The sequence below is a fragment of the Thamnophis sirtalis genome, unplaced genomic scaffold, assembly GCF_051295495.1.
Source record: "Thamnophis sirtalis isolate CommonGarterSnake01/CBP01778 unplaced genomic scaffold, rThaSir2_p1.2 scaffold_4, whole genome shotgun sequence".
Classification (NCBI taxonomy): Eukaryota; Metazoa; Chordata; class Lepidosauria; order Squamata; family Natricidae; genus Thamnophis; species Thamnophis sirtalis.
This window is the reverse complement of record NW_028261384.1, coordinates 122,556,130-122,628,051: the sequence shown is the minus strand read 5'-3', so window position 1 is coordinate 122,628,051 and position 71,922 is coordinate 122,556,130. Positions and strand designations below refer to the sequence as shown.

At 45.0% G+C, this 71,922-nt stretch overlaps 2 protein-coding genes across 2 annotated transcripts in view; one reads left to right on the top strand and one right to left on the bottom strand.

The window, feature by feature from the left end:
* The first annotated feature begins 31,847 nt into the window (after positions 1 to 31,847).
* On the top strand, positions 31,848 to 47,805 carry LOC148046348 (carbonic anhydrase 4-like). Its single transcript, XM_087711995.1, has 8 exons — positions 31,848 to 31,923; positions 33,081 to 33,110; positions 33,840 to 34,004; positions 38,095 to 38,243; positions 40,827 to 40,916; positions 42,997 to 43,075; positions 45,288 to 45,454; positions 47,596 to 47,805. Exons 1-8 carry the CDS (start codon positions 31,848 to 31,850, stop codon positions 47,803 to 47,805), a joined length of 966 nt encoding a protein of 321 aa, XP_087568121.1.
* A 9,848-nt stretch (positions 47,806 to 57,653) lies between these two features.
* Positions 57,654 to 71,922, bottom strand: part of LOC148046347 (carbonic anhydrase 4-like) — a 22,114-nt gene continuing 7,845 nt past the window's right edge. Inside the window, exons 5-9 of the mRNA XM_087714080.1 lie at positions 71,501 to 71,646; positions 67,566 to 67,655; positions 59,897 to 59,969; positions 59,647 to 59,810; positions 57,654 to 57,923 (exon numbers count right to left, since the gene is read on the bottom strand). Of these exons, the coding sequence (XP_087570206.1) occupies positions 57,756 to 57,923; positions 59,647 to 59,810; positions 59,897 to 59,969; positions 67,566 to 67,655; positions 71,501 to 71,646 (641 nt within the window). The 3' untranslated portion in view covers positions 57,654 to 57,755. The remainder of the gene's footprint in view (positions 57,924 to 59,646; positions 59,811 to 59,896; positions 59,970 to 67,565; positions 67,656 to 71,500; positions 71,647 to 71,922) is intronic.

Here is a 71,922-nt window from a genome sequence, read left to right as displayed (position 1 = left end):
TGTAGTTCCTTCCTGGCCCTTTGTGATAGCGTTCACAGGAAGGACCGCAACTTCCATAGGACCATACGTCAGCAAATGACAGGCGTGAACGTATGCAGCAAAGGATGACAGGAACTAAACCGTATCCTACCACTCCCATTGAGTTACGTGGTCTTGTCAAAAATGGGAGGAGTGGAGCGGAGAACTGCATTTTGGGAGTAGTAGTTTTACTGGTAGGCTAGAGCCGCTAGACTTTTTATAATGATTTTTCGAGTTCTGGAGAAAGGTGAAATAAGTTTTTGGGGACCTGTTGCAAGACTCAAAAATCCCACAAACATATTAATATTTATTAATAAATTTTAATTTTTAATTTTATAATAAACATTTTATTTTATATTAATATTGTAGTGCTATTTTGAAGCATACATTTCTTGGTGTTTAAATTGCAGTTAAATTATGCAGCATGCGTAGTGATGTATTGAAGACTGCAAGCAAAATTTTAAAAGGAATGCTAAAAAGAAGAAGACAGAGAATCCCTTCAAAAATGTAAAGCTCAAATCAGCTAGCATTCCTCTCCGTCTTCCATCCCAGACTATTGGGCGATCAAGGACCTGATAGATGTTGGAATTCACACATTTGGGTGGTATGAGATTGGGGAGAACATAATTGAATAAAATTAAGATAGGTTACCTAAGCAGGTCCTACCATCAGACAGAGCGAGAAAACACCTCAGAAAATCACCAAAAAGCAACCAAGTGCTTTGTTAGCACAACAGACTTACAACTTGACTTACAACAGTTCATTTAGTGACTATTCGAAGTTACCACAGCACTGAAAAAAGTGACTTATAACTCTTTTCCTATGATCCTTGCAGCAAAACCGAGTGCAAAAACTACCGAGGAATTTCACTAATTAATTTGGCATATAAGATTCTTGAGGCCATAATACTGAATCGTATAAAAGATGGACGACAACAAAGAACCCGGGAAAATCAGGCGGGTTTTAGGTCAGGGAGAGGGTGTATTGACCAAATTAGTGCCCTACGACACCTACTAGAACTGCGCCACGAGTACAGGCAGCCAACCTACGTTGCCTTTCTCGACTTTACCACTGCTTTTGATAGCATTCATAGAGAAAGTCTGTGGAAGTTATTACATCAAGACGGAATTCCAAACAAGCTGTGTGGCATAACAACAGCCCTTTATCGCCATACATCCTGCAAAGTAAAAGCCTATAATGAAGAAAGTGACGCTTTCACTGTAAACTCTGGAGTCAGGCAAGGTGGTATCTTGTCACCAACTTTATTCAACATCGGAATGGATGCCATATTGTCGAAAGCGCTTGATAATCAACCGGGAGGAGTCATTATCTACCCAAATAACTTTATACTGACCGACTTAACATTCGCCGATGACATTGCCCTGATCGCAGATTCGTTGGATTCACTACAAGGCATGGTGGATAGAGTGGCAAAAGAAGCTGCAAGTCTAGGCTTGGTCCTTAGTAGCAACAAGTCCAAGCTTATGATATGCTGCAACCACATAGACGACCAAACCATCCACATTGAAAATGAACCAATTGAAGCTGCTGATCATTTCACCTACCTTGGCAGCAACATTACGGGAAATGGAGATGTTTCTTCAGAAATAAATGCTAGAATTCAAAAAGCAACAATTGCCTGGAGCTCACTCAAGAAACTCTCGGCTAGGAAAGACATTCGCCTGAAAACCAAAGTCCGTATATACAAGGCTGCTATCATACCAACGTTATTATACAGTTGTGAAACTTGGCCAATAAAAATTGCTCATCAACACAAACTGGACTTATTTCAAAACCGTTGCTTGCGTAGACTTACGAAAATCAAGTACTCTGAAAGAATATCCAATGCTGAAATCCGCCAAAGATGTGATATCAATGAAAATGTATCTGCCATTATAGAACTTAGACGCTGGCGCTGGCTAGGCCATACATTGAGAATGCCAGAAAATCGAATCCCAAAAATTTCCCTGCTTGCAGAGCCTGGTCCGACCTGGAAACGGCCAAAAGGAGGTGTTCGTCTAACCACTCTGCGTCACTTCAAACGGAAAGCCGAAGATATAGTCATGCGCCCATTCAATCTTAGCCGAAAATCATATAATAGCAACTGGCTGCACCACCTGACAACCCTAGCCCAGGACCGAAAACAGTGGCGTCAAATTTCCATGGAAGTCGCCTATACCCACGATGGGTGAAGAGGCGTCAAGTACAAGTACAAGTACAAGTACATCCTTGCAGCATTCCCATGGTCACATAATCAAAATTCAGACGCTTGGCAACTGACTCATATTAATGACAACTGCAATGTCCTGGGGTCATGTGATCATCTTTTGCAACATGATCCCATTGAAAAGCAAAATCAATGGGAAAGTCAAATTCACTTAACAACTGTATTACTAAGCCAAAAACTTCAGTGATTCGCTTAACAAGTGGCAAGAAAGGTTGTAAAATGGGGTAAAACATGTCTCACTTAGCAATAAATTTTGGGCTCAATTGTCCTCCGGGATTGGGCGGCCTATAAATCTACTAAATAAATAAATAAATCTACTAAATAAATTGTAAGTCAAGGACTACCTGTATTGTTGAATTTTTCCCAGGGAGTGTGAGAAGTTGAAGACATTTTCTCTCTCAATTCTCAATATTTACATTAGGTATTGTAAGGTCCAAAAACTGCATTCTAAGTGGCTTTAACAGAGGAATACAATCAAGATCAAGTGAGGTAGTAATCAGAGGTGGGCTCGGCTCAGATGAACTGGTAGTAACAGCGGCAGGAGGCTCCACCCACCCACCCAGACACTACCGCACATGCGCAGAAGCGTTGCGCGCACGTGCTTGAGCACCAAACCTGTAGTAAAAAAATTGGCAACCCACCACTGGTACTAATACCACTCTATAAAGCCTTAGTAAGACCACACCTAGAGTATAGCATCCAGTTTTGATCACCACACTATAAAAAAGATGTTGAGACTCTAGAAAGAGTGCAGAAAAGAGCAACAAGGATGATTAGCGGACTGGAGGCTAAAACATATGAAGAATGGTTACAGGAACTGGGCATGGCTACTCTAGTGAAGAGAAGGATCAGGGGAGACATGATAGTAGTCTTCCAATATTTGAGGGTCTGCGACAGAGAGGTGGGGGTCAAGCTATTTTCCAAAGAACCTGAAGGCAGAGCAAGAAACAATAGATGGGAATTGATCAAGGAGAGATTCAATCTGGAAATAAGGAAAAATTTTCTGATAGTAAGAACAATCAACCAATGGAACAGATGTTGCCTTCGAAAATTGTGGGAGCTTCACCATTGAGACTTTCAAGAAGAGATTGGACTGCCGCTTGTCAGAAATGGTGTAGGGTCTCCTGCTTGAGTGGGGGGGGGGTTGGACTAGATGACCTATAAGGTCCCTTCCAACTCTGTTAATCTGTTAAACTGCACTTGAGTCACCAAAATGAGACTCAAGAAGAGGCTTGGAAAATAACATGTTTATTTTGTATAAAGAAGAGCTGTGGTGAACTTATTTCATATGCATATAGACAACAAACATGCAAAGAGAAAAGCCACCTCAACACCTGTGAGTGTTGCCCCAAAATCTTATTCCCATTTTTAACCAATCAGGGACAAAGTTCGTTACCCAAAGTGGGCATCTTCAAAACAGGCCCTGTCTTTGCCTGCTTTATCTATGGAACATCCTTCATCTTACACAGCATTTTTTGCTGCCCTGCGTGTTTCGTGCTCTTCTTATCTATTTGATGGAAATTCTTGGGCAGACTTGCTCTGCCCCCCCATCCTTCTTTCTATTTTTTTTCTCCAAGGATATGCCTAGATTTTAAGCGAATAACAGAAGCAAGACAGCAGATAACTGGTTTCAAAAAAGAAAACAGTTCTTAGCAAGTGAGGTTTATAGAATTAATTCCTAACAAATAATTCCTAAACTGTAGCAAGATAGCACAAGGAATTTTTAACAAGAGCAAACAGCAAAGGTTAGATTGATTCGTGTCACTATGTCCCCACATTATTATGCCCTTGATAGGAGGAGAAGGTGAGCTTTGTTTTGTAGAAAGTTAGCACTCCCCGCCCCCTCTCCTAGAAAAATGAAATATCCTAGGAAACATTGAAAAGGATGAATATTACATTTCCCTGAATCAGAAATGGAGAAACATGTTTTTAGCCAGGAAACAGACTCACTATTAATAGCCCTCACTATTCTTAATGAGGCATTAAGATGCCCAAGCCTGTCTATTCTTCATAATAAAGGTCTCCTCACCCCCCACCCCACCCCCATTCCCTTCAGCTCCAGAGTGATGGGATTAAGGCTATGGTTAAACCTAGTTTAATGAAACTAGGACTAGGGAAGACATGATAGCAGTGTTCCAATATCTCAGGCGTTGCCACAGAGAAGACTATTTTCCAAGGCAGCTGAGGGTAGAACAAGAAACAATGGGTGGAAACTAATTAAGGAGAGAAGCAACTTAGAACTGAGGAGAAATTTCCTGACAATTAGAACAATTAATCAGTGGAACAGAAATTGCCTCCAGAAGTTGTGAATGCTCAAACACTGGAAGTCTTTAAGAAGATGTTGGATAGCCATTTGTCTGAAACGGTATAGGGTTTCCTGCCTAGGCAGGGGGTTGGACTAGAAGACCTCCCTTCCAACTCTGCTATTGTATTGTAAGGCATGATAGTATTACCCCTTTACCCCACTCACCACATGGTATCTGGAAACTCAAACTTGGACTCAAAGCACAGCCTAGAGAGTTGCTCCTGCATGGCTCCAGGGGAGTCTGACAACCAATCAGAATACATCTTCTTACACAGGAGCAGGAAACAGAGAGGTGGGGCTGAACAGAGCAAGCCCCTCCTCTTCCTCTTCTTCTTCCTCCTCCTCCTCCTCCTTCTTCACCTAACATTTGGAAGCATTTTATCCCCCTTTTCTGTTCAGGACTCAAGCCATGTGGTTGTGTCCACCATTAAAAACCATCTTTCCAAGCAACCTCCAGGTTTTCAGTGTCTTTTTCCCCACTTGGAGCTGAACTCAGAAGGACATTTCTCCCAACAGTTTCATTTCCTCAAATTTCAGGTTGAGAGCAAGGCAGGACAGAGGGAAGCCTAAAGAGACAGAGACAAAAAAGAAGGAAGACCTTTGTGGTGCAATCTGGCACATAATGTGTTCCCACCTTCTTTACTTTCGGGAGCCCAAAGTACTGCTGGAAGAAATATCCTTCTGGGTTTGGCTCCAAGTGGGGAAAAAGACACTGGAGACATGGAGGCTGCTTGGAAAGATGGTTTAATGGTGGACAGGACCACATGGCTTGAGTCCTGAACAGAAAAGGGGGATAACATGCTTCAATGTTGGTGGAGAAAAGAGAAGGAAGGACTGAGATGTTGAGTCCCTGGTTTTATGCCCTCTCTGGCCTTTGATCTTGAGCTTGTATTCGGATTGGTTGTCAAACTGCCATGCAGGGGCAACTCTCTAGGCTGTGTTTTGAATCCAGTTTTGGTTGAGTTTTCAGATGCATATGTAGTGAGTTGGGTAAAGGGCCAATATTGTCATGCCCGAATCCCATCACCCTAGAGCTGAAGGGGACAACTCTTTATTATGTAAAGGGACTGTCTTGGCCTTCTTAATGGCCCATTGACAAACGGGGTGGAGTCAGGAAGCTGCAGGGAGCTATTCTCAATTTAAAACATGTTTCTTTTCCAGAGTGGGAGGAGGGAGTGGTCACATGTGGGTTTTATCTTAGCCTGATTGGTCCAAGACTGAGAACAAAGCTATAAATACTGGTGCCTTCCAATCCTGGCCCAGATTCTCTCAGTCTTGGTCCAAGCACTGTTAGGGTATTTCTTAGGTAGGATTTCTTATTCTTTCAATTTGATTCCCATTTGGCTTAATTGGGCATTTAAATTTTTTTACCAAAAGTTCTAAATTGTTCTGCTGCGGCCCCAAGGGACAGATCTCTGCCTTGGGCAGTTGGGGGAGAGCCCTGTGGGGCGTTTGGTCTCCCCCCCCCCCCCAGCGGGCCAGGAGCCTCAGCGCTATCCCCGGGAGTGCGGGGGTGCCAGCTCCAGTTTTGGCTGCTTCCGAAGCAGCTCGCTTGCAGCAGTGGCGGCAAAAGCAGCTTCAGCGCCATGTGGAGCGCGCGAGCCGCCCGCTTCACAGCTGATCGCCGTATATTTACTTGATTACTGTGGGGGCCGAGCGGGGGTGAGGAGAGCGTGCCTGAGTGCCGCGTGGCTCTCCCTGACCCGTTTCAGAGCGGTGCCGGCTCCCGGTAGCCAGGCTCAGCCGCAGGAGTTGCTTGCCGTCCATTTCGTCCGCGCACGGAGTTCCGGCGGCCATTTTGGAGGTCACCACGTGCGCGGGGCCTTGCTTCGGCCTACCTTGGGGGTGAAGCCTTGCACGAGGCTTTGGGCCTGGTTTTCCCCACAGACCCATAGGCCCTGGTTCCGGTGGGACTTCGAGGCCTGTGCTCCAGCCCCTTCGTCAGATACGTGAGTTTGCTATGGACGAGGGAGCGGAGATTCCCCAGGGCCAGGTGGTGGGCCCAGCTGGGGGTGGTGAGGCCCTGGATCTGGAGGTGGGGCAGGGGGCTCCCCCCCAGGGATCCTTGGTCGCTAGGCACCCTTCTAGGTCCTCCACTAGGGAGGAGGCCAGGCGGCATAGGGCGCTGGAGAAGACTTTTGCGAGGGCGGAGAGGCAGGCCCAGTCGGCCAGGCCTTCATCCCGGGACAGGTCTAGGTCTCCCCTTGGGCCTATGTCCAGCAGACCTTCCCCTAGGGGATTTAGCCCAGCATCTTCCTCAAGCTCCTCCTCTGGCAGGTCTCGGGCCTACTCCAGAAGGAGGCATTCTCCATCCCCTGCAGGTGATCCCCTGGAGGGTAAGTCCAGGGGCCCCTGTTCCTCTCAGAGGTTGGCGCCCCAGGGGCCTGGTTCTGTTTATGGGGATGTGGAGGATCTGGATAATCTTCCTGAAGGAATTAAAAGGCTTATTTCTGCAGCCATTTCACGGGGCATTGCCCAACGAGAAAAGGGCTCCTTTTCTTCTAAGCATGGGGGGCTCGGCAGGGTTCAGTATCGGTTCAGCTTCCTCTCCTTCCATGGTCAGCGAGGCTTCATTCTTGGGGGGGGGGAAATCCCCCAGGAAATGGGCTTCTCGGATGATGAGAATACAGCCCTTTCTGATGAGCCTTCTTCCAAGGGCCTCTTTGTTCCAGCCATGTTTAAAATTCTCTTGGACAAGGCGCGGCAGACCACTAAGGTGGGGACGGGGGATCCTTCAGTGCCCCCCACTAGAGATCCTGACATGGCCATGTTTTCTGCTACGGCCACCAACAAGGAGGAGATCCCTGCTCCTCCCCTGTTTTGGGAGGTCTTGACTAACCAGTGGGCTCGCCCCTCCAACTTCTCACTCCTGGCAGTAATGACCGCCGGCACTATAACGTGGAGCAGACCTTTGCTCAGGCCATTCAGCTGCCAACCATTGACACCCCGGTGGCCGCCCTAGTCTCCTCCTCAACGGTGGTGTCGGGCGACGCGGCGGATAAGATGAAGCCGGAGGATAAGCGTGCAGAGCTTACTCTGCGGAAGAATTTTAACGCCACAGCGTGGGCTATTAAGTCCGCGGCCTCGGCTTCCTACTTTAACCGTGCCACAGTCATGTGGCTTAAGAAGCTTCAGGAGCGCATTCCTATCCAGGACGACCGAATCCACCAGGATCTGTTTAAGATCATGGCGGCCTGCCAGTTCTCGGCTGATGCGACCCTAGATACGGTCAAGTTTGCCTCCAGTGCCTTGGCTACCTCTGTCACCTCTCGTAGGCTTCTTTGGTTGCGTCACTGGCAGATGGACAACAAGGCAAAATGGGATTTGACGGCCGCCCCCTTCAAGGGGCCCAATCTTTCAGGGAGGCTCTTACTCCCATTCTTGTGGAGGATGAGGACAAGAAAAAGGTCCTTCCTTCTACGTCTAAGAAGCTCAAGACCAAGTCACGTCCTTTCCGTAGGCAAAGGTATAGGGCTGCTGATTATGGCTTTAACCAGCGCTTTTCTTCCTTCCCAGCTGATAGGCAGTTCTCCGGGCAGTCCTTTCAGGACAGGAACCGCTTCCAGGGCCAGGCTTGGCGTCCCTTTTGTGGAGGAGGCGGCCGTCCCTACCGCAGAGGGAAATGACTCGAACCCAAGTCGTCCCATCGGCGGCCACCTCTCCCTCTATGCGGATCAGTGGGACGAGATCACGTCGGACGCTCGGGTCCGAGCCACGGTTCGTCACGGTCTCAGGTTAGAATTTCTCTCCACCCCTCCAAATCTCTTCCAGTCGTTCCCTCCATCTGGGAGTCGAGAGCGCTGCCGCCTGATGGGTCAGGCGATTGCCCACCTTCTCGACATTCGGGCGGTGGAGGCGGTTCCCTTAGGGGAACGAGGCCTGGGCCACTACTCCAATCTCTTCGTGGTTCCGAAGAGCACGGGGGGCTGGAGGGCAATTCTAGACCTCAAGCGTCTGAACAGGTTCCTGGTGTACAGGCGCTTCAAAATGTCATCCCTCAGATCTATCCTTCAGGGCATCAGGAAGGGGGACTTCCTGGCCTCTGTCTACCTCACGGAGGCCTATCTTCACATTCCCATCCTGCCCGCTCATCGCCGGTTCTTGAGGTTCTCTCACGGGTCCCGCCACTACCAGTACAGGGCTCTTCCCTTCGGCCTGGCTTCGGCCCCACGGACCTTCACGAAGGTTCTGGCGGCTCTAGCGGCTCATCTGCGGTCTGTGTCGGTTCGGCTCCAATGCTATTTAGACGATGTCTTGGTTCAGGCGGGGTCCCTTCCTCAGGCCGTCTCGGATCTTCGGCTCACTATTCGCAGCCTTCAAAGCCTGGGTTTTTCGGTGAACTTCGCCAAGAGTCATCTTTCTCCCTCCACTCGCATTCTGCATCTGGGGACTGTCATAGATTCCAAGTTGGGGGTGGTAAGTCTGTCTCAGGAACGGCAGGATAGCCTCTGTCGCCTGGCGGAGTACGTTCGCGCAAGGCGGTCCACTTCCATCCTCTATCTGACACAGCTATTGGGCAAGATGGTCTCTTGCTTCGGGATAGTTCCGTGGGCCAGGCTTCATCTCAGGCCCCTTCAGTGGGAACTCATCCCCTTCCAGAGGGGATGATTGAGCAATTCCCTTCGGTCTCTCCATCTCCCGGCGGGGGTCCGCGTCTCTCTGGCATGGTGGCTCTCCCCGGCCATTCAGCGGGGCTGCTGCTTCTGGGAGCCGGACAGGGTGACCGTCACCACAGACACGAGTCTGTTCGGGTGGGGGGTCCTGGTGGGCTCTTGGATGGCGCAGGGCAGGTGGACGACCTCGGACCTTCGCCACAATATAAATTGGCTGGAGCTGAAGGCTGCGCAACTGGCTCTGCGTCACTTTCAGTCCTCGGTGGAGGGCACAGATGCCCTCAGGAGCCGGTGGCCCCCGGGCCTTCTTTATGCCTTCCCTCCCATTGCCCTCATCCCCGGGACCGTCAGGAAGGTGGTGGTGGAGGGGGCCCTGGTCATTCTGGTGGCCCCGTATTGGCCCAGGAGGCCCTGGTTCACGGACCTGGTACAGCTGTCGGTGGCTCCCCCGTGGAGGATTCCGCGGGGGGAGGTGGTCTTGCTGCAGGGGGCTCTGGTTCACTCGGAGCCACAGTGGCTTCATCTGACCGCGTGGCTCTTGAACGGTAGCTTCTGAGGGAGGCTCATCTGTCCTCCGGGGTCATTCACAATCGAGGCGGCTCGACGACTGTTGACGACCCGCATTTATAACTCCACCTGGGCGGCCTTCGTCCGATGGTGCTCGCCTAGGGGTATTTCTCACGATAGGGCCACCATTCCCAACGTCTTGGATTTCCTTCAGAAAGGTCTTGAGGACGGGCTTTCACAGAACACCTTGCGTCGCCAGGTGGCGGCTCTGTCTTCGGTCCTGGGGTGAGTGGGGTCTTCTTCCCTTTCCCAGTTTCCCCTGATCAAGCTTTTCCTGAAGGGGGCGGCTAATCTCAGGCCTCCCCCCGTCCACAGGTTCCCTACGTGGGATCTTCCCCTGGTCCTCAGGGCCTTGACGGGGGCCCCGTTTGAGCCCCTCCGCTCCGTTCACTTACGCTTCTTGTCGCTGAAAGTGGCTTTCCTGGTGGCGATCACATCCGCACGACGTATTTCTGAGCTAGGCGCCCTGTCCTCCAGGGATGACCTTTGTCACTTTCATCAGGACAGGGTGGTCCTTTGTCTTGACCCAGCCTTCGTCCCGAAGGTAAATACTCCCTTTCATAGGGCCCAGGAGATCGTCCTGCCCGACTTTTGCCCGGGCCCATCCAATGACAGGGAACGTCTCTGGCATCGGTTGGATGTCCGCTGCGCTCTGCGGATCTACCTCCGGCGTACCGGGGAGGTCCGTAGGTCGGAGGCCCTCTTTGTCTCCTTCCAGCCGGGATCGCTGGGATCGAGGGTGTCTTCAGCTACCATTGGCCGTTGGCTGCGTCAGGCCATCTTGGAGGCTTACACGGCCTCGGGTCGGCCGGCTCCGTCGGGGATCACGGCACATTCTACTAGGAGTGCCGCAACCACAGCGGCGTGGGCCACGAGGGCCCCGTTTGAGGACATCTGCCGTGCGGCCACTTGGGCTTCTCCGACTTCTTTCATCCAGCATTATCGTCTGGATGCTTTCGCGTCTGCAGACGCGTCCTTCGGTCGGAGAGTTTTGCAGAGGGTGGCGGCTGAGGCTCCCCTTGGGCCCTAGTGTTCTTGTTCTCCCTCCCTGGGACTTCAGCTTGGGTATGTCCCACATGTGACCACTTCCTCCTCCCACTCTGGAAAAAGGACGTTGGTCTTACCTGAACGTCACTTTTCGGAGTGGAGGAGGGAGTGGTCACAACCCGCCCTGAGTTCTGGCGGTTGGGGCCAAGGGGAGGGCCCGGGCGTTTCCCGGGGTTTGTTGTGTTGTTGTTTTTGTCGTTTCAGTTGTACCGTTCGTCTTCGAGAATCTGGGCCAGGATTGGAAGGCACCAGTATTTATAGCTTTGCTCTCAGTCTTGGACCAATCAGGCTAAGATAAAACCCACATGTGACCACTCCCTCCTCCACTCCGAAAAGAGACGTTCAGGTAAGACCAACGTCCTTTCCTTTTCACATCCAGGGAAATATAATATTCTGCCTTTTCAATATTTCCTAGGCTATTTCATTTTTCTGGGAGAGGGCTGGGTGATAACTTCCCACAGGACTTTGTCAGAAAAAAGATTCTTCTCTCATGAACTCCTATAGTTTGACTTCTCTGAAGTTCTATAACCCTATTGTGGTGTAGGAATGTGTAGTCCAGTAATGGCTAAGTTTTTTGTCTTGGTGTGCCGCCGTGACAGCACATGATCATGTGCCCACATCCATAATGCAATGGGTCCCGCCACTACACATGCGTGCAACCCCCCCTGCCATGCTTCCCCCATGCACGTGTGTGATTCCTCCTCCTGTGTCCCCTGTTTTGGGCCTAGCAGGCCTCCTTGAAGCCTCCTGGGTACAAAAATGGGGCAAGGGGTGCACTGCACCCCCTGCTGCTCCCCTTGCTCCCCCGCGTGTGTGCAATAGCAATAGCAGTAGACTTATATACCGCTTCATAGGCCTTTCAGGCCTCTCTAAGCGGTTTACAGAGAGTCAGCATATTGCCCCCAACAATCTGGGTCCTCATTTTACCCACCTCGGAAGGATGGAAGGCTGAGTCAACCCTGAGCCGGTGGGATTTGAACCGCTGACCTGCTGATCTAGCAGTAGCCTGCAGTGGTGCTTTTAACCACTGCGCCACCTTGGCTCTGTGTGCATGGACCAGAACCCTGTGCATGCATGTGCATCTCCCATATGCATGGCAGAGACCCTAAAATCAGCTGGTTGGTGAGAGGTGTGCGCAAGCTCAGTGGAGTAAGCTGGGCAATGGTTTGTGTACCTGCAGAGAGGGCTCCACATGCCACCTGTGGCACCATACCATAGGTTCGCCATCACGGGTCTAATCTAATGAAAAGAAGGACTTGTGGTGACATGATAACAGTGTTTCAATATCTCAGAGGCTGTCACAAAGAAGAAATGGTCAACGTATTCTCCAAAGCACCTGAAGTCAGGGCAAGAAGCAATGGATAGAAACTAATCAAAGAGAGACGCAACCTAGAACCAAGGAGAAATTTCCTGAACAGTTAATCAGTGGAACAACTAGCCTCCAAAAGTTGCATGTGCTCCAACTCCTGAGCTTTTAAAGAAGAGATTGGCTAACCATTTTTTCCTGAAATGGTGTAGGCCAGGACCTCCTGCCTGAGCAGTGAGTTGGACTAGAAGACCTCCAAGGTCCCTTCCAAGTCTGTTCTTCTGTATTCTGTTATTCCTACTCATATCCTGTGTCAAAAGATCGCTGAGTCAAAGTAAGGATCCTGGTACACCAGGACACTAAGAATCTCCTTGGTGGGGGTCTCTCCGTTGCTGGGATCATTTTCTGGCTTCCTTGATAGCGAGAGAACTGGCCTCATCTGGAAATCTAGAGGCATCTTGGCTTTCTCCGTGGAAGGGATGTGGAGGACATTCAAGCTGGTAAACAGAAGGTTGATTACAGTGTAAACTCACACAACCTGTAGCCACTACTATATGTGCAAATCAGATTGTGGCGCAGGGCAGAGTGAAGAGGGAACAATCTCTCATTTCCCAAAAACACATTTATCAGGTTATTTCTATCAACTGGACAATCAAAACAAGTGTTGGCTAAACATTAAAGAAGAACGGAGCTTTGGGGCACTGTTTTTCAAACTTCCTCCAGTACTGCACCGAGTTCAGACAAACAGGAATATAGGTTGAAGGACATGTTCACGAACCCCTCCCCCTCTTTTTAATCCAGGCCACCTGCTTCCTCCGCACTTGGATTATCCACCATCTTTGAATTAAATTTACAGGTGTGCTACAGGTCCAAGACTTTCATTCATCCCCATTCCCAACATCTGGAACCCTAATGGGTAGATTAGTAATCCTACACACGCTCTATTTTGTACATGCCAACTCATTCTGGATTTTACTTCCCCAGGTGACACTTGATAAAAATCCCAGAGTTGGATGATGCAGTGGGGCAGGTTGGAGCGTGCATGTTCTCACTTCCTGGCTGCCCACACCCCCTGGATTTTGCACATATTCCCAACAAAGACAAGAGGATAATTGTTCTTGCTTCAGATGTGATAACATCTCAAGCCAAATGGGTCAATGGGTTAAAGATGCATCTTATTAAAAGTACTTCTGCAAAACATACTGGAAAGACCATGATAGGCAATGGCATAGATCTGTGACGGCTAACCTCTTTCTCCTCATGTGCTGAAATAGCACATGTGACCTACCCCCGTATTCTCCCCCGTGCTCCCTACACACATGCGCATGACACCCCCAGGTCATTTTGGGCCTAGTAGGCTTCCCTGAAGCCTCTTGAAAACAAAAACAGGGCAGGGGGCACGCCGCTCCCCCTGAGTTCCTCCCACTCCCCACGCATATATGCATGTCTCCCGCATGTGCGGCAGAGACCCAAAAATCAGCTGGCCAGTGGGAAGCAAGTACATGTGCATGCATGGTGCTGCTGAGCTGGGTGACAACTCGCATGCCACCTGTGGCACAAGTGCCATAGGTTTGCCATCACAGACATAGATGCTGTGGTGCCTGCACAGCAGATGTGGTATTCAGCAGGTTCTGACCAGTTCTGGAGAACCGGTAGCAGAAATTTTAAGTAGTTCCGAGAATCGGTAAATACAACCTCTGACTGGCCCCGCCCCCATCTATTCTCTGCCTCCTGAGTCCCAGCTGATCGGGAGGAAATGGGGATTTTGCAGTAACCTTCCCCTGACATGCCCATCAAGCCATGCCACGCCCACCTAGCCATGCCCACAGAGCTGGTAGTAAAAAAATTTGAATCCCACCACTGCCGCACAGATAGTCCTCAACTTACAAACATTCAATTAGTGACCATTTGAAGTGGCAGTGGCACTAAAAAATGTGACTTATGACGGGTTCTCGTAGTTTTGAGCATCACAGCATCCCCACAGTCACATGATCAAAATTTGGGCCCTTGGCAATTGGCACATACAGGCAGTCTTCCACTTTACAACAGTTCATTTAATGACCATTCAAAGTTACAACAGCACTAAAAAAGTGCCTTATGACCGTTTTTCACTTATGACAATTGAAGCATCCCATTGGTCACAAGATCAAAATTCAGATCCCCTTTTGCAACCTTCTGACAAGCAAAGTCTATAAGGAAGCCAGATGCACTTCACAACCGGGTTACTAACTTATCAACTGCAGTGATTCACTTAACAACCATGGCAAGAAAAATGCCCCATTATAAAATGGGGAAAACTCACCAAACAGAACAACAGAAAATTGGGGCTCAATTGTGGTCGTAAGTCAAGGACTATTTGCATTTACAACAGTTGCAGTGTCCTTATTTGTGTGATCTCCATTTTGTGACTTTCCCAGCTGGCTCCTCAGAAATAAAATCAATGGAGGAAACTGGATTCACTTAATGACTGCACTGATTCACTTAAAAACTATGGCAAAGAGGTTGTAAAATTGGGCATGAGTCACTGAACAATTGCCTTGCTTAGCAATAGAAATGCTGGTCCCAGTTTTGGCCGTAGGTTGGGGACTATCTGTATTCATTTGTTTTCTTCTTTTTTCTTCTGCCAGTTAATAGATTTGTGGCAGTCTCAACAATAAAGCATACATTGTACTAACAGTTTTGTATAATGATAAACAAAAATTAAGCCACAGATAAAATAGAAAGACTATAATTAAAACCAAAAATATTTGCCATTATAGGTAGTGCTCAACTTGCAACAGTTCGTAGTGACCTTTCAAAGTTACAATAGCATTGAAAAAAGCGACTTATGACCATTTTTCACACTTACAACCGTTGCAGCATCCCCATGGTCACATGATTTATATTTGGATGCTTGACAATTGGCTCAAATTTATGACGGTTGCAGTCTCCCTGGGGGTCACATGATCCCCTTTGCAACCTTCTGACAAGCAAAGTCAATAAGGAAGCCAGATTCACTTAGCAACCAGGTCACTAACTTACCAACTAGAGTGATTCACTTAACAACTGTGGCAAGAAAGATCATAAAATGGGACAAAACTCACTTAACAAATGTCTCACTTAATAGACAAAAAACTGGGCTCAGTTGTGGTCATAACTCGAGGATTACCTGTATTGCAAACCAAAGACCCTTTTAAAGGTAAAGGTAAAGGTTCCCCTTGCACAAGCGTGTCAGTCATTCCCAACTCTAGGGGGCGGTGCTCATCTCCAATTCAAAGCCAAAGAGCCAGCACTGTCTGAAGATATCTCCATGGTCATGTGGCTGGCTTGACTAAATGCCGAAGGCGCATAGAACGCTATTACATTCCCACCAAAGGTGGTTCCTACTTTTCTACTTGCATTTTTACATACTCGATTGGCAGAAGGCAGGACAAGTAAAGGGAGCTCATTCCATTACGCAGTGCTAGGGATTCGAACTGCTGAACTGCTGACCTTTCCGATCGACAAGCTCAGCATCTTAGCCACTGAGCCACCGCATCCCTTTTAAAGACGTTCTTAGATATTTGTAATTTTTATCATTTCCTGAAGCCCATTGAGGCAGTTAAAGGGTCCTCCTGTGTTAGGAGACAGAGGAAGTTCCATAACTTTGGGGCTGCCAAACGTTTGGACAACTGCTTCTCCCTTATCTCATTGAGTGGGGGGCTTTTAATAGATACCCCTGAGAGCTCCCCACTGGGCAAATTAATAATGAATGGAGGAGATGGCCCTGGAGATATTCTGGAATCAAGACATGTAGGCCTTCCAAGTTCGAAGACAGCACTTCAGATTGGACACAGAAGCTAATAGAAGGCCAGTGCAAGACTAGGATGTAAGTTTAATATGCTCATGTTGGCACTTCAATAATTGGGTGGCTGCATTGTATGCATTGAGGCTCCTATGTCTTCAGAAGTGTCCCCGTGTACAGCATATTACAGTGCTCTAGCCAACTGGTGATGATGGCACAAGTCAGTGTTGCAAGATCATCCTCTCCTAAGCAAGGCCGAAACTGTCACGCAATAGTCAATAGTCAAGGAAGATTCTCAGTTCCCAAGCCTGATGTAGCGCTGCCACCCCATCAAGAAATACAACTGGAGGAGATACTGAGAACTCACAATGAGCAAGCAATAATTCTATCTTGTCAGCCTGTTCTGCCCCACCTAGATCCTCATAGCCACAAAACACAAACAAGTAGCAATGTAGAGTTGGGTGTCATCAGCCTATTGATGAAATCTGAAGCCAAAATCTTCTAATCACTCTCTTAGGAGTTTCACATAAAAGTTGAACAGTAGGAGATAAAGGAACAAAACTTACCGGCCATTGCAAGCAAGGGACCACTCAGCCAACCTCTTATTTCCATCCACCTTCAGATATAGGGTGCAGCGCAAATGGGTTTGGCTTATTTTTGGTCCTTTTGAGTTGTGCCTTTCCTATTCCCTTTTTGCAATCAAATCCTACTGTTACAAAATTCCAGAGGCTTCTATTGATTTCCTTCCGGGAGAAATTAAACTTCTGTAAAATATTGTATTGCGCCTCGGAACCTTCATCCTGCTGGAAAAGGAGAGACAAAGTAGTAACAGCATGAACTGGAAATAAATATTACCTGTTGATAGCAATTGTGCAAATCTTTTGTTAAGAATAAATAATGATCATGAGAGCATCAAAGCCCTGTTCACATCTTCCTGACCCAAACTGTATCTATCTATATATAAAAATGGCTGTGTGTGTGTGTATGTGTGTGTTCATTCCAGCATAACTCTGGAACACCTTGAGCAATTCAACCAAACTTGGTAGACAGATGACTTACTCTGGAAACAAATATTGTGGGGGGTAAGACACCCCTAACACCCCTCAAGGTGTGTGTTCTGTTAAGGTTGTGCCTTAAAATGGCTTCTACTGTACTGCTGTAAAATGGATTCTACTGTACAGCGCAGTGGAGTTGCCATAGTAAGAAACTTCACAGTATTCCAAAAGGGGGCTCCCTTTGGTAAAGGGGAAAATCCAACATTAGAAATTACGTTTGGTCCGGACATTTTCAACAAGGCTTTGATTATTTTTGAGGACAAGTGTATGGCCATGATCAATAAAACATTAGTGCAACTCAGCCTGCCTGCACCACTACAAGACCCACACGACGTACTTCACACAGATTACATACGGGAAAAGAACTACAACGTTGAACAGCTTAGTGCAAAATATCGCGGACAAGAAGCCACTTCTAAATCAAGATCAGAATCTTGATTTAGAATGATAATGGATCAGCTAGCAAAACAACAAGGTGGCATCACTTTCCTTGAGGCTTATGGGGGAACGGAAAATATTTGTAACTAATTTAATTGTCGCTAAAATCAGGGCTTTTCCTGTTTAATATAGGATTAGGAAAAATAAACACCTGTGCAATGCCAGGTTATCAGCTCATTTAAAATAAAGAGCAAAACCGCATAATTGCACTTCATGAATTGCTTCATGTTCTGTCAGGTCTTTTCTGGGCCTGTATTCCTAGGAATCTTTCCACATAACAGATTGGTGCAATCTTTACCAACACAGGGTGCTTCAAAAGGATTGGGTTTCATTTTGAATGTCACCTGGATGATTAGGAAATCAACTCAACTAGGTATACATTGAGAATAATAAAGAATTTAAATTACATTACAGATTCTCTCCACCTAATGCTGTCCAGATGTACTGTATATTGGTTCCTATAATTCCTAACCAGTCCAAAGTCCAATGGCACAAAGCCATGGGAAGTGAAATTTATTACTTCTCAACAGTATCAGGTTTAACAGAATGACAGAGTCGGAAGGGACCTTGTAGGTCATCTAGTCCAAACCCCCCCCCCTCCAAGCAGGAGACTTTGCAGCATTTTTGATAGATGGCAGTCCAGTCTCTTCTTGAAAGCTTCTAGTGGTGAACCTCCCAGAAACTGATTGGACTTGTCCACTGAAGTAGAATCAGATCTATTCAATTCAGTGTGTCTATCTCCCAACTCTTGTAGATAATCTAGAAGGACCTGGTGGTGGGTTGCTACTGGCATTACTGCTGGTTCGGCACACAAAAAATTGTGTTTGCGCGCGCATCACTCAAGCGCACACCAAACACGTGCTCTGCGCGTATGCACATTTACACCTAAAAATGCCTGTGCATACGCAGAACGTTAGAAAAAGGGAAAGAATTATATTTCTGCAATGGAGATTGTTCTGCGTAGAACCAAAATTCAAGATGTTACCACCGATAATAAAACCGGTTTGGGTGCGTGAGTGGCCAAGTTACTACTTACTTGGCTGAACCGGGCTGAATCGGTAGGAACCCACTTCTGAGAAGGACGCCATGGTTGATGGTACTGAAGACTTCTAAAGTAGATCTGGGAGAGTTGCGTTCTCTATACAGCCCATGACACAAGTCATCAATTAAGTCTGTCTCAGTATCATGGCCAGGTCTGAATCCCAAGTAGAAAAACGCCAGGTGATGTCCTTCTTTTAAAAGGACTCTGTAGAGCAGGGGTCTTCAAAATTTTTAAACAGGGGGCCAATTCATGGTTCCGGAAACTGTTGGGGGTGCCGGATCGGCTGGGTAGGCATGGCTAGGTCATGTGACTAGGTGGGCGTGGCCATTTAACAGTCCATTGAACAACTTTAATTTGTTTTGCTCCTGCTTTTGTTTGCATGTTGCTCTTTTGGTTGCCTTTTCTTTTTACAAGATTTTTTTTTCCAGATATTTGGGAGTCTAGTGGTCCACTTCAGGAAACTCAGTTTTGCAGCAATTCTTCTCAGCCCCAAGGAGTTTACAATCAACAACTCTCTCTCCCCTCTCCCTCTTTCTTTTCTTTTCTTTCTTTCTATCTATCTATCTATCTATCTATCTATCTATCTATCATCTATCTATCTATCTATCATCTATCTATCTATCTATCTATCTATCTATCTATCTATCTATCTATCTATCTATCTATCTATCTATCTATCTATCTATCTATCTTCTGGAGGAAGAGGAGGTGAAAAACAGGCTGTTTTCACAAGGTTTTTGGCCTCCTGGGGCGCCCGTGAGCCCTGTTTTTCACCTCTCCTGCCTCCAGAACGGCTCGCGAAGGTAAGTCTTGCACTTGGCCGAAGAGTGGGTGGGGTAATGTGGGCGGGGCAGCCTAGTGATCCTGGGCAGGCCAGACTAATAGCAAGTCATATGTGGCCCATTGCCCATAGTTTGAGGACACATTCTGTAGAGGAATTCTGATTTGGATTATATGTATCAAGTACAGATGGATTCAGGGAGGACCCCCTGAGGGGGAAGTAATGCACCTTGGTCCCCTTGATGGTGATTGACATCATCATGCAGTGAGGTATTGAATACTCCTAGACCAGTGATGGCGAACCTATGACACGCGTGTCAGTGCTGACACGCGTAGCCATTTGGGGTGACACGCACAGGATTTCATGCGATTCATCCTCGGCTCCTGCACGGCCGCCGAGGATGAAAGAATCTGTGCTGGAGGAACGGGGGGGCGGGACGTGTGATCTCCCCCGCCCACACTCACTGTATCGCCGCCGCCCCTTTCTGAGCGCAGGGGCTGCTGGTAAGGCGTGCGTGCCGTGCGCACACACGTCATCAGCGCGGCGAGGGAGGACCCGCAGGAGAGGAGCGCGGGAACAGTGCGCTGTTTATTTATGAAAGGCTCTACAAATTTAAACTCTGCAAGTTTGAGCATTGCTCACTCCATAGCTCAGCATGCAAAAGCGTTTAATGAGGGAGAATTTATTAAAGAAACTCTCCTAAGATGTGCGCCAGTTCTATTTCACGATATGCAGAATAAAGATGCAATTATTAAGAGAATATCTGAGTTCTCTTGGGGCGGGCTGGAGCGGCATGTTGATGAGGACGTGGAGCTGGAAGCAGCTGACTCCACAGCCCTGGTTCACGGCACCCCAAACAATAATATCAAGGGCAACATACGAAATCGACTGATGAACAAAGAAGTTACTAAGCAGGTATGTTAAATAATTTGTTTTTGGTTTATTAAATACAATTATATATTGCAATTATACATTTTTGTAGTTTAAACTATAAATTGCGCAAAATTATGTTTTTGTCGAAGTGACACACAACGCGAGTTATGCTCGATTTTTTGCTGATTTTTGACACACCACGCCAAAAAGGTTGCCCATCACTGTCCTAGACCAAGGTCATAAATGAGCAACCATGACAAGGACAATAATGAACATGAGCATACTTGATGGATGATTGGTGGGATTATACATAATTGAAAATAGTGATATATAAATATAAACAGTTGGTAAATTCTTTTATACTGTAAAAATATTCAGAATGGGATAAGTGATTATATAAAGGTATATTGTTATTAAGCAGACAATCAAGAATGTAAGGGAACTAGGTTTATTGAAAAGAAAGAAATATTAATCGTAATTGAATATATGTTGTACAATGAAAGTGAGGTATCTAGTTATATTAGACGGAAAATCTGTGATTGTATATGTAATTGAGAATATGGATGCAAAAACACTTGTAACCAAACGACATGCTGTATGTAATGGATGAGAATTTTTTATGTGTCTTTTTATGTTTAAAAATAAAAAAAATGCAAAAATAAATAAATAAATGAGCAACCATGAAGGCAACCTATCCGCTCTGTGAACCAGAACTGATCCCAGATAACAAAGCCTGATGTTGCCCATTCATCACAAAAGACTTCACCCATGCAGAATCAATCTTTTATTTATTTATCTGGGTATTTATTTAAAATATTTATATAGCCTCCCATCTTACACAACATAATCCTGGGCATATGGCAACCAATACATAAAAACGTAACAACAAATGTAGAAACTCACAGTGCCTTGAACCGTCCCAATACGTTTGTGGGCTTGCCTCACGCAACCTTAATTTTGGAGACATTTTGGAAAAAGGAAAGGAGGAAAGGAAAGGAGAGGGAAAGGGAAGGGAGAGGACAGGGGGGGGAAGGGAAAGGAAAGGAAGGGAAGGAAAGGAAAGGACCCAAGTTGTAAACTTGTCATAATACATGTCATTTTGCTTTTTTAGCCTTAGCATAGAAAGTAGGACACATCTTAATTGACAGGTGTTTCCTGGACAGCTCCTAGATTCCTTGTCTGTACTTGGCAGCCAATACTTGAGTAAATTGGTTTGGACATCCTTATCATGCCCTTCATGCAAATCGGAGGTTCCTGGTCTTTGTTTCCTCACCGGGTGAAACTGGGACCTGGCAGGATGATGAAAGAAATGGCCTCCTCCAGTTGCATTCCATTTAGTAATATGTTCACTGATTCTCCTCTCTGCCTCAGGCTCTTCGGTTGACTCAACTTCCTAAAACCAAAAACAAAATTATGGTAAGGGGGGGGAAAACCTTGGTTCCCAATTTCCTGATAGGATTTCTTCCTGAATTTTGAAAGCTGGCTTCTTCCTACTTACTTTGTGGGTGCTCAAGTTTCCACCTTTTACACCACATCCCTGAGTCACCTCAACTGGGATCAACGAGAAGAGTACTCCACTCCTCTACTCACAACAGAATTCCCTATGCCACCAGGCTTGAAATTTTGGGTTTGGAAGCACAGTACACAAAATTGTCTGCTTCAAAGTCCTACCTGTCAATGACTTCTTCAGCTTCAGCCACAACAATACATGAGCAAACAATCGATGCAAACTCAAAGTAAACCGTTCCAAACTCGATTGCAGAAAATACAACTTCAGCCACAGAGTGGTCAACGCCTGGAATGCTCTACCTGACTTCATTGTTACATCCTCAAACCCCCACAGCTTTATCCTTAAACTGTCTATCGTGGGCCTCACCCCATTCCTAAGAGGTCCCTAAAGGGGGCGTGCATAAGAGCAACAGCGTACTTTCCATCCCTGTCCTACTGTCCCTATATATTTGTATTCATTTCTTTCGTTCATGTCCATGTTTATATTTATATCTGCTAACTTGTACATGTCTGACAAACTAATAAATACAAATACCAATGCAAATACTTGGATCGACCCCCTTTCTTAGAGCTGAACCCCTTGCCTCAGTGGGTCCAGACATTTTGAGCCCCTCTGATATTCAAGTGTTTTATTTTCATTTTTTCATTTTCATTTCATACAGTCACATATATACTGTGCATGATTGGGGCCATATAACATTGGGCAATAAACACAGCCATCCTTGTACTCCCCAAAATACAAAACCAATATACCACTTCAACCCTCCATACACCCTTTCTTACTCCCCCCTCCAACTTTCCTTTCTCCCCTCCAACATTCCCCTCTCCTACTTCCCCTCCCCCTCTGTTACTCCTTTCTCCCCCTCCCTTCCATCTCCCCCTCCTTCCGATCCTCTCTCCCACCCTCTCTACCCCTCCCTCTTCTTTCCCTCTGCTCCTCGCTTCGGGTGTATTTCTACTATCTATCGATATATTCAGCTTCTTATTTTTATACTAAAATTAAAAAAAGCAACAGTATACAAGTGCAATCACGTTACTTTAAAATCTGGCACATACTATATTTCCCCCCTCCCCCCCACCCCCCTATGACCCCCCTCCCTTCCCCCCTCCCAACTTCCCAGAGCCCGTACACGGTATAGCTTTTTATCAAACACAATCTAAGATGTATTAAAACCAAGAAAGTTGGGGGGGAAAAAATAATAATAAAGAAAAAAAGGGGGGGGAAGAAAAAAGAGAAGAAAAAAAGTCAGTAAAATCTCTGCGTTGAACTCAGCTTCTTACCATTACACAAACTTTAAGCAGTTTACATTGTTCCTAATCTTAATTGTTTGATTACCTGCAGGATTTCCCCAGAAGTTATTTGTTGATTCAGCTTTTGCCTGTACTCTTCTCTAGCTAGGGGCCTTATCTCTTTATCTAAGTATCTGTCTGTTTCTAAACCCTTAATTTTGTCCCCTTTGTGCCTCCTTCCTCTATAACAGTGTTTTTCAACCACTGTGCCGCGGCACACTAGTGTGCCGTGACATAGTGTAAGGTGTGCCGTGGGAAAAACACCCGCCGGGTGTTTTTGCCTCGGGACATCTCTGTGTCCCGAAAGTTGTTTTCGGGACACAGGGATGCCTCTATTAAGTCCCTGCGGCCCCGCGTTTACTTTAAAAACGCGGGGACCGCCAGGAGGTAGCGCACACAGGGACATCACTGATGTCCCATGCGTGCGCCCATAGCAACAATCGCGGAGGACCGGAGCAGCGAGGAGAACGCGCGCTGTCAACTTGGTAAGTGTTAATTTTTTTAACATTTTCTAATGGTGGTGTGCCTCGTGATTTTTTTCATGAAAAAGTGTGCCTTTGCACAAAAAAGGTTGAAAAACACTGCTCTATAACACAATTTAGATACATTTCAAATTTTTCTTTTGGTATCCTCTCCCAACTCTTTTCGTTTTTACCCTTGTTTCTGTTTATATATATATATTTTGTATTCATCAGTACTCCTCTCATATATGCTTTACTTACATCTCCTACAAATTCCCTGAATATACCCTTATTCATATTCAGAACAAAGTATTCAGATAGCAATTTTTTACAATCATTAATATACTTTTCATATCAAAATAAACTCCCATTCGACCTCCAAGACCTTCTTGCCTGCACTACCCTTCCCAATTCCGTCCAGACTGGGTTATGATCCAAGAGAACCCTCGCCGCAATCTTTGTCTTCTTCACCCTAGAAGATAAATCATTAGTGATTTGTATAAAATTCAAAGTTGTCCATCAAGTCTTTTTCCCTTCTAGAATTAGGTCTAATGCGATATATCTTCCAAAGGGATCTGCTTCAGTTCACTCAGCCTTAATGTCTTTTCTTAAGTATACAACTATACCATTTTTCTTTTGCGTAGCAGAGGTCACAAAATATTGACCAAGTTCGAGGTTGAACAGATATTTTGGATCAGTTAATTTAATATGAATTTCTTGCAGACAAGTTATATCGTTCTTGAACTGTTTGAAATAGTAAAATATTTTCTTTCTCTTCTGTAAAGAGTTCAGACATAACTCCTTGATCAATGGCCGATGATTATTGAGGTTGTTGCAATCTGCCTTGTTTTCCCATTCGCCTGGTAGTCGTACGGCTAGGTCCTTGTTCTCTGGTCCCTTGCCCTTCCGGAAGGAGGAAATGGTGCTTTCTGTCTGGTAGTTGTGTGATTTGCTGTTTATCTTGTCCTTCTCGTAATCTTTCTCCAGATCCAGATGATTCAGGGTGTCCCACCTTCAGGGTCTTGTGATAGAAATCTCGGGCTTCCCATACAGAGTTGAGACGATATTTTTGCTTATCAAATGTAATTATAATACCAAATGGCACATCCCATCTATACTGTATCTGACGGTTTCTGAGTTCTTCCACTAGAAAAGCATAATCTCTCCTGGCTCTTAGCATTTGGGGTGGTATTTCTTTCAAGACAATCAAGTCATTTGACATTTTGAGGCCCTCATATTCCTTCCCCATCCCTTCCCTGTATAAGGTAATCCTTTCTTTCCCCCACACCCCAAAAAATCAGAAAAACTCCCCTCTTTTCCATCTCATATCTCTTTCTCAGCAGCAAATCACCCATACTTCCTAATGCCACCTTAAATGTAGTCTTTGACTTACTATTCATTTAGTGATCGTTGAAATTTAAAATGGGCCTGAAAAAAGTGACTTATGTATTTATGGTTTTCCACAGTTGTAGCATTCCCACGATCATATGAACAAAATTTGGGAGCTTGGCAACTGGCATGTATTTATGTCAATTGCATTGTCCTCAGATTTGTGACCATCCCAACTGGCTTCTGAAAAGTAATGTCAATGGGGGACCGGGAACTAAATTTGCTTAACGACCCCATGGTTCATTTAAAAACTTCAGTGATTCGCCTAACAACTGTGGCGAAAAAGTTTGTAAATCTAGAAAGATTCAACGCCGTCCCTAGCCATGCAAATCTTGGGTTCAATTGTGGTCATAAATTGAGGACTATCTGTACTGCCCTGACTGAAATTTGCCTATTTCATTCTACCAATGCATTTTTCTCTTCTATGCAATGTAAGTAGTCCTTGAATTGCAACTATTTATTTAGTGACTATTTAAAGTTATAACAGCACTGCAGCATCCTCACATAATCAAAATTTGGGTGCCAGGCAACCGACATTTTTTTTTATGATGGTTGCAGCATCCTGAGATCCTAGAACTATCATTTGCAACCTTCCTAGAGAGCTTCAGACAAACAAAGCCAATGGGGGAAGGCAGATTTGCTTAACAACTACATGATTCACTTAACAACAAAATAAAGATTGTAATATTGCAAGTCACTTAACAGCTGCCTTGCTTAGAAACAGAAGTTCTGGTTCCAGTTGTGGTCGTGAGCCAAGGTCTACCCGTACTTCTTCTGCTGGACCTTCTCCCCAGGTCAACGTGAGAATGAAATAAGACAGCAGCTAGCCAACTTGAGCTGATCTCAGAAACATGAGCCAAGTAAGATCCCGTTAAGGCAAGGGAATCTCATCCTAGAGCGGTGAAACCATTTCTGTGTTGCAAGAAAACATGGATATTTCCTTTGTGAGGAGACAGGCTACACTTCTGGTGGCTTTCTCTGTCCCGGAGCAATGGAGGAAGGGTCACCATTTTACCACAGGCATAGGGGAAGGGGTGGAAGAGTATACAATGAGGGTCAAAGCTGGTATGTCTACCTGCCCTGACCCAACCGGTTTTCTCCTGAAATTGATCCTGTTTATAGTGATGACAAAGTCATGTCCAGAAACATAACAGAATAAACCTGCTCAGTAACCATCCAAAGTGACTTAGATCAAAGGCATATTTATATTTATGGGAAAAGGAAGAGAGGGAAGCGACATTTGCAGCTCAGGAGGTTGAACTGAGGAGGTCATTGTCTGAGTTTGCCTGTTTCCTTGCAGGGGTTTCGTTACCGGACTAGACAACGTCATCAATCCTGCCTGTAAAACTGATGACGGTACCTGCCTAGGTAATGAAATGTCTGCAAGACGTTGGAGTGGGGAATGGCAAACCACAATTGTAAACTGGGGAAGATTAAAATTAAAATTATATATCTGTAGGTAGAATGTTCCTGATCATATCATTAGAAAAGGGAAATTAGGGAAAAAATGCCTGGAGGATAATCATATTAACTACATTTAATTTGAATTAAGCTTAAAGATAAGTACAGGCAGCCCTTGACTTTTAGCCATTCATTTAGTGGCCATTCAAACTTACGACAGCACTGAAAGAAGTAAGCTATGGCCATTTTTCACACTTATGATCGTTATAGCATCCCCATGGCCACATGATTCACACGTGGATACTTGACAACGAATTCACATTCATGACAAATGGAGTGTCCTAAGGTCATGTGATCCCCTTTTGCGACCTACTGACCAGCAGAGTCAATGGTGAAACTAGATTCACTTAATAACTGTATTACTAATTTCATAACTTCAGTGATTCATTTAACATATGTGGCAAGTCATCAAATGGAGCAAAACTCATTGAAGAAATTTCTCACTTAATAACAGAAATTTTGGGCTCAATTGTGGTCGTAAGTTGAGGACTACCTGCATACACAGTGCTTGCTCAGACAGTTCTCTTCCTTGATTTCCTGACAGCTCAAACCTCATTCTTGAAGTCTCTGAAAGCTAAAAAGAATCCAGTGAACCCAAATGGATCAGGAAATAATTCCCAGGATTTTTATTCCTTCCGGGGGAGAAAGTCAGGTGGATTGTAGGGTTATTGTAGTTGTTTTATGCAACCCAGTATTCCCTTATTTTCCTTACAAGCCAGAATTGCAGATAACGTCACTCAAAGTTTATTACTGTAACACGCTCTACATGGGGCTGCCCTTAAAGAGTGTTCAAAGACTTCAGTTAGTTCAGAATGCAGCCGCGCGAGCGATTGTGGGTGCACCCAGGTACACCCATGTCACACCTATCCTCCGCGAGCTGCACTGGCTACCCATTAGTCTCCGGACCCGCTTCAAGGTGCTGGTCGTTACCTATAAAGCCCTACATGGCATCGGACCTGGGTACCTGAGAGACCGCCTCCTGCCGATTACCTCCCTTAGACCGATTAGATCTCACAGGTTAGGTCTCCTCCGGATTCCATCTGCCAGCCAATGCCGGCTGGCGACTCCCCGGGGGAGAGCCTTCTCTGTTGCAGCTCCAGCCCTCTGGAATGACCTCCCCATGGAGATCCGGACCCTTACTACCCTCCCGGCCTTCCGCAAAGCCACCAAGTCCTGGCTGCTCCAGCAGGCTGGGGGACTGGTGAAACATCCAGCCCCACGGAAATTGTGAATGTTGCATTTTTAAAATGTTGTCTTTGTCTATTTATCCCCCCTTCCCTTGTCTATTGTGAGCCGCCCGGAATCCTTTGGGAGTAGGCGGCATACAAGACAAATAAACTAAACTAAACTAAAGCTGTGAAAAGAGTTTTCTAAAATACTTTAGAAAACCTCAAACCATCGGTGTGCATGATCTTTTTTTTTAAATCATTCTGAGGAATTGGAAACCCAGCATGACTTGGCACTATTCCTGGGTTATTTCTGAAAAGGAAGTAAGAATTTTATATATATATAACACTGGAACAATAGTAAAGGTAGACTCCTAGAACCAGTGAACAACAGCTGATGAAGAGTTAGATGGATGCCACGGGTTGTCTCCCTTCAAGGATCCTGTGCTTTTAAGAGTATCCCCCCGGGGTGAAATCCAACACATCCTGACAGGTTCTGGAGAACCGGTAGTGGAAATTTTGAGTAGTTTGGAGAACTGGCAAATGCCACCTCTGGCTGGCCCCAGAATGCAGTGGAAATGGAGATTTTGCACTATTCTTCCCTTGCCATGCCCACCCAGCCAACCACGTCCACCAAACCACAGAATCGATAGTTTAAAAAAAATTGAATTTCACCACTGGTAATCCATCCCACCCGCCTAAGCAGGATACAAAAAACTGTGAACACACACTCAAGATGGTTTTGCACCAAATGTCTCATTGCCTGCTCAGAGAGGAATGCCCAGGAGGCCTTCTAACGAAGAAAGAAAGTTAGAAATTGTAATGGCTGGTGGAAACCAACCAGCCAACCTTCTGTGGGAAGTAACTACGTTAGAGATTAAAACGGGAGAAGCGGACAGATTTTTCATTAAGGAAAAATAGCCCACCCCTTTCTATAGGCCCCTATATATCAATCATGCCTACCGCTGTCCCCATTTATTTGTATTCGTTTCTTTAGTACATATCCATGTTTATATTTATACCTGCTATCTTGTACATGTAATAAACTAATAAATAGAAATCAATCAGAACACAGCTGGAAGGGACCTTGGAGGTCTCATTGGGGGGGGGGGGGGAGAAAGAGCCCAGTGGTTTCATTCAGACCTAGATCCCAACAAAACCAGGAAAGGGAAGACTAATAGATTACATCCTTGTCTAAAAAGGCGGCTTCTGCAAAGATGATTTCCTAAGAATTGTGTAACTCTTGATTGCTCACCTTCCTTGCACATGTACACGGGGCTAGGAGTTTGCAGCCTTCCTGACCTGCTTCTCTTTCCTTTCCTTCGCTGTAACTCACCCTCCTTTGCAAGTAATTCCACCCGCCCCATTAGAAGAAGGGTGGTGACCTTATTGCTTGCCCACACACTCACTCACACACACATAGACATACACACATACACAGAGGAGGCAGAGACACACATATATAAAGAAGGAAGGATGCTTCTGCCATCATCACTGTCACCTTGTCATAGAAGGACAGAAAGAGGGACATCTGCCGGATAGGTGAGCCTTCCAGTGGTGGGGTTTTAAATAACAAAAAAAAAATGGGTTAGAAATTTGGATAAGCTGGACGATTGATGCTGTGAGAGTTTTATTTTGTGATAGATTTTGAATTTCTGGCTATTTTTAGTGGTGATCAAGGCCTCTATGGTTTACTGAGAAAATAAATGCTACTCAATACCACCCCAAGGACCCATCAATTTTCATAGCCATTTTCTTTTTTCTAGTAAGTTTTTTATTTTATTATAATATAAACAAGCCATCATCCATTAAACAGTGTATCGTCTGGGTACAAATATTTTGTGCAATAACAATTCAAATTTACAATCCTATTCATTAATTATCTATTCCAGTTTAATACCAATATTTAAAATATCTAACGCTATACTTCTTACTTTATTTAACTCTATTAATTGTGCTAATTCTATTAATGTGTTTTTACACAGACAATTTTACTTCTAGTTCTTATATTTCCGTAGCGTCTTTCTGAGAATAATGTAATAATGTACAGCCAGTTTAGTGTAGTGGTTTAAGGTGCTGACCCAGAAACCAGGACACTGTGAGTTCTAGTCCTCCCTTGGACATGAAAATCAAGTAAGTGACTTTGAACCATCTCTGTCTCTGTCTCCCTCCCTCCCTCTCCCTTTCTTAGTCCAATTAACCCCACAGGTTTATTGTTATGGGAAAAATAGGAGGAGGAAGGAATATTAGAAATTTTGCTGCCTTCAGTGTGTTTATTTGTTTAAGTGCCACATCAATTATTTTTACAAATAACTCAAGTAATAAAGGCGGGATAAAACTTAAAGAAATAAATGCACCAAACTCTCCTTGATATACAGAAATGAGGCATGAAAGCAATAAAATAAATTATAAATAAATAAAAAGGGAAGAGAAGAGAAGGAAAGGAAAGGGGAAGGAAGGTATAAAATCCTCCTTCATGTATAGAAATACTAGAAATACAGAACATAATAACAGAGTTGTAAGGGACATGCTATACCATTTCAGATAAATGGGTCTCTTCTTGAGAGTCTCTTGTGCGTGATGGGGCATGCACAACTTCTGAAGACAAGCTGTTCCACTGGTTCATTGTTCTCACCATTAGGAAATTTCTCCTTAATGCCAGATTGCTTCTCTGCTTGATTAGTTTCCATCCATTGTTTCTTGTCTTACTTTCTGGTTGCCGGCTTTTCTTTGTGGCAGCTCCTCAAATATTAGAACACCGCCATCAAACAAGGCATGAAAGCAATCTCATCTTTCCCCTCGCTTAATCTGAGCAGAAAAATGTTGTGAGCACAATTATACCCAGAAAAAGGGAAGCTTCATTTAGAAAGTGATGGTTTGGTTTCCTGTAAATTTGTCTCATACGTTTGTTATCACATCTTGTGGTAAGGATGTCTATGAGTTAATTAGAACTCAGGACTGTTATCGTTCATCACTTAGCCTTGTGTTTTTTTTTAAATGTTTCATCTTATACAGTACTCACTCCTAAAACTTTCTGTATGTGTACAGAAATTTCCCCTCTGTTGCAACATGTATGGCAACTCCTTATCAATGGTCTCATTATCACACGTTCCTTGTTGTTATATAAGTGCTTTGCACTATGGAAGTTAGTTGTGGCTTCTGGTGCCCAATGCAAATGTGTGTGTGAAGTCATCCGCTCAATCATAGATTACTTCTTTCAAAATTTGGCAACCAAACTACTACACCCAAAACACTCAGCTTTTTATCTAGGCATTCTGGTGCCAGAACTGAACGTTGGGACGTGACAACTGATTAATATGTATAAACAATCCTATATAGTTTTTGTCCTTTTTGTTTATAGCTGCATTAGCAGCCCATGAAGCTTCTAATATTTTAAAAGAAAACCAACAATTGCAAAGAACAATTGCAATCAGTTGCCATTAATCCTGTTTTCAAAAGATTCTAGAATTCAGCATCGCTATGGGGAGTAATTTGAAATAATTCTAATTTTAAAAATTTAAAACAACTGCAGGAAAGAATTCAGCAAATTGTTCAGCCATTAAGTTTACCAAGTATATGTTCATAAACTCGATATAATGTCTAATTTGTATGATGATTGTCGAGATTAATCATATGCTAAGACTAAATCTTGATTTTTCTTTTGAACAAAGTTTCATCCCATGCTTAGTTTCTCATAAATGATTTCTGGTGGATGGATAGATAGATAGATAGATAGATAGATAGATAGATAGATAGATAGATAGATAGATAGATAGATAGATAGATAGATAGATAGATAGATAGACAGACAGACAGACAGACAGACAGACAGACAGACAGACAGACATAGATAGCTAATCTATATGTCTATATATCTGTCTATATATCTGTATCTGTATCTGTATCTATCTATCTATCTATCTATCTATCTATCTATCTATCTATCTATCTATCTATCTATCTATCTATCTATCTATCTATCTATCTATATGCTTTGTTGCCACAATCATGACGCTTATTATACTACTAGTATTGCTACTACCATTTGTTTATCCCACTAGTATTATTACTACTATTAATGCTAAATAAGTGCTACTATAGTTCATATAAGTGTTTTTTTTTAATGTTGGCTACTTGAAGATGTATGGACTTCCTCGCCCAGAATTCTGGAAGGCTGGGGAATTCTGGGAGTTCACTCATCCTAAAGCTTGCCAGGAAAAAGAAACACTTTATACCTCTACTATTAATTATAATAGACTTATATGCCGCCCCATAGTGCTTTAGAACTGTCTGGGGAGTTTACAATGTCAGAGTATTGACCCCAACAACCTGTGTCCTCATTTTACTGACCTCGGAAGGTTGGAAGGCTGAATCAATTTTGAGCCTATAAGGATCAAACTCCAGGCTGTGGGCGGAGTTTGCCTGCAATCCTGAATTCTAATCATTGTGCCACCAGAGTTCTTATTACTAATGTTCGCCTTATGGATTAACCAATCGGCCTGCACTTTTCCCCATAGCCGGACAAAATCCTGCCCCATGGATTCTGTCAAGATACTCACCACCCTCACGATGGTCTTTTGGCTTCCAAGTGGATGTTACTCCAGTTCTGAAGGTAATGCAGAATTTAGGAAGCATGTTGATGGGGAGGTGAGGGGGGGGACAGCGGAAGACCAGTAAGGCCTTCCAGGGTTCAACTAAACCCTCTTTGGATGGATTTGGCTCCCCAACTTTGGAAAGCTAACAAGGTTGAGCCTGAATGGGAAATGCTAGATTGGAGATGGGTTGGAAAAAAATCGGTGACTAAACACTTTGGTTTGGAGACCATGAAAAATACGTGGAAGTTAGAAGGACTATGGCTGGATTCAAGGCATCCGGACAGGGGCAAGGATCTGGGGCATGTGTTAAGTTGCAGCCCAGATTTCATGCCCAGGCCTATACACAAGAAACTAGTCCACTAAATTCAGCCCTGAATTGGTACCAGAACAGAGTTCAAGCAGGGCTGAATCTTGATTTTGATTTGTCCACCACTGCACACAACTATGTTGCGAAGGGGTTGATGTACAAGTGGGGGGTTGCAGATAACTGCAGACAGCTCAATGTGTACAGCTCCCAAATGTGTTGAAATGCATGCCCTGCGTGCTGGTTGGTAGAGTTGACTTCCTGTTGAGAGGCAGGTGGAAGCAGGCGAAGTCAAATGACGCCAGCGCTCACAGAAGTACAGGTGGTCCTCAACTTACAACGGTTCGTTTAGTGATCATTCGAGATTACAATGGCACTGGAAAAAGTAACAGGGCCATTTTCCATACTTATGACCATTGCCCCTTTCCCATGGTCACATGATCAAAATTTAGACGTTCGGCAACTGAGTAGAATCGGAACAGAACAGAACAGAATAACAGAGTTGGAAAGGGCCTTGGAGGTCCTCTAGTGCAGTGTTTTTCAACCACTGTGCCGCGGCACACTAGTGTGCCGTGACATAGTGTAAGGTGTGCCGTGGGAAAAACACTTTATATATAGTCAATATAGGCACAGAGTTAAATTTTTTTAACATTTTCTAATGGTGGTGTGCCTCGTGATTTTTTTCATGAAAAAAGTGTGCCTTTGCACAAAAAAGGTTGAAAAACACTGCTCTAGTGGTCCAAAACTAAGCAAGGTTTTGATTAGGGTGGCCATTTTGAGTTTTTGCGCCATAATTTTTAGACACCCTAGTTCCAAAAAATTCTTGGGATTGCTAGAAGTCCAGCTCACCCTATTTCTTTCCTTTTCTAGGATCCTGGTGTTACATGGAGCCACATTGTGGTAAGAAAAACAGAGCTACTTTTCCTTTTGACCCCTTAGATCTAGGTTGGCGAAACTTTGTCACATGTGCCACAGGTAGCATGGGGAACCTTCCCATTATCCAACTGATTTTCATGCCTCTGCATGCAGGAGATGCGGAGCATGCCTGGGGGGGGGGAGTTGTGCATATGTACATGGGGCGGGGCACAGTGTGGGGGGAAGCATCCCCCACGCCGCATTTTTGGTCCCAGGAGGCTTCAGAAAGGCCTGCTAGGCCCAAAACAGGGTTAGGGGGGGGGGTGTTGCACGCACATGTGTGGGGAGGTGCGAGAGCGGGGGGGGGGCGTGTTCACCTCTGCAGGTGGTGAGGGTTTCACATGCGCATTGCATTATGGTGTAGGCACACACACACACACAATTGCGCGCACACACGCTTTTGGCACACGAGGACAAAAAGGTTAGCCATCGCTGCCTTAGATCCCAAGTTGTACTTAGTCTCAGCCAGAGATCATCCATTGCATTTAAATTCCAAAACTCAGCTTTGCGACTATATCTCATCCCATGGCTTTACTTTGTAGTTTAAAAAAAGAGAAAATCCTATTCTTATGATTTGCTAACCATGAGCAGGATACCCAGCAGCGATAGTAGCCTTTAGGAAAGCTAGAATCCATCTGCTTTTTTTTCCCCCCAAGTATTTCTTTGGCACTTCCAGTCTAATGACTATCCCTTTTTGGGGGGATTGTTGGGAAGGTCCTAAAACCTGGATATCTCTTGGCCATTGCAACGGGAAGAGACAGTCACCCATCAACATTATTCGGCGAGACGCTTCCCACAACCCCAGTCTGGGTCCTGTGGATCTTGTTGGTTATGAAAACCCAAAAAAGCTGCTGAAAATCAAGAATACTGGGAAAACAGGTGAATTACTATGTTGTGTTTTCAGCAATTTTATTAAAATTATCATGATGTGAAATACAAATGAAAATGTAGTAGGAAAAAAGGGAAGAAGGGGGAAAGAAAAAAAGAAGCATTAGTTTCCAATTATTTTCAGCACAATGAAATACAAAATAGAATTACTGTATAGCCTCAACTTTTATTTTATACCCAGAAGTGGTATTCAGGTGAACCGGTAGTGGTGGCTGCGGAAGCTCCGCCCACCCGCCCCAATGTAATTCACAAGCACTGCGCATGTGCAGGTACAGTGCACATGTGCTCACATTTGCGAACCAGTAGGGAAGGTAAGTGAATCCCAGTGCTGACAAGTACTAGAGAGCCAGTTTGGTCCAATGGTTAAGGTACCGGGCTTGAAAATGAGAGACTATGAGTTCAAACCCCATGTTAGGCATGAAACCCAACTGGGTGTCCTTGGCCAAACATCAAGAGATTGTGAGTTGTAGTCTCACCTTAGCCATGAAAGCCAGCTAGGTGACTTTGTGCCAGTCATTCTCTTTCAGCTCACCTCACAGGGTTGTTGTTATGGGGAAAAAGGAAGGTGTATTAGGCATATTTGCCGCCTTGAGTTATTTGCATAAATAAAGGCAGAGACAAACAAACAAACAAAATACTAGCCATTTATGTAACAACAAACTAGATTACTCAGCAAAATTCAATGCCAAGAATTTATTTTGTTTTGTTCCCAGCACAAAGTCCACAAACATGGAAATATTTCTTTTCTCCTATTAAAAGAATCTTTTGCCATCTCTGCTAGCTCCATCCCTTTTTCCATCCCTACTTCTCTTGTGGGGATTATGTATCTTTCAATTTCTTGCATATAGAATTCTCATGCACTCTTTTAAAATGAAAATGTTTCTAGTCCTAAAATAGGAACAGTGGGGGCGGGGGACTCCAATCAAACAGTCAAAGTGCAAGAAGGAACACAACACCTGTGACAGTATAGAATAAGAGAGTTGGAAGGGACCTTGGAGGTCCTCTAGTCCAGTGTTTTTCAACCACTGTGCCGCGGCACACTAGTGTGCCGTGACATAGTGTAAGGTGTGCCGTGGGAAAATTACTTTATATATAGTCAATATAGGCACAGAGTTAAATTTTTTAACATTTTCTAATGGTGGTGTGCCTCGTGATTTTTTTCATGAAAAAAATGTGCCTTTGCACAAAAAAGGTTGAAAAACACTGTTCTAGTCCAACTCCCGCCTAGGCAGGAAACCCTATACCACTTCAGATAAATGGTTATCCAACATCGTCTTTAAAACTTCCAGTGTTGGAGGATTCACAAAATCTGGAAGCAAGTTGTTCCACTGATCAATTGTTCTGTCAGGAAATTTCTCCTTAGTTCTAGGTTGCATCTCTCCTTGATTAGTTTCCACCCATTGCTTCTTGTCCTGCCTTCAGGTGCTTTGGAGAATAGCTTGATTCCCTCTTCTTTGTGGCAGCCCCTGAGATATTGGAACTCTGCTATCATGTCTCCCCTAGTCCTTCTTTTCATTAAACTTCCTACAACATTTCTTCATATGCTTTAGCTTCCAGTTCCCTAATCATCTTTATTGGTCTTCTTTTGGGTCCATTCCCTAGCTGTGTGGAAATGTATGTGCTGCATTTATAGGCTGCTGCAATCACTCTGAATTTCAGACTATTGGGGAATTTGTGTTGCAGGATGTAGGGGAGGAAAAATAAAGGGACTACAGTGAGGGAAAGTTTTAACAGTTGATAGTTGGAGAAGGGAAGAAGAAACTGGGCCAAAATGGATTTGATGCTCTTCTAACGTTAGGCTCTTGTTAGTATGGCTCTTCCAGTTGATCCTGGCTTTTGGTAACTAGGATCAATCCGCTACAGACTACATAGAAATCTTTTCCACCATTGATTTGCTGATCAAGAGTGGCTGACCTGCCTACGACAAGACTAGAATTCACAGTCACCTAGCTTTTGAACCACCTCCTTTAACCACTGTGCCAAACTCTCTCTCTCTCTCTAAATATTAGATTAGAAACTCCACGATTCCTTGGCTCTAGTTGTGTTCATGCCAGGAATTGCTTTAGTGTGAATTTCTCTGCATTGTTCCTCAAAAATTAGCAACTTGTCCACTTGTGAATGCAATGATGAGTGAGTTTGGATGGAAATCTCTGAAGTGCGGAAAACAAATCTTAAAATGTTGCCAAGAACACTGTGTAGGTGCATGCAAGGGGTGAATTTAATTCGAAGAGGTGTTAACTTTACCCAATGGATTTACTCCTACAGCAATTGGGCAAAGGAATGTTGGTTATGAAGGGATCATGCAACTAGCCATACAGCGATTATCTTTTGATGTTTGTTTTTGCACACTTGTTGTAATTTGCAAGCATATTACCCAAGGAGGGGGAGGAACCAAGCGTTTCTCCCATCAAGTTGAGTAATGATGCTCTTTCCTTTTGCTGATGCGTTAGAAATTCCCAAGGAAAGGCATATTTCCACAAATGAGGCCTCAAGCGCCAAGTAGAAATAAAGGGAAGACTCAAATCCTTGCTTCAAAAGTTAATCTCGCTAAAATCAGTATTCTTGGATATGAAAATGAATGTAAAATGTGTATGTGTGTGTTTGTGTGTGTGTTTTCTCTATCCAGCCACTTCCATTGTGTAAAATTATATAGCCACTTTCTGTAACTCAATGGTCACTGATGTATTCCCAGAGTTCTCAGTTGTTCTTGGCTTGGAATTTTGGGAGTTGTAGTTACAACTTTCTGGTGACATGGTGGCTCAGGGTCTAAGACACTGAGCTTGTTGATCAGAAAGGTTGGCAGTTTGGCGGGTCGAAACCCTAGCGCTGCGTAGTGGAGTGAGCTCCCGTTACTTGTCCCAGCTTCTGCCAACCCAACAGTTCAAAAACATGTAAAAGTGCAAGTAGAGAAATAGAGACCACCTTTGGTGGGAAGGTAACAGCGTTCTGTACGCCTTCGGCATTTAGTCATGCCGGTCACATGACCACGGAGACATCTTTGGACAGCGCTGGCTGTTCGGCTTTGAAACGGAGATGATCACTGCCCCCTAGAGTTGGGAACGACTAGCATATATATGCAAGGGGAACCTTTACCTAGCGAATGAAGTTGATTACTTACTATAGAGCTACTCTTTGACTTGAACCATTTGTTTAGTGGCTGTTCGAAGTTACAATGGCATTGAAAAATAGCCTCTGGTAAATGTAGGGTGGGGAAAACAGGCAACCCAGATCAGATGAAATCTTCAGAAGGTGTACAGTTCATACAGGTAGTCCTTGACTTATGACTGTTCATTTAATGACAAGTTGAAGTTATGATGGCCTTGAAGTGATAACTGTTGCATCATCCATGCAAATCTTGTCATTACAATTTGGGTGTTAGCAACTGGCTCGCATTTATAACACTTGTTGCACCTGGTAGTCACATAGTTGTGATTTGTGATCTTCCCACAAGCAAAATCAGTTTGGAAACTACATTCGTTGAACACCCCCGGTGCTTTGCTTAACAACTGCAGTAAAAATGATTGTAAGATCAGGTCCAGTCACATGATGGCTTGCTTAATAACAGAATTGCTTAATGACTGAAATTGTGATCCCAATTGTGCATAAGCACACCGGTGTGTCTACCATCCCTGTCCTACTGTCCCTATTTATTTATGCTCATTTCCTTGTTCTTGTCCATCTTTATATTAATACCAGTTATCTTGTACATGTTTGACAAAACAAACAAACATATAATAGTCATAAATAAATAAACGGTAGTCATAAATCGAGGACCAACTGTATTTTCAATCGCACTAATTAGCATAATTGATTCTCATTTCTAGCATTTAGCTCAGGAGTGGATGACTGTGGCAACTTTATTTCAACTCTCCATGCTGGCTCAGGAATTCTGGGAGTTGAAGTCCACCGGTCATAAAGTTGCCATGGTTACCCACCCTTGATTATAGCTCAAAGGAAAGCAAACTTGGGCTCTTGAAGTGCTTTGGGCTAAACTCCCACAATCAAAAGCCTCCGAAGGTTGAAGACAGGATCAAGAACGCTGAGCACAGAGCTGGATTTTTCTTCTCTCTTTAATCGGCAGCTGATGTATCCCTGGAAGATGGTCTTCATCTCGCTGGTTTCGGCCTTCCCGCCCGCTATACAGCCAAATCCTTTCACCTTCACTGGGGAGACGGTGCCAAAGGGCATGGTTCGGAGCATCAGATTGATGGCAAACAATACTCAATGGAGGTGAGATCAGATTCCCCAGCAGACTTACGTGGAATTCTCCTTTTTGTGCCCCAAAAAAGTCTATCGATACTGCTTTATTACAGCATAAGCAATTGTTTCAGCTGTTGCCGGTTACAGATAGTCCTCGACTTAGGTACAACCATTTGTTTAGTGATGATTCAAAGTTACGGCACTGGAAAAAAATGACTTGAAGACTTGATCAAAATGTAGCATATATTTATGACGATAGCCATGTCCTGGGGCTATATGACCCCCTTTTGTGACCTTCTGACAAGCAAAATCAATGTGGAAGCCCGATTCACTTAACAGCCATGTTACTACAACGGTTCACCGACAAATGTGCGCCCGACAAAACCGTCGCGACAAAACAGCGACGTCGAAAGCGCACCCACTAAAGTGCGTCGACAAATGCGCGCTGACAAAAGTGTGCCATCGAAACAACGTGAAAATAACAGTAACAATGTTAACAACCCTAACCTTTACCCTTACCCGAAACCTAGCCCTAATCCAACCTAAAAACCCTAATCACGGTTTTGTGGGCGTGGTTTTGTTGGCACGCTTTAGTGGGTGCACATTTGTCGGGTCACGACTACAACTTAACAACTGCCATGATTCATCTAACAACTCTGGCAAAAGAGATTGTAAGATGGGGCAAAACTCAACAACTGTCTTGCTTAGCCACAGACATTTGGGGCTCAATTGTGGTCAAGGATTATCTGTAACAAAGTTAAATCCTCTGAAAGTTTGCCTGAAGCTTGGGAAAACCAAGAGCTTTCAGGACTGAGTTTGCCATGTTGCAATTTCTGAAATTGATTGCCCTTCTCCCAATTATAGCTTTTCCACAGAATATAGGAATTTGCAATATTTTAAGGACTGAAGCCAGACCTGGAATGCAACCACGGGCACATTTCCCAAATGAAATGGAGTTAGTTCAAGGGTTCAGTTAAATATATAGTTTAAAATCACATCAATTGCATTGCATTGACGCATTAAGTTACTTGTGTTTTATAGTTTCTATTGCATTCAAAATAGCAACCTTCTGGCAGCTTCTGGAACTGTGTTGGGGACTGTATCTCAGATTCCCGAGGGCCACATGGGATCTTAACTTCCACGTTTCCAAGGGAAAGCTGCAACATCTATCATGGCTTGGTTGCATATCTCAACATTTCCCAATGTGATATCCCTCATGTTCAGGGGTGGGCTTCAAAAATATCAGCGATGGGTTCTCTGCCCGGTTACTGGATGGGTGTGGCCATGGTGGGTGTGGCCTAGTCAGCCTCCTGCAACATGGCAGGGGGACAGTTTTTGCCTTTTCCTAGGCTTTCCTCGAGCCTCTGGGAGGGCGAAAATTGCCTCCCCTGGGCTCAGGAGGCCCTCCAGAAGATGGAAACGTTTCTGGACTTCCGAAACTTCTGGGAGGCCTGTTTTCCCCACTCCCCGAGCCTCCGCGCAGGCCCTGTACTTACCTCACATCCAAAATGGGCTGTGTGGAGGTTTGGGGAGTGGGGAAAACGGGCCTCCCAAAAGTTTTGGAAGACTCCTGGGAGGGGCGGGGGGAGGGGCCAGCCAGGGATGAGATTTGGAGGTTCTCCAAACTGGCTAAAGCGTTAGCTACGGGTTCTCCTGAAACTGGCCGAACCCATAACAGCCCATCCCTGCTCATGTTGTATAGACTTCAAGAGTCAGTGGTTAAAATGCTAGACTAGAAACTGGGAGATTATGAGTTCTAGTTCTTCTTTAGCATTGAAAGGTAACATTAGGCCACTCACACTTTCTCAGTCCAATCTGCATTAAGAGATTGTTGTTGTGGGGGGAAACAAGAGGCAGGAGGGTTAATTGCCAAGAGTTGATGGGATAAAAATAATAAATAAATATTGAGGGAAAATTGTGGGAGTTATAATCCACTATACTTGGAGGAAAACAGGCTGGCCTAGTGGTTAAGGTACCAGACTAGAAAGCAGGAGACCATCTTAGCTATGGAAGGCCTTTGAGTGGTGGGATTCAGCCAGTTCGCACCTATTCGGGAGAACCGGTTGTTAACTTTCTAAGCAGTTAGGAGAACCGGTTGTTGGAAGAAATCTCATTTTGTTTTATTTCACTTTACAGGGCTAATCCTGTAAGGAAGGCAGGAAAGAAACATTCTGGTGTTGTTTCTAGCCTCATCTTTATTGCCCTGCTTACAGAAACTGCCTCTCCGGTTAACCCTTATTACATTGTAACAGCTAAGGTGAAGCGCCCATCGACCTGAGTGACATTGAGTTGGCCACGCCCACCCAGTCACATGACCACCCAGCCACATCTACGCAGCTGGTCATTAGGGCAGAGAACTGGCTGTTAAGTTTTTGAATCCCACCACTGCCTTTGAGTGACTTTGGGCCATTCTTTCTCGGCCTAATCACCTCACAGGATTGCTGCCATGAGGAAAATAGTTAGGAGGGAGTTGTGTTGGATATGTTCACGGTTTTGAGTTATTTGTAAAACTAATAAAGACGGGATTCATATAAATAAAGTAAATGAAAATCAGGTAAGGAAGCTTGGTCTATATACAATCAGGATACTAAAATCTTTGTGTTCTCTCTTCAGTTGCACATCGTACATACCAGAAACAACCTTAGCATAGCAAATGCTGTGAAGGATCCAAAGGGCATCGCGGTGCTGGCATTTTTTATCGAGGTGAGCGTCCGAACCAAATCAGCTACATTGGCCAAATATGCCAATCTATAAAAATCAGGTAGTAAGATAAAGCCAAGGTGGCGCAGTGGTTAAATGCAGCACTGCAGGCTACTGCTAGATCAGCAGGTCAGCGGTTCAAATCTCACCGGCTCAGGGTTGACTCAGCCTTCCATCCTTCCGAGGTGGGTAAAATGAGGACCCAGATTGTTGGGGGCAATATGCTGACTCTCTGTAAACCGCTTAGAGAGGCCTGAAAGGCCTATGAAGCGGTATATAAGTCTACTGCTATTGCTATTGCTATAAAGAAGATATTTACAAAAATGTACAAAAAGAAAGTCTGATTGCCAGAGAATTGAGGCCTTTGAACTCTGGTGCTGGAGAAGAATCCTTGGACTGCAAGGCGATCAAACCGGTCAGTCCTAGAGGAGATTAACCCTGACTGCTCTTTAGAAGGACAGATCCTGAAGATGAAAGTCAAATACTTTGGCCACCTAATGAGAAGGAAAGGCTCACTGGAGAAGAGCCTAATGTTGGGAAAGATTGAGGGCAAAAGAAGAATGGGACAATGGAGAATGAGGTGGTTGGATGGAGTCACCGAAGCAGTAAGCGTGAGCTTAAATGGACTCTAGAGGATGGTAGAGGACAGGAAGGCCTGGAGGAACATTGTCCATAGGGTCGCGATGGGTTGGACATGCCTTTGCAACTAACAACCAGAACAATGAGTTCTTTCTTTGGTGAACATCATTTGAGTCATTTGTGATATAACATTCCTGCTCAGCAATTTTATGTGTACCATGTAACATTTCATCACATTAAAAAAAAAAGCAGCTCAAAGTTACGACGAACCTCCCCAAAAGATATTTACAACCCTGATTTGAATTTCTGATTTCCACCATCGTCCTGTAATCATGTGGTCACATTTTGGGTGTTCGCCAACCTGCCTGCATTTATAGCCATATACAGTACCCCTTGGTCACATGACTAATATAATCTTTTTGCAAAAACCGACATTTACTTTTGGCTTCACCCATAGCAAACAAAGGATTCACTTAGCAACTGCTGCATTCATTTAATGGCTGCCACAAAAAAGTTTGTAAAATTAGGTCTGATGATGTAGTAACCTACGTCACCAGTTTTATGGCACAACTTATGACCAAAATTACTTGTTCAATTACAGTCCTATATTGAGAACCACCTGTATAGTAATTCATTCTGTCAGAGAAATGAGTATGAAAATCTTTGTATTTTTCCCATTGATTAATTGATCCAAAGTGAGGGAATCAATAGTTTTGCAACTTTGAAGAAGAAACCAAGAGAAAAATAAAAAAAGGCAAAAGCAATTAATCCGATTCTCAAAATATGGTTTGATTCTGTGCTTCTTTTTTCCCCTGTCTGCTCTCAGCCACCGCTTGAGTGTAATGTAAATGAAAGAGATGAGAGAAATCTATTTCCCTACAAACTGTAGCTCATTTTCCCCAATTGATGTGAAATATCGTCCTAAGAAGCACTTTTGGGGTGGATAATTGGCTGTTGTATAATTTCAGCATTTCAATTGCAATAAGTTGCATTTAAGGCTATTAGATTTGTATTGCAAAACTAGAAACCATTGCTAGGTGGCAGCAAACAGCCATCAAAAACTAACATTGCCAATCCAATATTTTTTCACTGTAAGTTTCATAATATGCTATCAGCAATGTCAATCAGGAATGCCTCCCTGTGTTCGTGGTTTTGACTCTAAAATTACAAACGGGTGGAAAACTGGAGGCATTTGGTTAGGGGAGGAGACTCTTCAATGTCTAAATTTGTTTCATCCCCAAATTCTTGAGTGTTATGGAAGAAAAGCACTGGAAGAGTCAGGGGGTGGACTGAAAAGAGGGATTGGTCTAGAATCCCTATCCAGCTACAAAAGAGCTGAGTCTGACTTCTTTTCACTGTCATCGACCCTTATCTAACTCTAACTATTACTTGGAAAAATTCTTGTGCATAGGCTTTTAGCAATAAATCAGTTAATTTGAAATTCACATATGGGCCTGTTCTTCCATGCCTGACATCCCCTCCTATTCTTTCTTCCTTTTTGCAGGAATCTGAGGAAGCCAAGAGCAAAACGGTAGAGGCATGGGAATGGTTCGCCAAGAACCTCAAAAATATTTCCAAAAAAGGTAAGTTTGCCAAATTTCTGGAGAGATGTTTGGATCTTCTTGTATCTCTAAGACTTCACACTGGCTTCCATAAATGAGCTGGTAAATGGATGCTTCCACTTTGCAACTGGCTTCGTCCAGTGGGCTGATTGCTCCAACCATTTCCCTGTCTTGTCCTGACATGCCTTTCTAATGACTTGCTAATCTTTAAAAAAAAATCAAAGTAGATAAAACAAGCAACCTAGATAAACTGACCTACATAAGGGATTAGCACCTGACAAACAATCAAGCAGAATGCAATACTCTAAACAAGGGCCTACCAAGGAGATAAACAAACGAACAATCAAACAGAAAACAATGCCCTAATCAAGGAACTACCAAGGAGTATAAAACCACACCCAATCAACACTTGTAGAGCAATTATAAAAATAGGGAGCAAATTCATTAGCACTGATGAGGTTACCTAGTTTGGTAGTGAAAGGTCTGTAGAGCAAACAACCAAGGCCAGAGAGCATCAGAGACTCCACAAAATTTAAAGTTCCATGCTGGCTGAGGAATTCTGGGAGTTGAAGTCCACAATTTTGAAATAGCTACGTTCGGACGCCACTGGTCTACGGAGATCAATGATGATACATATTTCCTGTCCCCTCCATATTTTTCTCATAGCAGTCTTGTGAAGATGGATGGGCTAAAAGCTATTAATTAATATATTTATTTATTATTTATTTATTTATTTGTTTTGTATGCCGCCCACTCCTGGAGGACTCCGGGCGGCTCACAAAAGACAAGGGAAAGGGGGGAACAAGACAAAGACAACATATTAAAAACAAAACCAACATTCACAATTTCTATGGAGGTAGGTCCTTCTCAGCTCCCCCCAGCCTGCTGGAACAGCCAGGACTTGGTGGCTTTGCGGAAGGCCGGGAGTGTAGTAAGGATCCGGATCTCAACAGGGAGCTCGTTCCAGATATATAAAAACTTAAGTCGCCCTACTAATTGGATCCGATCTAGTCCAGAATATAGCGCTTCTAGTGGTTGACCAACTGTTTTTGCCTTCCCAGAGGCTCAAGGAAAGTCTCCGGAGCCTGGGGAAGGCAAAATCGGTTCCCACACCGTGGTATAGGAGGCCAACTAGGCCATCCCTACCATGGCTACACCCATCCAGCAACTGGGCAGAGAACCTGTTGCTGAAATTTTTGAAGCCCATCCCTGAGCAGACTGTTTTTCATCACTTCCATGAACTTGACCAACCTTTTTTTAGAGCGTTTGAGGAATAGAGGCAGAGGGTGCCCCTGGAGAGCTTGTGCAGAAAGTCAGTGGCTAGAAAGAGACATCAGCATGATTCAGCAGGAATGTGCAACATCTCCCAACAAGTTTCAGGGCTGCTGGGATTTGATCCCACGTCTCTTCAGCCCTAATCTGATGTACCACACTTACTACAGCAGGGGCCTGCACCTCTTTCAGGCTATAGATGGTTGTGATTCTATACATGGAATTCTTCCAAATCCCAAATTTTTCTCGCCATCATCATCAAATTCACCAAAAAATGCAAGCTTGCATGATGTGCTTGTTGCTTGCTTGATTTGCAAGATCTTCCAAATTTCAGGTTGATCACAAGAGATTCTAAATTTTATTTAAAAAAAATAAAATAAAGCATTTTACGTTTTATTTGAATTTGGGTAGCAATAAGAACGGCCTTCCTGACAGCAACGGTGCCAATTACCTCCACTAGGCCAATAAGATCCCATAGATTAGGCCTCCTCCGAATTCCATCAGCCGGTCAATGTCGACTGGCAACTACCCGGAGGAGAGCCTTCTCGGTGGCTGCTCCGACCCTCTGGAATGAGCTCCCCATGGAGATTCGTACCCTCACCACCCTTCAGACCTTTCGCGTAGCCCTTAAAACCTGGCTGTCCCGACAGGCCTGGGGCTAAAGACTTCAACCCCACCCGAATAGTACGACTGTTGTGTTTTTTAACGATGTATTGTCTTTATGTGTATAACTTGTTTTGTACTTCCCTCCCCCTGAATTGTGAGCCGCCCTGAGTCTCCCCAGGGAAAAGGGCGGCATACAAATAAAGTTAAAATCAAAATCAAATCAAATCAAATCAAAAGGGTCTCAGCTCTAATTGGCTTCCCATATTTTTCTTTCACAGTCAGGGTGAAAATAGACTTGAAAATAACTCAGTTGAGCAGGCAAGGCATGACTATTTTTCCTCCGATTCCTGAATAGGTGAAGTTGGGTCTCTTGACCGCTCTTTTTCTCTGCTGGATTTGATGGGTTCCAATGATGGGTTCACCCGTTATTACCGCTACCCTGGATCCCTCACCACCCCTGGCTGTGACGAGGCTGTGATATGGACTGTCTTTGCTGACCCCATCCTGTTGCCTCCTAAAGTGGTAAGAATACAGTTGTGTCGGGAGGACGTGAACAACAAAATCCACCCCTGAAGAGTTCAGTTAGGCATTTTAAGGCTCAGGTCTATAGAATAGGAATCTTCTGACAGTTTGCAATGTTGATCAGAAAGGTTGGCAGTTCGGCGGTTTGAATCCCTAGCACCACATAATGGAGTGAGCTCCCTTTACTTTACTTGTCCCAGCTTCTGCCAACCTATCAGCTCGAAAGCACGTAAAAATGCAAGTAGAAAAATGTAGGTAAAAAGAGCTGGCGTTTGATCATTCAGTTGTGGATACCATCTTGACTTTTTTGACCCCCACCCCCTCCCCAAGGACACCCCCTAGGAATGTTTCTCCCCTCTGAACTCCTCTCAAAATGGGGCTTTGAGTCTTTGCCCTCCCGACTCAGCCAAATACAATTCTGTCGTGAAATTGGTCCTCCCCATTGCTGATCCTGCTTTTTCTTCTTTTTTGCTTTGAGTCACTGCGCACCTGACTTTTCTCTGACATAATTTAACAAAGTGTAAGTGCCTTATATGGTGTCAGAATACAGTAGGAAACACTATTTCGACACAGGGACAACCAAGGATGACTTGGGTCCATGTTGCTCATGGGCTGGAGATGAAGTAAAAACAACATTACTCTATGACTTATCAAAGGATGTTGCCAAACCTGGTTGATGCTTGCAAGAGGAAAGCAAAGTTTGGGGTTTTGACACTAAATCATGCTCTGCTAGAAATAGGTAGCTCCTTTTTAGTTTATTTTTTTCTCTCTGGCTCCACGAAAGAATTACAAGTAGGCCTCGACTTACGACCACAAATGAACTCGAAATTCCTGTTGCTAAGCGAGGTGGTTGTTCAGTGAGTTGTGCCCCATTTTACAACCTTTCTTGCCACAGTTGCTAGGTGAATCACTGCCATTGTTATGTCACCAACACAGTTGTTAAATGAATCTAGCTTCCCCATTGACTTTGCTTGTCAGAAGGTGGCAAAAGGGGATCACATGATCCCAGGACACTGCAACCACCATAAATGTGAGCAAGCATTTGACTATGGGGATGCTGCAATAGTCATAAGTGTGAAAATCGGTCATAAGATGCCATTGTAACTTCGAACAGCCACTCAACAAATGGTTGTAAGTCAAAGACTAGCTCTATAGTAGGTAATCAACTTCATTCGCTAGGTAAAGGTAAAGGTTCCCCTTGCATATATGTGCTAGTCATTCCCAACTCTAGGGGGCGGTGCTCATCTCCGTTTCAAAGCCAAAGAGCCAGCGCTGTCCAAAGATGTCTCCGCGGTCATGTGGTGGGCATGACTAAATGCCAAAGGCACACAGAATGCTGTTATCTTCATACCAAAAGTGGCTCCTATTTTTCTACTTGCATTTTTACATGTTTTCGAATTGCTAGGTTGGCAGAAGCTGGGACAAATAATGGGCGCTCACTCCGTTACATGATGCTATGGATTCGAACTGCCGAAGTGCCATCCTTTCTGATCAACAAGCATCAGCGTCTTAGCCACTGAGCCACCATGTCCTTTTGCTACCCAAAGTAATTTTTTAGAAGATTTTAGGAAGCGAGTCTCCAAAACCTTCTTTCTTGTCCATCTGTCTGATAATCTTTTCTTTTTTTGCTTCAAATTAATTGCCATTGAGCTCAGTTCTGGGAATTTCCAACGGAAGAGTTGAAAACCGAGTTTCTTAAATAACCAAGGGTGCACATGAAGAGGATATTGTAATGCTTTGTTAGGCTGCCAAGTTGTATATTGGCATTGTTGATTTGTTCAAATGCATTTTGGTGATGAGAAACACTGCAGCCTAACTGAATAACAGTTAGAAGGGACTTTGGAGGTCTTCTAGTCCAACCTCCTGCTCAAGCAGGAAACCCTATACCATTTCAAATGTTTGTCCAATTTTTTATTAAAAACCTCTGGTGTTGGAGCATTTACAACTTCTCCTGTGCGCTGCTTGGGGAATCCAAGCATGGGGTAACTTTGTCCATTAGCCTTGAGACCGAGTTATGCAAATTGCTGGCCATGCCTCCTCTGACTGGACTGGTTCAGTTTTTTTAACCCAAGACCTCAAATATTGGAATGCTGCCATCATGTCTTTCTTGCTTTCATATCCACTTCTCTTCCTTTCAATAGGTCAGGAAATTTGCTTCAGGGCTCTCATCTACGGATTCCGAAGAGGGCCCCTGGCTAATAAACAACTTCCGTCCTCTACAGAAGATTGGAGATCGCAAAGTGGAAGCATCTAATGCTTTGAAGTCTGCAGCTACCATTTTTGTTTCTCCCTCAACTGTATTCATCTTCTTCCTTTCTATCGCCACTTTTCTACCATTCTCTTCTGTATAGAGGAGGATGGCAGGAGCGAACCATGTGGACTTGCAGTTCATGAGAGGTTCCGGTAGTGGAATTCAGGCCTGGGTCACAGAACTGGCAGTGACCCAGGCCTGACACGCCCATGAACCAGTTCCCTCACTGCCACTTGGCAACTGCCATTTTGAATTTTAGTGACTGCGGGTATGCAGTTCACTGCAAATTGTTCTGTGTGCATGTATTTACATTGAACAGCGCACACGCACATTGCACACAGGTTGCAAACCGGCAGTAACGCCGGCAGCAACCCACCCCTGGGTCACAGCTAGGCTACCGCCTTTCTGCCCTCCACATGTTCCGTTCTACCTCCTCCCCACCCTCAACCAGCTTATTCAGGGGCAGAAACCCAGGAAAAATAAAGCTAGAAATTTGGGAGGTAGCTAAGGATCAAATAATTTCGGTTTGCACGGTCCAGGAAAAAAGCCTTTTCTGTTGTAGCCCCCGCCTTATGGAATATCCCCCCCCCTTTGGAAGTGAGGTCTACTCTGCCACTTGACCTGAGGCCATGACAAGGTCCTGCTACATTGGGGGCGACTGACTGGCAGTGACGTGCGGTGAGGGATACTGTTGGTGAGGCAAGAGCGCGGCAGCAGCGAGAAACAACGTCCCCGCCGCTGTGTCCGACAGGCGTCTCTCGTTTATAATGGGTGTTGCTTCTCGCCGCTGCCGCGCTCTGCCACCTCGCCTCCCGTCTCCTCCATCCCCGCTGACATTCTTGGGAGCAGGTCGGGTGGCTGGCTGGGAGGAGAAGAGCGCTTTGTCTTTGTGCCGGCTGGCCGGCCAGGCAGGGAGCAGGTCGGGTGGGGGTGGCTGGCTGGCTGGCTGGGAGGAGAAGAGCGGTTTGTCTTCATGCCGGCTGGCCGGCCAGGCAAGGAGCAGGTCGGGTGGGGGTGGCTGGCTGGCTGGCTGGGAGGAGAAGAGCGGTGAGTCCCTCCCCAGCCAGCCACAAGGGCTCACCGCTCTTCTCCTCCTCGTCCTCCCCACTCGGTGCTGGGCTGGCTGCAGAAGAAATGGTGGCTGGTGAAAGAAAAACCTCTCCAGAATCACCCTTGCACTTGCGCAGTCGCTCAAGTGCAAGACATGATTCGCTTCTCCCAGATCAGGAGGCGGGAGAATCAGTGCCTCTTTTGCATATTAAATCTTTTGCTTTTTAACTCCGCCTTAACTTTTAAAAGGCGAAAAATTCCTTAAGCAAAAGAGGCCCCGAGTTCTCTGGCCTCCTCCTAGTTAACACTGAGAGCAGACACCAAGCCACTGTGACTTGAAATCTGGTAGTAACTATCCTGGCTTTAATTCATTAAAAAAATATATTTAAAACTCTTTCCTTTCTCTCAGGAGACTGGGGAGGCTCTGCCTCCCTTGCCTCTAGTGGCGGCACGTCCCTGCTGACTGGATAGAGAAGATCTTCACCCAGAGGTCACGCACCATCTTGGTTGTTTAACTTTGTATTTAATTCTCCTAATTTTAATTGCTTTGTATTGCCTTTTTTGGTATTTTTTATTGTATTGTAAGCTGCCTGGAGTCACTGTATCAGTGAGCTGTGTGGCAAAATAAACAAACAAACAAACGAATGAATGAATGGAAGGAAAGAATGAATTAATTAAAAAAACCCAGAAACATAGGAAAAATGGGAAGAAAACTAATATTGCTTGACCCAATCGCTGGGATATGGTGAGTGGTGGGTTGTTAACTGGTTTACTACCGGTTCGCTCGTGCACACAAGCGCACGGGCGCAACGCTTCTGTGCATATGCACTGGGTGGGTGGATGGAACCTCCCACTACTGCCAATACCGGTTCAGTCAAACCGGGCCGAACCGGCAGCAACCCACCTCTGGATATGGTGCTATTTGCCATCTTAAGGCCAAAGCTGAAATGGAAACTCCATTCAAAATGAAGTTTTGTGAAACCTGTAATGTTAGGGGTTTTTTTAAGACCAGAGAGATAAAATACATGTAAAAATGCACATAGATGATGAGAGAAAGAGAGAGGGAGAGGGAGAGAAGGGGAGAAAGGGAGAGGAGGAAAGAGATTCAATTATTTCCGGCAGGGGTGGGCTTCAAAAATTTCAGCAACAGGTTCCCTTTCCGGTTGCTGGGTGGGCGTGGCCATGGTGGGCATGGCCTAGTCAGCCTTCTGCACCACGGCGTGTGGGGGGTATTTTCGCCTTCCTCAGGCTTTGGAGGCTTTCCTTGAGTCTCTGAGAGGGCGAAAACTGCCTCCCCCAGGCTCCAGAAGCCTTCCAGGAGGGCTGTTTCCCCCCCAGCCCCCAAGCTTGTGTGCATGCTCTGCACTTACCTCACATCCAAAACAAGCTGCATGAAGACTCCTGGGAGGGGCATGGTGGGAGGAAAGGGGTGTGGTGGGCAGGGTCAGCCAGGGGTGGGATTTGGAGCTTCTACGTACTGGCCATAACGTTAAGTATGGGTTCTCATGAACCTGGGTGAACCCGTTGCATCCCACCCCTGGTTTCTAGATGAATATAGTTTCATTTTTTTAAACAATGGAAATCGGTTTTACCTCTAGCTGCACTTTTAAAAAAAGGCAACTAAGGACATTCCCAATCGTGGTGACTTTGGATGCGTCCTGCTCAACAGAAGCATTGCACTGAAATGCCAACTTCTCCTTGTGGTAGATGCCACACCTTGGTCTCCAGCAGAGCCAAGCCCTTGCAGTACATTCAGCTGATACTGAAGCTGTTCTGCAAGGCGGCTTAAGCTGCTTATCTCATTGGCGAATGCCAGCTGGAAAAGAATCAACTTTTGGAAATGGCCATATCTATTTCAATCTTATGCCAGGTTTGGCAACGATGCTGCCAGGAGTTTGGCCCAGGCACGTCCCAATTGGGTGACCCTCTTGTTTCTTTATAATGACCTATCTTTGCTGCAACAGAAAATCCAGAAACTCTTTCATTTTTTGGGAATGGGGACGGGAAGAAAAATTATGTTTGAGGATGGTTAATTTCTTTGGACACAACTTTCACATGATTCCTGATTTCCGCTTGGACTGAACCACCTCTCCACCAAGCAGTTGTAGCCATGAACGTCGGCAAGTGTGTCCTTTGTGCCTAAATGGGATGTGAACCCACAATATACATTAATTCAGGTAGTCCTTGACTCATGAGACTCAAATTTCCACTGCTAAGCAAAACAAGTTGTTATATAAATTTTGCCCCATTGTAAGACCTTCCTTGCCGTAATTGTTAAGTGAATTCCTGCCATTGTTAAAGTTACCAGCACGGTTGTTAAGTGAATCTGGCTTCCCCATTGACTTTGCTTGTCAGAAGGTCACAAAATCCCTGGGACACTGTAAATAAATTATAGTTGCTAAGTATCCAATTTTTGATCACGTGTCTGTGGGAATGTTGCAAGGGTCATTAAATGTGAAAAATAGTCATAAGTCACTTTTTTGTAACCTCAAAAGGTCACTAAATGAATGGTTGTAAATGGAGAACTCCCTGTGTTTCTTTATTTAAGCACACAAGGAAGGAGAGGCATCTCACCCAAAGGTAAACACAACAATTTAGAAAGGCAGGGAAATTCAAGTTCAAATATTATTGGGTTTGGAATGAGTTCTCAAAGATGCTTGCTCCTGGGGAGGAAAGCTATGGCAAATCTAGACAGCACACTAAAAAGTGGAGACATGATCCTGCCAACAGAAGTGCGTATAGTCAAGACTATGGTTTTCCTAGTTGCAATGGATGGCTGTGAAGATTGGACCATAAGAAAGGCTGAGCAACGAAGAATTGAGGCCTTTGAACTCTGGTGCTGAAGAAGACTCCTGCGAATCCCTTGGACTGCAAGGCGATCAAACCGGTCAATCCTAGAGATCAACCCTGACTGCTCTTTAGAAGACCAGATCCTGAAGATGAAACTCAAATACTTTGGCCCCCCGAATGAGAAGGACTGACTCACTGGAGAAGAGCCTAATTCCGAAAAAGATGGAGGGCAAAAATAAGAAGGGGACGACAGAGAATGAGGTGGCTGGATGGAGTCACTGAAGCAGTCAGCGTGAGCCTAAATGGACTCCAGAGGATGGTAGAGGACAGAAAGGCCTGGAGGAACATTGTCCATGGAGTTGCAATGTGTTGGACATGACTTCACTACTAACAATCGCAACAATGAGTTCTTTCTTTGGTGAACGTCATTTGAATAATTTGTGATATAGCATTCATGCTCAGCAACTTTATATGTACCATGATAGATTTCATCACATCCAAAAAAAAACCTGAGTATGATCTGGTTCATGCTCATTATATCAGAAGGTGTGGCTGTCACATTATAATGAGTTTGCAAGTTACTGGAGTTCAGATCTGCGTACAGTTCTTGTCTTTAGCAGGTTTAAACCAGTTCTTGTCAGACTATACACTCCTTGTGAGAAACATCAATCAGAGAAACTGCTAGCTACTGTAAACGCTACTCAAAGAGACCAATTCTTGAATACAGCTCATCTGTCTGGAACCCACACTGCATACCTGACATTAATACAATCGAACAAGTCCAGAGATATTTCACAATATTTCCTCTGCTCGAAACAGAATACCTTATGCCACCAGACCTGATATCTTGGGCTTAGACAACTTAGAACTTCACCATCTTCAATACGATCTAAATGTAATACATGAAATTATCTGCTATAGTGTCCTCCCTGTCAATGAATACTTACTTAGTTTGAGCTCAACAACACACAAGCACACAATAGATATAAACTTACTGGATGGCAGAAAATACAACTTCAGTAACAGAATTGTCAATGCCTGCAATGCATTACCTGACTCTGTGGTTTCTTCCCCAAACCCCCACAACTTTAGCTTTAAACTGTCTACTGCCGATCTCACCCCACTCCTGAGAGGTCTGTAAAAGGGTAAAGTGCACCAACGTGCCTACTGTCCCTGTCCTAATATTCCCTTGTACTTGTATCCATTTCATGTATTCATATACATATACATATACATATACACATACACATACACATACACATACACATACACATACACATACACATACACATACACATACACATACACATACACATACACATATACATATATATATATATATATATATATATGTGTGTGGCCTAATGGCTAAGAAGTTTGCCTAGTATGTAATATAGCCCAGGTTCTAATCCCAGTAAGGGTATGGCTAGCTGATGAGAGCTAAATAGCTTGAAATAGATCTATACTAGTCTCCCTTTATTTATTTATCAGCACAAATAAACACACACACACACACACACACACACATATGTATGTATGTATGTATGTATGTATGTATGTATGTATGTTTTCTGAGGTTTTCGCGGGTGTTAGTATGTAGGTCTCTAGTTGTTCGGGTTTTCTCCCGCGTAGAATTCAAACCTGAAGTAGTCTGAAGCAGCCTGAAGATGACGAATGAGACTTCGTCGAAACGTCGCCAAGACATCTCCAATTCTACGCGGGAGAAAACCCGAACAACTAGAGACCTACATATATATGTATGTATATATATATTCGTAGATTTTCACGGGTACAGGTATGCAGGTTTTTGTGTATTCGGGTCTTTTCCCATGTAAGATTGAGAGTATCTTGGTGACGTTTTGATGAGGTCCCACTCGTCATCCTCAGGCTGGTATCTTCTGCCTCGTCCCTGTGCAAGCCTATATATATGTATATGTATATGTATCTAGCTATCTATCTGTTATCTACTAATTCATGCTTGATGAAATAAATAAATAAATAAAATAAAGAACGCCTCCTCTTCCGCTGCCATCAGACTAGTAAAAATGAAAGCCCACCGTTTTTTACCCTTCTTCTGTACCCTGGAGTTAGAAAAGGAAAAGGAGCAGACTCCTTACAAATGTCACCTGGATGCAGATAGAAAGTTCGCCCCTCACCCTTTTACTGGGGACATGGAAGAAAGTAACAGAAGGTTGGACAGATCTATTTGTAAACAAAGAAAGATGTTCAGCCTGCGACAAAATGGCCACTGAAAGTATGACAGGAAGGAAGGAAGGATGTGTTCCTGCCATGATGCAGAACTGAGATGTTTGCCAGCAAGTCAGTGTGGCTCAGCTGGCAGGGCTCACTGTACCAAGTTTGTGAGGTAGCAAAACAGTACTTTTGGTCTGGAGCAAGACAAGTAAGGCAGAAATTGCCTTCAAAAGAGGCTAGAGTTGAATGGAGGATGTGTGTTTGAATGTTACTGTCCTCTAAATGTGGTTAATGGGGGACCCTCTCCTTGGTCAAGCAGGATAAGCCCCAAAGTTGTTCTGACCTAGGCTTCCCAAAAGCATGAGGCCGACCCCTTTTATTTAGTTTAAAGTGAATTCCTCTCCAGCAAAGTCCTGTCCAACAGTCTTTCAAGAGATTTCACAACTGCAGACCTTTATCAGGCTTGGGAGAGCTGCCAGGCCGATATCTTCCCAACACCACTCTGTAGCAGACAATACTTGGCAAGAAGTCAGGAACAGATCTTCATCCTAATGAATTGAAGTAATTGTCTCCTGCAAACTCCCCTCCTCTTTTGCTCCTCTTTTATTTTGTGGCTTTACTCCCGAGTGGACCCTTGTTCCTTAGCTGTTCCCTTCTCCTGGCAGCTCTGCGCATGCACACACTGGAAACAGGCTCCAGCTGTTCTTCTGCCCCACTTATGTCTGATTCTGAAGGCAGCTGATAACTGTCAGATGGCCCTGGCCCCCTCTCTGCCTCCGACACAGAGCCCTCATCAGAGCCTTCCCCAGACTCTATTCCTCTCCAACTTCCTCACAGTCCGAATCTGCTGCCAGATGCGCTGGCTGCTGGTGGGCCACAACAAAAGTGTAGAGCAGGGGTGTCAAACTTGATTTCATTGAGGACCGCAACAGGGTTGACCTTCGGGGCGGCAGGGGGGCATGGCTATAGTGGTGGGGTACCAGTGCCTGCCGGGAGCGCCAGGTATTGTTCCGGTACGGGCCCACCTGCCTGCCCATGCTCCTTACCAGTATTTGAGCTCTTCGGCGCTTCCACACACACATGCAGAGCGTATGGCAGCTGGAGCATCGTGGAGGCGTCGTGGAGGCATCATGGAGGATCACAGGAGGTAAGGATGCATGTACACGCTGTGCATGTGTGCGCATGTGCTGTATACGGTCATGTGGTGGACGCTGGGCCCCATTGCACCGTACCAGTTGCACCGGGATCCGGAACCCACCATTGCATGGCTAGCTCAACATCATGTTGGGGGCACCTGTGGTGGCCCGAGTGCCATGACAGCAAAAAATGGCTCCCAAGCTCCATTTTCGGTTGCAACCCTCTGCCTTTTCGCTAGAAGAGGCACTGCGGGCTGGTCCTTTGCTACTTTAAGGGCGACCCCGCGAGCCAGATCTAAGCACCCTGTAGGCCAGATCCAGCCCCTGGGGCCTTGATACCCCTGGTGTAGAGAGTAATCAAAGTACATGATAAAGTCCCAGCTTTATTCTTCTGTTAATGGACAATAGACAATAATAGGCGTGCAGAACATAACTAACCTTCCAACTTGATACCAGAACTAGCTTCTTTTTGCTGTAAAGTTGAATTTGTGAATGGAAAATATAACAAACTGAAGCCAATGTATAATTTACTGCTACATGCTGCTTTTAGGGGGTGTGGGGGGAAAAACATGTCTTTTTATGTGGAAATTTTGAAGAATGTTAACTCTTCCCAGGGATTCACAAAATGAAAACAGTTTCATGGGGAACATGAATAAAATGTGACCTTGCTAAGTTAGATGGTGATTGTCACATAGGGATAATTTTTACTGTTGTTTTGAAATAATTAAATGTGGGAGAAGGCAGTAATTCAGATCGGGAGAGTGATATTTATAAGAAATGACGTTTCTCCCTCTTAATGCCACAATCCTAACCTATGACCCTTCATGCCACAGGCTATTTTTTCAAAAAAATAATGCAGTAACAAGCTATAAGAAATATACAGCTAGTATTTGATTAATGACCAATGGTTTGCACCAGAATTTTCATTGCTAAGCAATGGGGTTGTTAAGTGAGTTGGGCCCAATATTATAATCTTTTTTGCCATGATTGTTAAGTAAATCATTGCAATTGTTAAGTGAATCTAACTTCCCCCATCGACTTTGCTTGTCGGAGGCCAGCTGGGAAGATTGCAAATGGTGATCACATGACGTTAGGACACTGCAACCATCATAGATTCATGCTGGTTACCAAGTGCTTGAATTTTGATCACCGACCCTGGGGATGTTATGACAGTCTTAAGTGCGAGGAATGGCCATAAGTCACCTTCTTCAGTGCCATTGCAATTCAGAACCATCGCTAAACAAATGGTTGTAAGTCGAGGACTAACTGCAGGGTCCAATTGAGTCCTTAGATGAATGTATTCAGCAATCAACTCATCAGGATGGGTCTGCGAATGTATGTAGTTTGTCTGGTTAAATCAGAAAAGAGCTGGAAGGGACCTTGGAGGACTTCTAGTCCAGCCTCCTGCTCAAGCAGGACACCCTATATATTTCAGACAAATGGTTTTCCAATCTCTTCTTAAAAACCTCCAAAGATGAAGCACCTACAATGTCTGAAGGCAAGCTGTTCCACTGGTTAATTATCCTGACTATTAGGAAATTTCTCGTTAATTCCATGTTGCTTCTCTCCTTGATTAGTTTCCATCCATTGTTTTTTGTCTTGCCTATAGGTGCTTTGGTAAATAAATTGACCCCTCCTCTTTATGGCAACCTCTCAAATATTGGAATGCTGCTAGCATGTCCCATCGCATCCCCCTAGTCCTTCTTTTCTCTAGACTAGCCAGATCTGCAAATTTTCTTCATATGTTTTATTTTCCAGGCCTTTAAATGATCTTAGTTGCTCTTCTTTGCATTTTTTTCCAAAGTCTCAACATCTTTTTTGTAGTGTGGTGACCAAAACTTGGATACAGTATTCCAAATGTGACTTTACTAAGGCTTTTTAAAGCAGTGCTAATATTTCAGGTGATTTTAATATATAACTTGTGGTAAAAGTATTTGACAACTCAAGGAAAATATATCCTTTCTCACACTTTGTTACCATAATTCAACCATCTCAATATCCCCTAAATCTGTTGGGATGGTGGTTTTCCTTAATTATTCTGACCTTTCTTTTCAGGGAGATCAGCATTTTGTTTCTGCTTCCATTCCAACCACTGTGTCCTCATATTAACTTTGTGAGGTAAGTTAGGTGTAGATAGTTGGCAACCTGTAATTATTTAATAAACCTTGTGATGGAGTGGTGATTTGAACCTGGTCTTGTCCTGAATTTAGGTCAACCTGTAAACTCTGTCACCATAATGGTGGCTCCCTGGAGTACTGTACTGGAAGTCCTCATTTAGCAACCACAACTGAGATCAGCAACTCAGTCAGTAAGCTAAGCAAATGTGCTCATGATCTTTTTTCTGTTCTTCTTTGCTTTATAGGTCTGTGAAGGTCATAAATGAGAGGATTGGTCACAAAGTTACATTTTTTAATCACCGTCATAATTGTGAATGGTTGCTATACGAGACAGTTGCTAAATGAGGACCATCTGTACTGTACATATCTCCTAATTTCTAGATTAGAAGGATCTGGAGATTCTCTCAGGAGAATTTTATGGCATCTTGTCTAGATTTAAGTTAGTCTTTTTTAAAAAAAGAATTAGAAACCACCATATTTTAGATGCCTTTGAAATCAGGGTAGGCAAAGCATTACTACATCCTAAATCTCTTTTCAAAATCTTTTATTTTCAGCTCCTATTAAAACTCATAAAAAAGGGTTTTTTGCAGCTGAGATGATGCAATATCTACCGAATATATAAAGTAATAAATACAAGCTTAATTGAAAAAACGCAACAAACATTTCGTGGATGTTACTGAGTTTATTTAATGTCGTGCAAAATTAGACTCACAACATTCAGGACCTGAAGACCAAGACCTGTACAAGAGAATTTGAAATCCTCTTCAAAACAAAGGGGCAATGCAATGCGCCATGCAGGTGAGCAGTGATTTATATTCTGTGTAGTAATAGACACTTCGATTATTTAAGGCCTGCGTAGGACGGAAATTGTTCTGCATTCGCTTGTTTTCCTGCATGGTGGTATAGTATAGTGAGGTTGTCATTATGTCAGCCTGGAAGAAAGGAGAGAGAAAAAGCAATGGTGGAGAGGAGAGGAGAGGAGACAGCAAAAAGTTATTTCATTCATCCAGAACTCAGATGTTTAATATCTTAAGTCAAGATACCTGACTTTCAGTCCAGAGCGTGTTCTATTTCCTCAAATTACAACCAGCCAATTTCCTGCCCTTTCAGGCAAGAAACATGGAAACAGGGTAGTCCTCAACTTACAACCAAAACTAAGACCAGAATTTATGTTGCTAAGCACGGCGGCTGGTAAGTGAACTTTGCCGGATTTTTATGAACATTATTTCTACATAGTTGTTAAGGGAGTCACTGCAGTTGTTCAGCAAATCTGACTTCCCCACTGAGTTTGCTTGTGTGAAGGTTGTAAAAGGGGATGACGTGACCCCAGGACACTGCAATGGTCATAAATGCGAGTCAGTTGCCACGGGTCTGAATTTTGTTGACGTGACCCTGGGGATGCTGCAATGGCCGTAAGTGTGAAAAACTGTCATGCCAGTAAAGTCACTTTTTACAGTGATGTTTTAACTTTGAATAAATCACTGAATGAACTGTTGTAAGTCGAGGAACTACCTGCCGCGTTTCCCCGAAATTATGACATGTCCTGATAATACAGCCATGCCACATTTTTCTGGTGGACAAAAATATAAGCCCTCCCCCGCAAATAAGCCCCCTGGACACCCTCCCACTTCCGGCCAGGCAGAGCGCTGCTCACCAACCTAGAGGTATCCCAAAAGTGCCAAGCCGCGGGAACCGGCGGGGGGGAGGCAGGGTGATCGCGTTGTTTGGCGCCTTCAGGATACTGCTAGGTTGGTGAGCGGCTCTGTGCCCAACTGAAGAGGGGGGTTGCTGGGCGGCTGCTGTCTTGCAAGCGGCCTCCCAAAGAGCCAGGCACAGCCTCATGGGCGAATGGCTGTGCTGTGCTGCTGCGACATTCGCCCATGTGGCTGTGCCCGGCTCTTTGGGAGGCCGCTTGCAAGACAGCAGCCGCCCGGCAACCCCAAAACAATAAACCCTTCCCTCATAATAAGGCTAAAGCCATATTTTGTGTGTAAAAAGAAAATAATACCCTGTCTTATTTTCAGGGAAACACGGTGTCTAGTCTAAAAATAACATCTTGGAGCGTAAATGCCCAATGTGATTTCATCTTAGCAGGCTTAGACATACAAGTATTCCTCGGTTTACAATAATTCACTCAGTGGCCATTGAGTGACCATTCAAAGTTGGTTTATGACTGTTTTTCACCCTTACGACCATTTGCATCCCAGCTCCCCCATCGCCACATGATCAGAATTTGGATGCTGGGCAACTGATTCAGATTTATGACCGTTGCAGTGTCATAAATCATGTGGTCCCCTTTCATGAACTTCTGACAAACAAAGTTAATGGGGAAGCCAGATTCACTTAACAACCCTGTTAACAACTTAACAACTGCTGTGATTCACTTAACAAACCTGGCAAGAAATGTCATAACATGGGGCAAAGCTCACTTAACAAATGCCTCACTTATCAACCTAAATTTGGGGCACAATTCTAGTTGTAAAGTTGAGGACTACCTGTAGCAACTATGTCCTAATCCATAGTGGTTTTGCGACCTACGTACTCAGGAATTTGAGCATTGGATGATCCACTGACTCTAACAGGGGCCAATCTATTTTCAGACAACCTTAGAATCCATTCCTGAAAACTGAGACGAATCGGATCTTATCCACTCACCACTTGATTTGAAATCTGAAGAGGGATTTCAAAGACAAACCAGATCACAGACTCGGTACAGGGTGGAGTAGTGAGAGAGCCTTGGTAGTAGTAATAGTGGCTTACATCTGCTTTGCTCAATAAACCACCTACAGAGAATTCCCCGTTCAGATTATAAGAGTCACCTGAAAAACCAGAAAAAGAGACGAGTATAACATCACCTCATTTTTATTTTAGGAAAGTGGGTTTTTTAAAAAAATCTAAGACTCACCTTTCTCTGGAATGTTGACTAAAAGATTGGCTAGAGTGTTCCATGGAGTGATTTGGTTATTCCCTTCGGTTTTCTGTGGGAAATTGAAAGAAGAGTGCATGGTCTCCTGTGCATATACTAATAAACTGCAAGTACAACATAATTTAGTGATGGCTAACATTTTGGTCATCATGTGTTAAAAGCACGCACTCGTACCCCTAATGCAATGTGAGCATGAAACCCCCCTGCGCTTCTGCCCCCGATGCATGTGTGCGCGACTCCCTATGTGCATCCCACTCCTGTGCATGGACACACTCCCCCTGCACTCCCCAACCTGCCGCATGCGTGTGTGGCTCCCAGCTCCCCCCCTCCTTGCATGCGTGCACGACAGAGGTGGGTTCCTACCGGTTTGGACTGGTTCAGCTGAGTAGACAATAACTCAGCCGGACATGCGCCTGAACCCATTCTATCGACAATGCTGTAGGCACCTCATCTTGTTTTTTGCTTCTGTGCATGCGCGCATAGCACGCAGCAAGCCCCCGTGCACACAAAACGCATCTCTGAATGAACTGCCAGTAAAAGAAACTGGAACCCAGCGTGGTGTGTGACCCCCTGTCCCACATCTACCCTGGTCCCATGAATGCACACACACCTCCATGCTTCCCCACCTGCACACATGAACACGTGACTCCCTCTGCCCCACATCACATACATGTGCAACCACCTCACCTGTGCCCTGTTCCCATTCATGAGTGCACATCTCCTGCATGTCACCTGTGCCATAGGTTGACCATCATGGCCATAGTTGGTGGGGTGCAGGAATTACAGGAAGTCTTCAACATACGACCACAATTCAGTCCAAAATTTATATTCTTAACATTGTTCAAATTGTTAATATCAATCAAATTGTTAAGTGATTTTTGCCCCGTTTTGTGACCTTTCTTGCCTCAAGTCGTTGAGTGAATCACTGCAGTTGATAGATTAGGGACCTGTGAAGTGAATTGGACTTTGCTGGTCAGAAGGTCGCAAAAGGGGATCAGGTGATCTTGGGACACAGCAATGGTCATAAATATGAACCAGTCGCCAAGCATCCGTATTTTGATCACATGGTCATGGGGATGCTGGGAAGGTCGTAACTGTAAAACACAGTCATGTCGCTTTTTTCGGTGCAGTTGTAACTTTGAACAGTCAGTAAACGAACCGTTGTAAGTTGAGAACTACCTGTAGTGACCTAGCTTGCCAAATAGTCTCTAAAGTAGAAATGATAGCTTACAGAGAATCTAGCATGAACTTGCCTGGAGCAAAAGTGGGCTACAGTTGCAGTTATGTCTCTATATAGTCTCTGACTTACAACCATTCATTTACTGATCAATCAATCAATCAATCAATCAATCAATCAGAATAGAGCTGGAAGGGACCTTGGAGATCTTCTAGTCCAACCCCCTGCTCAAGCAAGAGGCCCTATACAATGTATACCCTATATAATGACAATGGCACTGAGAAAAGTGACTTATGACCGATTCGCACATTTACAACTGTCGCAGCATTCCCATGGTCATGTGATTAAAAGTCGGGCGCTGGGCAACTGGCATGTATTGAGGGTCATGTGATGGCCATCTGCAACCTTCCCAGATGGCTTCTGACAAGCAAAGTCCAAGGGGGAAGCCAGACTTGTTTAACGACCGCGTGATTTTTTTTAACAACTAAAGTAATTTGCTCAACAACCATGAACTGAGGTATGACTCACTTAACAACTGCCTTGCTTAGCAGTGGAAACGTGGGGACTATATTGTGATCATAAGTTGAGGGCAACCATGTGAGAATGACCTTGGGAAACAGAAGAGAGTGCCAGAGTTTGGACAAGCGTCATGTCAAAGATATCTCAACCCTTGGAAGCTTTTAGAAAAAGACCCTCCCTAGTTTTCCAGAGAATAAAAGGGGAGGAGGGGAGCCAGATGTTCAGCCTTGCAAGATTCTGTTAAGGTAACATTACAATAAGTATAGAGGTTGTACTCATAGCTTGTACCAGGAGTGGGCTTCAAAAAATTTCATTACCTCTTTTGTGGGCATGGCCTATTTTGTGGGTGTGGCTTGGCAGTCATGTGTCCGAGTGGGAGTGGCTTGGCGGTTGTGTGACTGGGTGGGCATGGCCAATTTAGCCGTCCATTTTGCCAATTAAACAGTCCATTAAACAATGCACAGCAGCCCCTTTTTCTATTCTTCTTAATACTGCATGAAGTTTTTGCTCTAGGGTTGTTGTTGTTTTTTTAACCAGGGGGAAAGGTTGGCAATGCCTGGGGATTTCTGGGGATTTCTCCTCTGTGTTGGAGGCACCAAAATAACCAAAATGATATAAGGTCTCCTGCTGGGGGTTGGACTAGATGACCTCTGAGGTCCCTCTCAGCCCTGGATTGCTGTACTGTTTCAAAGCATCCTCTGAAGCTATGCCTAGTGCCAGGGTTTGTGGTCCTTCCTTGCTCTCCTTTTCCTCTCCCTCCCTCCCTCTATCCATCCATCCCTCTATCCATCCATCCCTCTATCCATCCATCCATATCTCATTTACTTTCCCTTCCCTCTTTCTCCTTTCCCCCTCCCCCCTCCCTCCTTCCTTCTTTCTTTTTTCTTTCTTTCTCTTTTTCTTTCTCTCTCTCTCTTTCTCTTTCTCTGTCTCTTCTTTTTCTTTCTTCTTTTTCTTTCTTTCTTTTTCTTTATTTTCTTTCTTTCTTTTTATTTTCTTTCTTTTTATTTTCTTTCTCTTTATTTTCTTTCTTTCTTTCTTTCTTTCTTTCTTTCTTTCTTTCTTTCTTTCTTTATCACTCTAAGATTGATGAAAACAGTAAGAAGCTTAGCATGAATTAAGTCTTTCTCCAATACTCAAACAAGGATTCCAACAAAAACCTCTAGGTCAGCATCAAACTCAGGTTTGGACTTTTATCCAGAGCCCACCAGCTTCAAAAATTCGGGACAGACCAGGTCTCTCCAGCTTAGATTTCTCAATTAGCCCTGGCAATCAGGAAACGATGGGTGTGTGTCACCTCTGAACCCTCAGCCACCCTTGATAGGTCCTATTGATGCTCCACTATCATGGGTTTTGGGAGAGTGACCACCACAAGGGATGGAAGGCAAGCAAGGCTAGGAGGAAAGGAAGGCTAGGATGAAGGATGTCTATGGGGATTCTCGGTCATCCAGGAGGTCCCAAAGATGCTTCCCCCCCACCAAAGAGGCAGCTGGACTTTCGGCTTTTTTCTTCGAAGACCTTTCGCTTCTCCTCCAAGAAACTTCTTCAGCTCCTTCAGAAGCTTCCTCAGAGCTGAAGAAGCTTCCTGGAGGAGAAACATCTTCAAAGAAACATCTTCAAAGAAACATCTTCAAAGAAAAAACAGAAAGTCCAGTTGCCTCTTGGAGGAAAAAATGCACCTTTGGGAGAAACGGATGAGGGCACCCGGTCCTAACCTGTGCCCCTCGTGTCCGGGCATCCATCCCAAGGAAGGACTCAACCCGGCTTGAAAAAGGGCTCATGCCCCACAGCCAGCCAACCTGCAAAAGCATGGAGGGAGGACCAATCACTCCCAAGTTCCCACAACATAGTTCCTGGACAAATGGGTGGGTGGGCGAGGGATAAAAGTTGCAGGCATGGCGTCCTCCTTCCCCCCACCTTTGCATCGGGCAGTTTCTTCAACCGTCGGCTGCGCTGCTCTTTTGTAAAACAAACCTGCCCTTGACCAAAAGCAGGTGGGTGGGTGGCCGCCATTGCTACTCACGTTGTTGCCAAGCTCCTGGACAACCATGCTCATGCCGGCAATCCAGAGGGCAGGGGGAACTGGCCACTGCCTCCTAGCTCGGGAGCCAGCCAAGGGCGAGCCAGGCAATGGCAAAGTTTTTGCGACCTTCTGACAAAGTCAGAAGTTTCTCTTCTGCCTTGCGGCCTCCTCTCTTCCTCCTTTACCCAAAGTGGGGCACAGCTAGTGGAGAAAACCTTGTGGTGGCCCAGGGCCAAGCTGCCCCATTTTAAAGTTGAGCCTCTTTTCTATGCGGGAAAGGAGCCTAAGAAAAGGAGGAGGCAGAGAGCCAGGCAGAGGTAGGGGGAAACCCTAGTGAGGGCTGTCCATCGCCAACTATAAGCCAGGTTGATCGGGCGGCATGCTGATGCAAGAAGCCGCACTGTTGCTACTGGAGCTGTGTTGCCCCACTGGTTCCGGGGACTTCTGCCCTTAGTGCCACACTTTACAGCCACCGGAGCCACATGTGGACCTCTTTGGGGTGCTGGGCAACCTGGTTCTTGGAATCCCCCCCCCCCCCCCACACACACACAAAAAGACCAACCAACCGTTGCTCCAGATCTTGGGGCTTTTTCAGGGTTTTCTTTTTTTTAAAAAAAAGTCTCTCCAGATGAGCTTGAAAACTTCCGAGGTTGCTTCTGGAGGGGCAGGCAGATGGGCAGCAGTCGTCCCCCCTCCCCAGGCACCTGCAGCTTCGGAGCCTGCAGCAACTTGCACAGTAAAGGCAATTAAGAACTTCTCACACTCGTGAGAAGATTTCTTTTACTGTGCAAAGGCTTTCTCTGAGGCTGCAGGTGCCCGAGTGGGGAGGGACACTGCCTGTCTTCCCCCTCCCAAAGCAACCCCACAGGTTTTCAAGCTCATCTGGAGAGGTGTTTTTTTAAGAACCCCCCCCCCAAATTCGCAAGATCTGGAGCTGCCAGTATCTGGTAAGATGCGCCGGCTCGCTCCATCTTCTGCCACCCCCAAATTGCATCCTTCATCCCTTTGGGTTGGTTCGCTTTGCCGACTGGGGAACAACTGAGCCAAACCACTCCTGCCCGGCAGTGCCCCCCCCCAATTCCCGCACCCTACCCTTAAGCCAACCAATGGTACGCAAGCAGAGCTGACTGGATACAAAGCTGGGCTGATAACAAGGTTACCCTCCTACCTGCTTGCCCAGAGCTTGCTCAGTCACCCCCTCCAATCCCCCAACTGGATGCAGCCACTTACAAAGACTGAAAAGCAAGGTTGTCCACTGCTTGTTTGCCCAGTGCTCGCTCAGAGACCTCCTAGCTCCTACCCACTCACCCCACCACCAGCCCCCCCCCAACATCCCCACACCTGGGCACAGCCACTCACCGGTTCTTTCTTCTTCTGGCTCCAAACTAAGCCCCAGTTGGCTGATTGATTAAAATGCGGGTTGGATCCTAATGCTCCATCACTGGAGGCTTTTAAAAGAGAGAACTTTTCGGCAGTCAGCTGGCAAAGGAAGCTCTCAGCTGTGACCAGCGCTGCTTCCATTCCTGTCAGCTGGACGGGCAAAGGAAATGGGAGGCGGGCAGTGCAAGCATGGTGCGGACGGACGGACGGAGCGAGAGAGAGAGAGAGAGAGAGAGAGAGCAGCAACCGGGTGTGCGGGGAGAGGGAGCGAGCCCAAGCCAGAGGACTGTACCAGAATGGCGCCATAGCCAGGCCGCGATCGCTAACGGTACGGAAAGGTACGGCTGATTTCCACTACCTATACGGCTGTACCATACCGTACCGTACTGGTAGGAACCCACCTCTGGCTTGTACTCATAGTTACAGAGGAATTACTGAGTCTGTCATCTGCACCTCCATAACTGTCTGGTTTGGCTCTGCAACCAAAGAAGACAAACATAGACTTCAACGGATAATTAAAACTGCAGAAAAAAACAATTGCTATCAACCTGCCTTCCATTGAGGACCTGTATATTGCACAATCCAAAAAGAGGACTGAAAGTATCTACAGACCCTCGCATCTGTTCCAACTTCTACCCTCAAAGCAACGCTATAGGGCACTGCATACCAAGACAACTAGACACAAGAACAGTTTCCCCGAATGCCATCACTCTGTTTAACAATTCCCACAATACTATCAATAATTAACTAAGAATGTATCATTATTATTATTCTCTGCCTAGTGTCCATCTCTCCCCACTTATGACTATAACCATGTTGCTTATATTTTTCAATTTATATTGTTTTTATTTGTTTTCTAGTTCAATTTGATAGCTTATTAGTAACCTTAACTATCACTAACTGTTGTATATTTATTCTTGATAAATGTATTTTATTCTCCTTGTGTACACAGAGAGCATGTGCAGCAAAGACAAATTCCTTGTGTGTCCAATCACACTTGGTCAATAAATAATTCTGTTCTGTTCTGTTCTGTTCTATTCTGTGCTTCTTGTTTGCTCCTTTCTATTAGTAGGGAATGTGATATGAGAACAACTAAAGCTGGTGTCCTGGTCTTTACCTTCTTTACCTCAGCGAAACTGGTTCTATGAAAGCTTTTAAGTCAGCAGAGACAGTAACTAGGAGCCGATACAAATTAACATAGAAAATTATGTGGAATTCTCTCTGAAAGTATCAGATTCCCATTCCATTTGGAGTTCTTCTCTATAGGCAGCCCAGAGAACAGACAGACTCTTCTAGACCAACCCCCTGCTCAGACAGGAAACCCTATACCAGTGGTGGCTAACCTTTTTTTGGATTACCTGCCAAAAGCGGGGGAGGGGGGCACAGGGAGGTCGTGCGCTGGTATGTCCACACCCGTAATGCCATCGTGCAACCCGTGTGCAAGCACGCGTGCCCCCAGCGTGCATGTGCGCACAATCAGCAGCCTCCCTTGCTTTTGGCATGCTTTTTTACCCTCTCCAGGCTCCAGAAGCTTTCCAGGAGGCCGAGGAGGGCGAAAACAGCCTCTCTCCTCCCCCCCCCCCCCCCCCGAGACCCTCCGGAGGCTTCAGAAGCCTCTGGAGGATGAAAAACGGCCCTATAGTCAACCTGGAAGTTCAGGAACCATGGCTTCTGGGTTGTCCGTAAGGCCGTTTTTTGCCCTCCGGAGCCTTTAGGGAAGCCTCCTGAAGGCTCCAGAGGGCGAAAAACAGTCCTACAAGCAAACTGGAAATCCGTTCCCGAACTTCCGGTTTGGCTGTAGGGCGGTTTTTCACGCTCTGAAGAAAAATGGCTTTAAAAGAAGAAGAACCTATGGCCAACCTATGGCACGCATGCCACAGGTGGCATGCAGAGCCCCCCCTCTACCTACCTACCTACCTACCTGCCTACCTGCCTGCCTGCCTGCCTGCCTGTCTGCCTACCTACCTACCTACCTACCTACCTACCTACCTACCTACCTACCTACATAACTACTCTCTCTCTCTCCCTACCTACCTACTTTATTTCTCTCTCTCTCTCTCTCTCTCTCTCTCTCCCCCTCTATCTACCTACCTACTTTTTAAAAAAAAAATGCCTCCTGCAACCATTCTTCATCTATTTTGGCCTTCACCCCTAATCATCTTTGTTCCTCTTCTCTGCACTCTTTCTAGAGTCTCCACATCTTTTTTACATCATGGTGACCAAAACTGGTTACTACTATTGAGCCAGGTGCCAGCTATACTATATACCTGTGCATTTGTTTTTTCTTGCCTAAATGCAGAAGCTTATTTTTTTTCACCACTGAATTTCATTTTGTTAGATAGCACCCAATGTTCAAGTTTGTCAAGATCCTTCTGTATCTTTAGCCTGTCTTCCGGAGTTCTGGCTATTCCTGCCAACTATGGTGTCCTCTGCAAATTTGATGAGTTCCCCATCTATCCCCTCGTCTAAATCATTGATGAAGATATTGATCTTGAACCAATCCAGTCTTGAGCTGGCTTTTCTCCTGGCCAACCATTCGCGTTGCTCACCTCCATCAAGAATGCCAGGACGACCAATCCATCAGGCAGCTTCAACGCATCTTCCATACTCATGTTGTTTTTAGTATGAACCAAGTGCATCTGGTGCAAGAAGAGAGAATGAGCACCAATATTTTAATTAGAGTGTAACAATACAGGTAATCCTCAGCTTAACAACCATTTCTTTAGTGACCATTTGAATTACAATGGCACTGACGAAAGTGACTTGTGACCATTTTTCACATTTACAACCAGTGCGGCATCCCTACAGTCAGAGGTGGTATTCAGTATTCTGTAGAACCAGTAGCGTAAATTTTGAGTAGTTCGGAGAACGGGTAAATACCACCTCTGACCGGCCCCGGCCCCATCTATTCTCTGCCTCCTGAGTCCCAGCTGATTGGGAGGAAATGGGGATTTTGCAGTAACCTTCCCCTGCCACACCCACCAAGCCATGCCCACCAAGCCATGCCCACAGAACCAGTAGTAAAAAAAAAATGAATCCCACCATTGATGTGATCCCCTTTTGTGACTTTCTGACAAGTAAAATCCATGGGAAAGCCAGAGTCACTTAACAACTCGGTTACTACTGACCAATTGCAGTGATTCAGTTAACAGCAGTGGCAAGAAAGCTCATAAAATGAGGTAAAATTCACTTAACAACAGTTGGATAAGTCAAGGACTGGCTGTATAGTACATCATTTTTCAACCCTGGCAATGTTAAGATGTGTGGACTTCAATTCCCAGAATTCCCCAGCCAGTGATTCCTTCCTCTCTTCCCCTCCCCTCTCCACATTTTTTCGTTTTTTTTTTCCGATTTCGATTTATTAGGATTTGTATGCTGCCCACTCTCGAGACATTCAGGGCGGCTTACAGATAAAAGCAGGAAGGGGGGACATATAAAAATTAAGAAGAACAGACATAAAAATTTCACAACATTCATATAGCTTAGAATGGGGCTGGATAAATCAACAGCCCCAGGCCTCCTGGAACAGCCAGGTCTTAATTGCTTTGCGGAGGGCCGGAAGAGTAGTAAGGGTCCGGATCTCCACGGGGAGATCGTTCCATAGGGCCGGAGCAGCTACAGAGAAGGCCCTCCCCCGGAGAGTTGCCAGGCGACATTGACCGGCAGATGGTGTCCGGAGGAGGCCTAGTCTGTGTGATCTTATAGGTCTCTGGGAGGTAAATGGCAGGAGGCGGTCTCTCAGGTAGCCAAGTCCTAAACCATGCAGGGCTTTAAAAGTAACGACTAGCACCTTGAAACGTGTCCGGAGACCAATGGGAAGCCAGTGCAGCTTGCGGAGGATAGGTGTAACGTGGGTGTACCTAGGTACACCCACTATTGCTCGCGCGGCTGCATTCTGGACTAACTGAAGTCTTTGAACACTCTTCAAGGGCAGCCCCATGTAGAGCGCATTACAGTAATCCAGTCTTGAGGTGACGAGGGCATGAGTGACCATCCGAAGGGGCTCCTGGTCCAGATAGGGTCGCAACTGGTGCACCAGGCGAACCTGGGCAAAGGCCCCCCCTGGTCACAGCTGACAAGTGATGTTCTAATGTCAGCTGTGGATCCAGGAGGACTCCCAAATTGCAAATCCCCTCTGAGGGGCGTATAGTTTCGCCCCCCAGGCTAAGAGATGGAGTAACTGGACCATCCTTGGGGGGAGCATCAATAGTCACTCAGTCTTGTCGGGATAGAGTACAAGCTTGTTCGCTCCCATCCAGACCCTGACAGCCTCCAGGCACTGGCACATCACTTCTACCACTTCACTGAGTTGGCACGGGGCGGACAGATACAATTGAGTATCGTCTGCGTATTGGTGGTATTTAATCCCGTGCCAGCATATGAACTCACCCAGCGAGACATATAGATGTTAAATAGGAGGAGGGACAGGACCGAGCCCTGCGGCACCCCATAATTGAGGAGCCTAGGGGTCGATCTCTGCCCTCCAACCAACACCGACTGTGACCTGTCCGAGAGGTAGGAGGAGAACCACCGTAAAACAGTGCCTCCCACTCCCACCTCTCGCAACCATCGCAGAAGGATATCATGGTCGATGGTATTGAACACCACTGAGAGGTCAAGAAGCACTAGGATAGAGGAGTGACCCCTATCCCTGGCTCGCCAGAGATCACCGATCAGCGCGACCAAAGCAGTTTCTGTGCTGTAACCAGGCCTGAAACCCGATTGGAAGGGATCCAGATAATCAGTTTCATCCAAGGTCCATCGGAGTTGAAAGGCCACCACCTTCTCAACAACCTTCCCTACAAAGGGGAGGTTGTAGACTGGACGATAGTTGTTCAAAATGGCTGGGTCCAGAGAAGGTTTCTTCAGGAGGGGTCTCACCACCGAATCCTTTAGGAGGTGCGGGAAGGATCCCTCCCGGAGAGAGGTGTTAACAATCGTCTGGAACCAGTCACATGTCACCTCCCTGCTGGTCGAAACCAGCCAGGAGGGGCACGGGTCCAGTATACAGGTGGAGGCACTCACCGCTCCCATGGCCTTGTCCACTTCCTCAGGAGCGACAAGTTGAAACTCGCTCCATAAAATCCGCTCAAGACCTTCCTCTGGTACCTCGGCTGGTACTGTGCAATTGGAGTCCAGGTCCGTCCAAATCCGAGCAACTTTATCCGACAGAAACTGGACAAATTCTTCAGCTCCACCCTGTAAAGGGTCGTCCACATCCCTCCCTTTCAAGTGGGAGCGGGCTATTCTAAACAAGGCGGCTGGGTGTGATTCTGCGGATGCAATAGGAGCAGAAAAATGCGCACATTTTGCCGCCCGTATCGTCACGAGATAGGTCCTGATATAGGCCCCCATCCACTTCTGCTTGTGCACTCAGTGGTGGGGGCTCTGGGCCGCATACATGTACAGAATCTATAAAGCTCAATGATTGGCTGCTTGTAGTTACCATTTCTTCTCTTAAGATAGCTCTGATCAGGGCAGTAGTTGAATTCCTTTTTTAAGAAATAGCCCTATTCTGAAAGGACTTTGCACCTCCTGTTACTGATTTTTAAATCCTTCCCCTGAGGACTATCAGCAGCATATATAATAATTTACGAAAAAAGCTGCCAAAATAGAGAAGCAAAAAGTTAAAAGATTCTTGTTGCAGAATATTGAAGTGTTCTTAGCTGGTCAAATAATCAGAACTACGGTTAGCCCCAAAGGTGCCTTTGCAATAGGCAACTGGACTGTTTTTCCTTGAAGACATTTTGCTTCTCATCCAAGAAGCTTCTTCAGTTCTGACTGAATGGTGGAGAATGGAAGAATTCATACTCCTTGCAGTCATCTAGTCATTAGTACTCTTTCTGGGGATTGTTAAGGCCACTTCCACACCATTCAGACAGAACTGAAGAAGCTTCTTAGATGAAAAGCAAAACATCTTCAAAGAAAAACCAGTTGCCTCTTGAAAAAGCACCTTTGGGGCAACCATGGCCTGGATGACTGAGAATCTCCATAGACAGGCCGCCAGTCCTTGATTTACCACCATTTGCTTTGGGACCATTCAAAGTTACAAAGTCACTGAAACTTACAATTGGTCTTTATACACTTACAATCATCATCCACACCATCACCCGATCAAAATTTGGGCACTTGGCAGCCTCCATGTATTTACAACAGTTGGAGCATCGTGGACTCACTTGATCCCCATTTTTTGGCTTTTTTTGTTTTGTTTTTGTTCCCAGTTGGCTTCTGACAAGCAAAGTTAATACAGGAAGCGGGATTCACTTAAAGACCAAAAAATTCACTGCAGTGAATCACTTGGCAACCATGTCCAAAAAAGGTCATCATATCAGGCAAGATCCACTTAACCCTCACCTTGCTAAGCAACAGAAATTCTGGTCTCAAATTGTGGCTGTACGTTGAGAACTGCCTTTACTATCTTACCATCAAGCCATACATTCATTCCTTAGTCATTCCATTTTTGACGGCAACCTGAATTGATTACCTCCATGGTGTGGCGTTTGCCATCGATTGTGTGCTCTGCGCCATCACTATTTTGGGTGCCCCAATGGAAGTGCATCTGGTGCAGGTAATATGTTGCTGAAAAGCTGGTACTAGAAATCGTTGCTACGGGCTTAAAATCTATCTGACCTGCAACAGAGCGAAAACAACATTAAGAGCAATGATGGGTCTTTGACCAAGGAGCAAATGGGCATTATTCCAACAGATGCTGATTCGTAATTTGAACTAAAAATTTAGGAAGGTAGGTGTCCACAATCCCAGAAAAAATCCCACTCTTAAAACTGCAAGGATGATAGTAGATTGTAGGAGAACCCCTCCTATTCTACCATCTCTTACTACACTAGAGAAAAACTTAGCTGTGTACATCACAGGTTATTCATGATTTAGACCTTGTTGAGAGCACTT

Coding starts and splice junctions, on each gene's coding strand:
- LOC148046348 (XM_087711995.1), top strand. CDS start 31,848: ATGGATTCTGTCAAGATACTCACCACCCTCACGATGGTCTTTTGGCTT. Junction 34,005..38,094: donor CAAGAATACTGGGAAAACAG/GTGAATTACTAT, acceptor TTTAATCGGCAG/CTGATGTATCCCTGGAAGAT. Junction 40,917..42,996: donor TGCTGGCATTTTTTATCGAG/GTGAGCGTCCGA, acceptor TCCTTTTTGCAG/GAATCTGAGGAAGCCAAGAG.